Raw genomic sequence first — 61,623 nt, forward strand, 5'->3', positions numbered from 1 at the left:
AAGGGGGGAAATCTTGCCATGACCAAACTCCAAAAGTATGCGACCGAAGTCTGCTGCCTCAAAGGGTTCCTAGCAGGAAGAGCCATGCACAATTATAGCCAAACAGGAAATGTCAAGAAATAATATTTATTTTTAGATAAATCCACAAGTTTCAGAAGTTCGGTAAATGCGAATGACTAATGCATAGTAAACTACCGATGAAGAACCTGATTTTATTCTTATGATTTCTATGAGCATTATTTTTAGAGCAACATTTCATAAACCTAATAAGAAGGAAAAGAATCTTATTAACCAGAAAGCCGGTCTACATTTTATGGCAATTTTGCTCTAAGCAAGACATACAGCTGAACAATAATTAGGTATCATAACTACATTATGCATGTCTTGCTTCTTGTATACGACGTTCCATTTTTGAATTACAAGATTACACATTGTTTTAACTTTGAAATTAGCTACCCACTACCACTGATTTTTTTCACAGGCTAGGAAAACCAAACCTCTCCTTAAGATAGCTTGCCTGGACTCTACTGCATTTTCTTTTTTTAACTCTTAGCAATATCAGCAGCTATTGAATCATAATGACATTACATTAGTAATCTGAATTTAGAAAAAGAGGTATTAAGGTTCACTATACAGCCATGAAAGTATATGGGAGATTTATTTATTCATTTAGAAGGAGAACAGTATTACGGTGCTATATACTTTCCAAAAAACAATACAATAACCCACAGGGAAGTTTTGAAGCAGAATCAAAAGCATTTATTTCAGGGCTACTTACAGCTAAAAACTGCTAGTTTCTTTATTAGTGAGATGCAATCAGTCCCATAAAAAGGGAATACAGAGGGGTTTTTTACTACCTGCAGCTTGAGGTCTAGCAATAAGGTTAAATATTTTTTTTAATATTTAAAAAGTATTTTATAGGTATGCCAGCTACTCTTCTCTAAACAGATATTCTCCGATAGGATAAATATATACATTGTGGTGATTAATGAGTGTCCCTTACCAGGGCGTATTTTCACTAACAGGTTTCCCAAGATTCATCACAGCAGATCCGTGTTAGCTGCAAGCACAACGCTCCACCTGCAGCTCCCCATCCCTCGCGTGCAGGCAGAGCTGTGCAACTGCCGAAAGCCCCAGCCAGGGCACAGCTGGGGTCCCCTCGTGGAAAGAAAACCCAAACTAGGCTTGCACTGCAGTATCAAGCAGCTGCCTTCAACTCCAGCAACAATTACATTTAAAAATAATAATATGAGTACAAGTGGAAGGGTCAGATGGCTGGTATGTGATTTTCAAATATTCAGATTTTCAGATGTTTCAGATTTCAGATATTCAAATAACATCTGGATCAGCAGGACGCAAAAGCCACCATACCAACTGACAGTGCTTATAAAATATATTGTAAAGTCTGTGTATCAGTGAAATTTGTATCAGTTATAAAGTTCTCTGCACCAGCCAGGTGGTCCGAGTCCTCGGATGACCGCGGTCTCACCTAGGGACACTATTTGGAGCTTAAACACGCTACAAGGTCACTTATGTAGGAATTTCACAGCACTGCACCTCTTCCCCAATGAAAGAATAGAAGGTATCACACACTCTCCACTAGACTATCGGCAGCGAAGCCATTGGGTGCACCGGGATCGGAGGGTTCCCTGCCAGCGAGCGAGCCCAGCTGTGGCAGGTTCTGCAGGAGCCCAGCTGTGGCAGGCACGTTCTGTAGGAGCCCAGCTGCAACAGGCAGGTTCTGCAGGAGCCCAGCTGTGACAGATTCTGCAGAAGCCCAGCTGTGGCAGGCAGGCTCTGCAGGAGCCCAGCTGTGACAGATTCTGCAGGAGCCCAGCTGTGGCAGGCTCTGTGGCAGCTGCGCGCCAAGCAGGCAGAGCTCAGGCTGGTCCCACCCTCCCCATCCTTTCCAAGGGATGTAAAACCACCCTGTGAGGCTCCTTGGGGGAAATGGCTTTGCTCACAGAGAACAAAAATATCAGTTTGGCTGGGCGTTTAAGGGACTGCTTTAAATTTTCCTTAGAGGTGTGGAACGGCCTCTTTTCTTTTTCTTTTTTTTATACAGGGCTTCAACCAATGGTGAAGTCTTTTAATCAAAAGTCCACAGCACAACTTCAACCGTGCACCCAACATTCATTTACACCCCGATGTATTTAACGAGCAGAGTACGGTTACAAAGAAGCAGCAAGATGCCATCTGCCACCAACAAAGCCAAAGTCAAGAATCTTGTTTTCACAACCACATGCCACAAATAAGCACAATGACTGTGTGCATACTAGCACGCTTCCTCTGAGCACAAGTTACCCCTGGTGCATGCGGAGATGGTAGATTCCTGCGCCAATGGACAGCCAGGTACTGTCACTATTATTTGGGACTGTAATTGTAGTAATGACTCTGCTACATGCAGAATTATCTGCAAGTCCCACTGAGCCTGGGAGCTCATTCAGCGCCTGTTTTACAGTTCATTCTCCAGACAGCTCCCTTCCTAAAGGGAAGATACCCAGCAGCGAACACGTGCGGATTTTTGCTATGAAACCGTTTTGCCTTCGCAGGCACAAGAGTCAAGACTAAGGAGGGATAATAAGCACCGGCTGTACGGTAATGTCACCACTGTTGCAGAGTTAAGACGGGAACTGGAATCTCTCTGCCCTGTGTACCAGTGCCCTACCCACTGCCTCAATACAGATTCCTCAGGTTCTAATTTACCAGGTGAAAACAGAGGATGAAGCTCCTCTCGATGAGAAATGTAAGGATAAAGCCTTAATTAAGTATTGCATTTATTTGCAGAAATACTGAAATCTAAATCATTTCAATTGTACTGTATACCCACACCTTTTTGCAACAGCAATTATAGTAGTCATGCATGCTGGGTTTTGCCTAATAATTTTTTTACTTCATCTTGTCAAAATCATTTTTAAAACTGCAACACAAAATACATTATTGTATGAATCCAAAGTATTATGACTAAGATAATTATTTCACATTCACTGAATGTATCACAAGTATTAAAAATTGACTGAGCTAGAAAAAGAAATGGAATGGAAGTTCACCTCATCTTCTTAACTATACCTTTGAATAGAAGTGAATGCCTGAAAATTGTGTGTCTGGTCACCTCTGGTGACACTTTGACAGTTTGAGGAATGTATCATCAGGGAACGAATGGTAAATTTGGCTTGGCATTAAGGACTCTCTCTCCCCTGAGGTGTTTCACGGCACAGGTTCTGTTTTGAAAGTAGGACCATTTGGCCTCTCTGTTTCTTTTTCCTGCCCATGACAGACAGAAATTCAAAAGGGTCGACAGTAAGAGGCTGTTAAATTGAGAGACTTCCATCCAAACTGAAACGCACTCGAAGGCAATGGCTGACCCCAGATTTCTCATTTCCTTGCAGAGAGCTTGGAGTCTGACACCCTGGAACTTCACCACGAAGTAAACCCAAGAAACTAGCCCTAGAGAAATAAAGGCTGGGAATATGGATGTTCAGCTATGAGTTTACCCAACAGAGAGGAAAACAAGCAGCACAAAGACACACCAATTTTTTAAAGATACCATCTTCTGTCCTGGCTATCCTTGTGCCCTCCTCAGAGCCTAATCTCAACCCAAAAATCTTCATGGGCGAAGGCGAGGAGGAGGCAGGGAGCGCGCCCCGCTGTGCTCTTTGTGGCCTGTAGATCGCTCTGTTCCTCGCAGAGGCAGCACACCGTGAGGAGTGAGCTGCAGTCAGCTGGGTGGGGTGAAGACGGGTGGTGTGATGAAAGCCGTGGTTACGTGCTGCTGGGGGAGCCCAGGGGACCTGGGTGCCGTGAGCCGTTTCCAGCGAAGGGGAACGCGAGAGCTTCCAGTGAGCTCTGCATGCCTCCCCAGAGCAAGCAAAGCACTGGTACGGTCAGCTGGGACACAGACCCACCAGCCTGGTGGCCACACCAGCATGGTCTACAAAGCTCCAACGCTTACTGGGAACTGTCTAGTAGAAGTCATTTCTATCAGTTAGGTTCCAAACCCCATTCCTACATGCACATGTAAATTATATAAATACACTCCCATTTTTTTTTCAGTGCCTGAACATAGGAAAGGAATTATAATTTCCTTTGACAAACCTGAGGCAGATGTGGTAATGAAGTATTTAGGAGCATTATCCATTTTTACTCATCAAGCTGAACAATATTGATGCTGAAGCACATGCTCAGAAAGGCATTTCTCAGTTCCTTGCAAGGCTCTTTTGGTTTAGCCAACTGAAAAAAAAAAGTTATATGTTTTTGGAAGTCTGCCAGAGCCATGAAATATAATACACTGTCCCTGATAGTTCCAACACAGCGGTTCCCTGAAACTCATTTCAGCCAAAGAGCTTTCCTCTCCTGTAAACACTTTTGTCAGTCTTGTAGGTACACGATATAAATTAATTATTTAAACACAGTTGAAGTAATGCATTTTCCCAAACTTTCTGAAATATAAATATTTTTAAACCTGGTTCTCTGATTATGTGCCACACAGTTACAGTTGCATGCCTAAGCTGAAAAGGAATTCAAAGTACACGTAAGTCACCTGTGTGCAGAAATTCTCCTGTTTAACCTTTGCCTGTGCATTAACCCCACACTCAGATTAGGCAGAAGTTATGCAAAATATGCAAAACATACGCAGAGGTTCCTCTCCTCACTCATGCAGTTACAGCATTTTCCAAGGTTGGATGCAACCTGAACTGGCGTAGAGGGCTGCACAGCCAAGCACTTGGGATATATCAGTTTTAGGAACAAATGCAGCACAGGCCAAACTAAAATCCTGCAAGGCTGTTCAAGTACATCCATACCTCTCTACTTTTTCAAATTAAAAGGAGTTTTCTGCACAACTATGCTCCTGACTTCTTCCTGTTTTCCAGTTTTAGATCCTCTTTATTTCCTAATTTATTTTTAGAGTAAGAGTTTTTCCTGATTCTGGTGTTAACATCCACCGCGTATTTTACTCAGAAACTGTCCATTTTTCAGTACAGACCACAGGTGTCGGTGCACACTATCCAGCCAAAGGAGTATTCCGAACATTTATCAGCGTCTCTGCAGTGGGAATACGGGGGAGGCTGGCAGCATGAGGTACTGGAGTAAAATTTCAAGTGTTTGTAAATTAATTTTAGTCACATTGGCCACCTTGCAAACACAAACATAACATCTACAGAGCTGCAGATGGAGGAGGTATGTGTTACTCTTCACTCCTTCAATGCCACGACTAACACGATACAGACGTGCAGAAGCTCGTGCAGTTCTCCCGAATAATTTTCAGCAAGAACAGAAGCAGCAAAAAACAGTAGAAAAGCCCGGTTCTGCCCGTGCACAAGTCCAGACACAAAACTCACAGAAAACTGCACAAGGAATAAAGCTAAAGCAGAGCTTTTCTACAAACACAAATGTCTGAAACATGTTTGTTTCATGATTAAAGATGAGAGTAAGATGCCTAAACGTAATCCTCTCTCTGCTGCCCACGCTCTGTGATCTAATGCAGATGATTCCAGGTGGGATCCCTCTGACCACATGTGGCATCAGAACTGCCTGGGATTCCTTTCACGGTGAATTGAGCCCTGAGTCCCCCATTGAGACAGACACAGGTTGTTCATGTACTTTAAGGTGGGTAACCACATTTGCTCAAATGCATCTCAACTGGCAATAAAGGGAACGTAAGGTGATTAAATTGACACATTTACCTCAAGCAAGGCAAGCGAGGAAATCTTTAGCATCCCTCAGAAAAAGGCACCAAAACCAAACACGCCGCTAGAGTGGAGATTGTGGCTTACCTGCTACGTGTGCTCAAGGGGAGCTGCATCAACAGCTTGGAGACACGCTTAGAATAGCAATTCCGAGGCTTTTAGCCAATTTCTTCTGTCTGGCAGAGCCCTTCACTTCACTGGGGAGCTGCAGTACAGATGAGCAATGCTGCAATGCAAGTGCGCATCGGTGTGGCTGGGAGGGACACGTCCCAAGCCAGGGCATGGAGAAAGCACGTGGATCATGTTCTGGAGGCACGCTGAAGGCTTGCTCCGGTGGAAGGAGGGAATGCGAGATGTGAGGAGCATGGAAATACAGGAATGTGGATGGTTGAGTCTAGTCCCCTGCTATTGCCGCCCTGTAACATAACCTTTTGGATCTAAGCACCTGCGTGAATTCCAGCAAAAGACAAATTGCTGTTTCACCTGGGTGATTTGTAACAGAACTCAGGGACACATTTTGAAGCTTTATCCGTGCGAAGGTGCACTACAGAAGCACTGCATTAAGAGTAATGGAGCTATTCGTAAGAAAAGACACAAGAAGAGCAAGCAACAAAAATCCCTACAGAGGCCATAAATCAGCAAAAAAAAAACCATGTCACCGTTCAGTGACGAGATTTGGGTCCACCTGCCACCAGCATGCAATCTGCTTACCTTGAGGGGACAGATGTCCCTTGAACTCTTCAGGGGGAAGCTGACAATGGCCATAGTATTTCAAGCAGAAATTACCATCGAAACACGGAATCGTTCAGGCTGGAAGAGACTTCAGGCGGTCTCCAGTGCAGCCTCCTGCACAAGGCAGGGTTAGTTGTGAGAGGAGACTTGGTTGCTCAGGGTTTAATCCAACTGGCTTTTGAAAAACCCCATGGACACAGACAGCACAGGTGCTCTGGGCTGCTCCACTGCTTCTCTGTCCTCAAAGGAAAGAAGTTTTTCCTTACTCTTGTTTCAATTTATGCCTGTTATCTCCTGTCCTGCCATGCACTACTATGAAGAGCCTGGTTCTACCTTTCTGATAACCTTCTTGTTGATATTGGAAGCTATTAGGTCTCCCCAAAGCCTGCTCTCCTTCAGGCTGGACAAGCCCAATTCCCTCTGTCTCTCAGCAGAGCAGGTACTCCATCCACTGACCAGCTTGGTGGCCCTCTGTTGAACACACTCCAGTTTGTCCTGGATGTTTTTCCCATCCTGAGTGCCCAAAATTGGATGCAGTATTCTAGAAGTCATCTGAGTGCTAAGGAAATGCAAGTAATCACATCTCTCGATTTGCTGGCTAAGCTTCTGTTGCTACACCCCAGGGTGCTGTTGACCTTCTTTGCTGCCAAGGCACATTGCTGGCTCATGTTCAGCTTGTGGTCTACCAAGACCCCCAAGCCCTTTTCAGGACAGCTGCTGAACACTGCCATGCCCAGCACCCCACCAAACAACAGCTGTTAACTGAAACCAGGTGAACTGTGGCACAGAGTGAACCAAGAGGTCCCGCTAGTGCCCACAGCTTGAGAATTTCAAAGCCAGCCACGATCATTACCTTAATCTTTAGCCACGCAAAGCCCTTCTTTCCCAGTAGGACTCACATGGAAAGGGCTGGTAGAACTGAAGACTGACACATTCTGGCTGCTCCATTGCCTGCAGACGGTGCTAATGACTAAGTGGTTGCACTCTCTCTTATTCCCCTTAACAGCCTGTACCCAACACCAAAATCCTAAGTATAGGTAGCATTTTCTTCCTGTAATAGCAGAAATCGAGGTACAAATGGATCTTGGTACAAACAGAAATAAGGGGACAGATTTCCTTCTTCTTAAAGGAGCTCCCTTGTTCAGTGTGAGAAAACCACGGATGCACAGCAGGTTTTAACATGTTCTTTTTCTGAGACCTTTCTGAACCCTTATGCCACAGTAGCACGTGCTATATCCACTTGCAGCGTGACATTTTGCATATACATTATCTAGCAACCTTAAAAGACGAAAGCATTCAGTTTTTTAAGACCAGGTGAATGGTTTGCCATCCATAATTTATCCAAAGAGCTTTGCTTCTATCTCTGTTTACAGAGTTTTTCTCAAACAGATGGCATTTTTGTAATGTGTTCATTAGTTGAAATTTTCTGATTAATAAGTCCTGTGAATAATCCTCACTCTGTAGCTTGCTTTTGAAAATTCTCACCTTTCAGCCGTGTAGATATTTAAGCTCTGTTTTATAAGAAATGAATTTAGCCTCTTGCCTTGTTTGGAAAGTGAGAGGTGAAAGGTGCTGTGAAGTTGAAATACCTTGTTTTGCTGGCAGCACTGCTCCCGACTGCAGAATGATGTTGGAATTATCTGCAAAAGCCAGAAAGATGATAGAACAGGATTTCAATGTCAACAATCAAAGGAACAGAAGGAACAGCAGCCACAGGCTGCAAAAGTAATGAAAGTGGGATTAAAATTTTTCTCTGCGGCAATGCTAATTCCTCAAGGAGCACAAAGTAGTAGAATTACTCTGGGACTCCTCAGCCAGTTCACCACGCAGTCAGCTTATCACTACAGAAAAACTGCTAGCGCGCTACTTGTTATCTTCAAGGGCATGTTTCACTTTTGTCTTTCGCATGAATTCTGTGCTGATGAAGGATGCAGGCAAGATATGCCTGAAGAATGAAGATCTCCATTGGCCAGAACAGATGTAATATTGGCCACAGCCAGTGATCTAACACCTGACTCTTCTTTCTCATACCAATGTCAATGAGGTCCTTGACCTCATCTGCCAACCAAGTGTCCAAACGAGGTGGTAGTTTCTTCAGGACATTTGTATTTACACCGACCATTGAGTAGTAACGCCTCTCTGTCAGTATTGCTCAAAACTGGATTTGAAAACTGCTTACTTGCAACAGATAGTTCTGCTCTCTGTCTCTGTGAGCTGCTCTTGGTCTCAAGATGTTACTGAGATACTGATCCAAACAGCAGAGTCAGGTGTGATTTGTTAAATAGTAAAAACACTGCATTAATTATGTGGGGTGGTAACGAGTTCTCCTTTCATGCCATGCTGCTGTGCCTCTTCCTGAATGGATGATGTGGCTTGTTGGACTATCAGAAGTCATGGAAATATAGGCTGGTAAATGTCCCAGAAGACTGCTGAAACTCTCCCCTGCCCTGAGGCATGGTCACACATGCTACAGCCGGTCCTTATAGCCATTTATCTAACCTTTTCTTTAAATCTTCACTGAACAGATTTGCAACCTCCCTAGATTCCAGCCGCTCACACAGTAATCGTTTTGTCTGGTTTGTTTGTTTGTTTTCCTGATATCTAAAGTAATCTCCCTAATTACACTTCGGTAAATTGCTTTTTATCCTACCTTTGGTGGTCACAGAACAATTGTTTACTGTCATCTTTGTAACCGCGTTCATACCTTTGAAGACAGTTGCCATGTCCGTACCTTGTGTTTTCTTTCCCAGATCAAATAATCAAATTGCATCTTTCCTGGTAGCTTACATTTCCTAAGCCTCTTACAGTTTGGGTTGCTATTCTCCTATCTTGTTTGCCTGCATCCCTCTTTAAGAGTAAGTGCGATGCTTGAAACTGGATAGAGTGCTTCAGCCAAGGCTGGCTGGTGCTAAATGGAATAGAAATAACGCCCTCTGATGTCTTACGAGTGATCCTCCCGTTACTAGAGCTTGGAACAACACGGCTCCTTTGCAGGACTGCACAGTCTATGATCCACGATAGTCCCAAGATGCTCTTCTGCAGTATTTTTACCAAACTCATAGTCCTCGTTTGACATGCGATATTCCTTCCTATGTGGCATACTACGGAGTTTTTCTTCTAGAATTTTATTGTGTTGAGTTCAGATCGGGACTGCAGTATATCAGGGTCAGTTTAAATCTCAGCCCTGCCCTTCGAGGTTGGAATTCCTGCAAACCTTACAAAAGTGCCCTCCGTTCCATCACCAAAGTTATTACAGAAAACACTGAGCAAAACTATTCCCAGATAATTCCCTGGGAGATCCTACTTCATGCGTCCTTCCTCTTTGACAGCAATTAGCAACGCAGGCTTTTAAAATACGAGTGTTCATTAAGAAGATGACTACAGACCATAATACAAATACCAAAACTCTTTGTCCGTGGCCCTGTGGTCAGTAAAACTGGTCACCTCCCTGCCGCAGATGTGCGAGCCGTGCTGGGGAATCTTTGCAAAGTCAAGCAGAAATAGGGCGCAGCACCAGGGAAAAAGAAATCCAAGTTCCCCACCGCCACCGCCAGCCCCTCTCCACAACTACCGCTCAGCAGCTACGGCTGAAGAATATCAGCATGACTGTTCCTGCGTGCCCACACGATTCTGAACCACAGTCCAATTTAGTTAAGAAAAAAAAAAAAAAAAAAAAGAAAAAAAAAAAGAGGGAGATATTTTGCTAAAATTACCGTAGTATAGGGTTTTTCGATTGTATTACCATAGCAACAAAGGGCCTTACTTGGAAGGAGACCCCGCAGTGCTCCGGGTGAAGTGCACAGCGCCGGTGATGGGAGACAGCCCCTGTCCCACCGAGGTGACTGTCACCGCCTGCACCCCGGGGTCACCCGCAACCGCTCCCTGCAAGCCCGGGGCCGCAGCAGGTAAGGGAAAGCAGAGGGGACGAGTGCCACAGCTCAGTGCGGACGGGGGGACAGGAGCACACGGGGGAGCGGGGGGTGCTCAGGGAGCTGTGGCGGAGCTGGAGCCGCCGGTGCCTCCCGATCGCTGGACCAGGAACCGCCGCTGTCAGGCGGAGGCGCAGCCCGCGCATCCGAAGGGAAAGGAGCATCCAGGCGGCAGGCAAGTTTCAGTCAGGAGCAGAGGTGGGGGAAACTCTGAGAGTCTTTGGCAATCAGAAATATCAGCGTGTTAATTGTCACTGTACTTTGCAAGGGCGCCGGGGGAATGCAGCACCGGTTTAGCTCTCCCGGAGCCACCGCTGTGTCTGGGCCGGGGGGGTGGGGGTATGTCCTGTGATTTGGGCTTTAACGCACACTTCGGGTGCTGCTTCCCTGGCCAAGGGAAGAAATGCAGACCATGACCAGGCGCGGGCAGAGCCCCACAAGTTTCCTGCCGGTGAGCGCAGCCCGGGATGGCACCTGCGGGCGGCCGCCCCCCGCCCCGCCCGGGAGCCGCCCCGGGAGCCGGGGAGGGGGCTGGGGGGGGCGGGCTCGGCCCGGCGCCCTCCCGGTGCCAGCGCCGCCGCCGCTCCCCCTGCGGCGGAGGGGAGCCGGGAGCTGCTCCTCCCGCGGCCCCGCCGGCCGCTCAGCCCGGGCCCGGGGGTGGCGGGGAGCGGCTCCGCCATGCCGAGGGTCGGGGCCCCGCACAGGCGGCAGCCCCCGCCGCCGCGCAGCGCCAGCGCAGCGCCCTGAGCACGGCCCCGCCGCGAGCAACTCGCAGGCAAGTGTCCCGGGAACTTTCCTCCCGCAGCGGCCCGAGCAGGGGAGCGGGGCGGCTGCGGGCATCACCCCGCGGCAGGAGGCACGGCCCGGCCGGGGGCGCCCCCAGCCCCCCGGGGGTGTGCGCGGCGGGGAGGGGGCGCGGGGTCTGGCGAGCCCGGGCCCGGGTTGCAGCAACAGGTTTTCTCCCGCAGCAGCGATGGAGGAGCGGGACCGGCCCCCCCGCGCCGCCGCCCCCCCGGGGCTCCGCGCTGCCGGCGGCGGGAGGGGCTGGGCGGGCGCAGGGCAGCGCGGCGGCTCCCGGTTCCCGCTGTCCTGGCGCGGCGGCTCCGGCGCGCTCGGTCGGTGATGCTCGGGCTTCCCCTTCCCGGCTCCCCCTTTCCCCGGGTCCTGCGCCGGCACAGTGCGGCATGGAGGCTGGTGGCTCCCGGTTCGTCTTTGCCTAGTCTGAAGGTCCTTTATAGCTTTAATTTTGCGATAATTAACAGACGGGGTTTATATTGATCTATTTACTGGCTTCTGTTCGCTGGCGACTGACAATCGAGTTAACTATTCTTGATAGGCAATGTATTTCTGGCAGAATTTTTTTTCTTTGGAAAAGACTTGGGGGGGGACGGGACGACAGCACAACACGCATAAAATAACTCTTCCATGTCTATGTATCTCCTCATTTCAGTGGCAAAACTATCTATATAAATATATAAAATCTAATCTATATAAATAAATGACAAATCGTTTACTTCTTAAAAAATATGTTGAAGAGATTGTTGTGAATGTGAGATTAAAATTTGTTGACATAAATATATTTCACAGCAAGATAATAGCAACAGTCACTAGTTCTAATGTATTTTGGAGCGTTCTCCTGGGGATGTAAGTTACTGCAAAGTTCTTTCACTTCTGATTATTATCGGCAGAATAAGGCTCAGCTTGGTAAACCCAAACACTGCGTAACATATTTGTCGTGATTCAGTCTGTAGGTTGTCATAAGATGCCAAAAAGTGTAACACTGTCCAGATCAAGGAGAGCAATGTGCAGATACGAGCATGTTTTTTCAAATTATGCCTTTCTCAGGATAGCTTTGTTTCATATTGTACATTGACCTGTGTAAGTTTTACTTTGATTTGTCTGGAAGTTCACTTTGCGAGCAGAGTTGAAGTTGGAGATGGGCTCTTACTACGTAAAGTGCTGCATGAGTATAGCTGAAAGTATTTCAGTATGTCAGTCCCCTGACAGTGTTGATACAGTATGGAAATCATGTGTCAGAAGATAGCTGAATTTAACACTGCTTGAAAATACTGCTTATTTTAACTAAGGAAAGAGTAAAGGAGGAAGGATCACTAAACTGTAAAGCAGTTTCTTAGGGAAGTCTTTCCAAAAAAAATCACTGCATTCATGTTCAGCCTGCACTGAAATCGGAAACTTTTTTTTTTTTTAAACCTTAATTTACAAATGGTAAAAAGCAACAAAGACAAGTTCTAGGCACTGGAATCGATAGGAGAGTCTAGGGGGGAGTTATGCATCTTTGTTGCATGCTTGTTATCATCCAGGCACAACTTTGAATAGTCTGCATCACCGAGCAGTATCAGGACTCCTTGCAGGAGCTCTGATTACATCAGAGATGCACTGCAGAATTCAAAATACTGCAGAGGACACTGAGGGGGGGAACGATACTTGCAGTGGAATTTTAACGTGTTATTCGTTATTTCTGTTTCTTTCTGTCGGAAGGGCATCTTTAATAATTTTCTCCCCATTGCCTAGGAGTCAGTCTGGCGCCCTTCCTGAATTACCGGCTGAAAGTAAGGGCAGTACAGATTTCTAAATGTGTTTCTTCACCAAACGTCATGGATAACAATACCACCTTGTGCCACACAGATTTTTGAAAATATACACCACACCATTTAGAATCACCAGGGGCTCTTGCTATGGGCCAGTTATTCTGAATTACTGTGGTCTCTAGAAGCCAGAACAGTGATCAGGATTGTATAACGTAGTAAGAGACAGTTCTTGCCCCAGTAAGCTTACAAACAAAACAGGAAATGATGCTGAGAGAGAAATTATTTGCCCAAGATAAGAACACGTTAGCAGCAGGGGAGTTGGAAAGATGAACTGGGCTTCACCAACTCCCAAGCATTCAAAGGGCAGAAGACCATCTCAGACAAGGAGGGATTTTACCACTGAGCCTTACTTAACCAGAGCAGTTTTATGTGAGCGTTTTACTGTTACAGCATACCCTTAAAGTTCATCTTGTTTAATTGTTGGGAAAATTGTTGATACAGGCTAATGTGTTTGTCTGACCTTATATTCCAGGGTGTTGTCTTAATCCTTAACGCATTTCTTACAGCCATCCCCAATGCCATCAGTCTGCAATGTATGAATGGAACAGTTTGCTTGTTTTTTAAGCTGAACGGCAAAAAAACCCTTCCATTAATTAGTTCTCTCCCATCTTCAAACAGTGCTGGCCACCATTCTGCAGAAGCAGCTTCCAAAGGAAACCAAGAAACTTACAGGGGAAATGTATAGGTTTATTTTTCTCCTTCCTCCATTCCTTCAAGCCAGGCCATCTTTTCTATTGTCCTTTATTTCCTCCTATTCTTCCCCCTTAGATATGATGCTATGTGTGTCCGAGGCAAAGAACATGTAAATAACACATGTACAGCATCAAATACTGTAGCTGCCTACGTGCGATCTGTGGGCTTGCCAGTTCTAGTTACGGAAAAAGAAGGAGCCACCTTTTATAACTGCAGTCATTCAGTGTGTTACACAGGGGATTAATTTGTCCAATTTATTGTCTTACACAGGTCGAGAAGCTGGAAGCCAAGAAAGATATTCTTTTTTCTTTGCTCCGTTGTTTCACAGTTGATGCCTCAGGGTTACAGCCTGTGTCTGACACACGCAGAACATTTACATTTTCCTCTCCCCATTTCTTCCCATTGTGTCAACAATATGGATGCGGTGGGAGATCAAACCAGTGACAGAGATGAGCTGCCTCCTCATTTTTTCTGGCTGAGATTCAGAGGATAAGTTGTTGCTAACCAACATCATCTGGTATTACAGAAGGGAAAACAGTTAACAGCTCCTATTTATCCATAGTCTTATATCAGTCATAATCTTTATTCAATTTGGGGCAGCCCTGCCTTAGACATAGTTGAGGCAGGGGAGGAAAAGGCTTGTTTCTAAATAAAACAACAGTTGCTCTAAGAAGAGGAGCCCTATATAAACATACATCAGGTAGCCCTGTTTTCCCACATCAAACCCGTAGCTTTAACTCCCAGTGGCATTACTTTGACTGATGGTATCTTGGGAATGATTTAACAGAAGACCAGCTCTGAGGTCATCAGGAGGGCTGCATGTGATGGGGCTGTATGTCAGGGTAGTTGGGAATTCAACTGTTCCATGCTTCCTCTGTTCACCATGCTCTGGCTAGCACTGTCTGACCCAGCTATCACTCTCCTCGGATCCCTTCATTTATCTGAGCTCTGCAGCTTTTCCAGTGGGCAATGGCAGAGTGCCATCATCTGTCCTGAAGCTCCACTGATAATCCCAGTATTAGCTAGAATTTCCTAGAGTGTGACTTTTTAATACAATTAAGTTTAGTGTTAATGTTCTTTCAAAAAAAAAAAAAAAAAGAAAAAAAAAAAAGAATTTCAGGATTTCAGGTCAGCAGACCTTTGCTCAGTCTTTCTTGAGGCAAGAGACAAACCAAAATTGATTGGAAGTTTATTTGGGTGCAGGCCTGTGGAATTTTGTCATTGTTTGCACCCACTGTTACTTCCAGAGGAGTTTCACAATTGCCCATCCTCTGCCATGGGGATTTCCAGAGTCATAACTCTGGAGCAAAGACAGAGCAACTCAGCAATACAAGCAAATATGTAGTGATAAGGCACTGAAAGCTAAACACAGTTACGATTTTGGCATGGAGAACAGGTTACTTGCCAAATAGCTGTTCGCAAGTCACTAGCAGTAGTAAGAGATCCCACTCTGTGATAGAAGCAAGATGACAAAGCTCACCTCTCTGCTTACCTCAGGCCAGAAAATAGTACCACAGCTCTTGGAAGGTCTGCTGCATCGCACCTTGTCCATTCTTGTATATTCCCTTAGGTTTTCCTTATGCACATGCCCTAAAGGTAAGTAAATCATCAATTTCCTTTTGTACTAAAGAGGATTACAGGTGAGGAATCGGGAAATACCATGCTATCCAAAGCTCACCTGGGGCCACCTTTTTGTAAGAGTATGTAAGGAACTGCTCTGTTTGGACTAGTCCCTCTGGGAAGTTTAGGAGCAGGACTGAGATATTTTATTGAAAGCAGTACTGTAAGGCTTTTCCCCGTGCAGCAAGGAAAACCTGTTGCTCTTAAACTGAAGCACAGCTGTGTTTTGAGTGCTTTGCTGTGGTGTATTCAGGCATTTCTTCTGTAATAGGTGTGTAACACTATTGATGTGGTTTATTAACTCCAGCTTCTGAAAACAACAGTTGGGCGTTTAAGGAAGGCACCCTAGCAGGGGTGTATATCCCCAGGGTGCACATAAAGGGGAGGTAAGTACAGCCAGGAAAAGAACAAAACTGTTCTGCTACTGAAGCAAATCAAGTGTAATATTTATTACTTTCCTATGAACTCAAGGCTAGAAAGTCAGAATACTTGTGCATAATTAATACCTATTTATTGTACAATCTACTTAAGAAATACTCTTCTCAAATGAAACTCAGCCACTCCATGCATTAAGCTGTAGCTAACTGTACAGATGGAAGATCTAGAGGCAGTACTGTACAACTCCCCTGCGTGCGAGCAGACTTTCGGTCTGACTTTTTAAAATGCAGTGAGTTAGGGAAGCAAAAAGTTTTAATGTTTCCAGTACCTGCTTTTTATATCCCTTTGACCTCTGTGGTCACTGCATTCCACAGACCTTACAGTAGTGTTGTGTGAGCAGAACCTGAATGTGATTTTCATAGTCATCGTAAGAATTTTTTGGTTTCCTATAATCAGAGGTGAAGGCAGTCACCTTGGCTCTCAGCTACTCTTCAGTCCACTGTAAGGACAGAGACCTCTGCATATAGGGCGTTAGTTATAACCGAAATAATATTCCAGTGTTTGTGTAGAAATTGTGTATTCGGAATCTGTTGTAAATGAGGCCATAAAAAGGGAGTTGCCATGTCATTAAATGTATATAAACTATATACAAACATGTTATGGGATCATCAGTATAAATGGGGATTCTTTTCCCCAAAATTGTTTCCATATGGTCTTTTAGAAATTAGTCTTGTACTGTTTTTAGAAGTATTTACTGAATTACAACATAATTGACTTCTCATTCTTTCTGTGTACTTCATAAGTACTAAAAAACTTAAGATTTCTATGTGTAATAGTTAAATGAAAATATACAATTGCCTTTTCTACAAAACACACTTGAATTCTGTGCTCTTATGTGATGCTGTCATGATTTTTTATACTTCCATTCTGAATCACGAATATCCTGCCACATGCACGAATTATTTCTGGTTTCCCTCTATGTCCACTGGGAACCGAGACCTCTGTATCTGAGACAGGAGAAGCCCCTCAGTGTGAAAAGCATGCCAAGCAGAGCTCCTAAACAAGGGGGCAGCCCTTGAGAGAGTCAGTTCTACCCAGCTGGACAAACCCAGCCTCATGAGAAAGGTTTTTCTGACCATACTCAGCCACTGCTGTTTTCTTTCCAACTGTTTTTATCAGCCATAAATGTTTTTGAGCTCAGATCACTACATTTGTTCCAAACTTCAAAACAACCTCTCATTCACTCACCCCATGTATCTGTTTTTTGTTGCAGAAGACACTTTCAGAAGTAGCGAAGTGATGTGAAGTTATCTTCCAAGATGACTCTTCTACCTGGAGAAAATTCCGACTATGACTATAGTGCCCTGAGCTGTGCTTCAGATACTTCCTTCAACCACACGTTCTTTCCAGAAACAGAAACCCTTAAGGGACTCTTTTACCAAAGAGCCAAGCTAATTCACCCTCAAGAGGATCTCCTGAAAGGCTTTCGCCCTGATGATCGAAAGCATCACATTATTATAAACGTAGGGGGCATTAAGTATTTGCTGCCATGGACCACGCTTGATGAATTCCCATTGACACGTCTGGGACAACTAAAATTCTGTAATAATTTTGATGACATTCTGAACATCTGTGATGATTACGATGTGACATGTAATGAATTCTTTTTTGACCGCAATCCAGGGGCATTCAGGACAATCCTCACCTTTTTGCGAGTTGGAAAACTTCGGCTCTTGCGTGAGATGTGTGCGCTCTCTTTCCAAGAGGAGCTGCTCTACTGGGGAATTGAGGAAGACAACTTGGACTGGTGTTGCAAAAGGAGGTATCTGCAAAAAATGGAGGAGTTTACAGAAATAAATGAACGGGAGGATGACCTCCTAGAAAATGAAACAACAGGTGAAACAGTAGAGGAGACAAAAATTGGCTTGTGCATGAAAAAGTTGCAAGACATGGTGGAAAGGCCCCAGTCTGGCCTCCCTGGAAAGGTGTTTGCTTGTTTGTCTGTTTTATTTGTAACTATTACAGCAGTGAACTTATCCATCAGCACCATGCCTGACCTGAGGGAGGAGGAGGAAAAGGTAAGTTAGCTTTTCAGGATGGAAAATGGTATGTGCTGGGAAGAGCTGAACAAGTACAAGGTCTGACGGCATTGATTGCAATGGGGATTTTGCAGCTGTCCTTAGAGGGGGAAAAATAACACAAAGCATGTTTGAAATCTTACACGACTGTGCTCAGTTAATCGTACCAAGTTTTATGTCCAGAGGAAATTCTGTTAGTGTGCACTTTTCTGTACAACTGGGTATTACCTTGTTAAGCTTTGTATTTGCTAATTTAGAAAGCCTGAAATTACTGAGCAGTATCTTCTGTGGAATAAGTAGTTCCTCTCTTAAGTTTTGCTTTTAACTTGTTCCAGTTTGTCAGTGTGTTTCCCCATAGCAACAGCTTCTATTCCTTTCATATTTTGGGTTTAAAAAAAAAACAACACAGAAACCTCTCTTCCTGTCACCGTACTAACTAAAATAGTTATTATCCAGTGCCGATTACAAACTCTTCCTCTTTCCTGCAGGGTGAATGTTCCCAGATGTGCTACAATATTTTCGTTGTGGAGTCTGTCTGTGTGGCATGGTTTTCGCTGGAGTTCCTGCTAAGATTCATCCAGGCAAAGAGCAAGTTTGCATTTTTGCGGAGACCGTTAACCCTGATAGACATAATAGCCATTCTGCCATACTATATCACTTTGCTAGTAGACACCACTTCGGTGGGCTATAAAAAGCCCAGCTCTGGGAGCATCTACCTGGACAAAGTAGGTCTGGTCCTCCGTATTCTCCGTGCCTTGAGGATTCTCTACGTCATGCGGCTGGCCAGGCACTCCCTGGGGCTGCAGACGCTGGGGCTGACCGCTCGCAGGTGCACCCGGGAGTTTGGTCTCTTGCTGCTCTTCCTCTGCGTGGCCATCGCACTGTTTGCACCGCTCCTGTACGTCATTGAGAACGAGATGGCAGACTCACAGGAGTTTACCAGCATCCCCGCGTGCTACTGGTGGGCTGTCATCACCATGACCACGGTAGGCTATGGAGACATGGTTCCCAGAAGCATTCCTGGCCAAGTGGTGGCACTAAGCAGCATACTGAGTGGCATCCTCCTCATGGCATTTCCAGTCACCTCCATCTTCCACACGTTTTCGCGCTCCTACATTGAGCTAAAGCAAGAACAGGAAAGAATAATGTACAGAAGAGCACAGTTCTTACTGAAAACAAAGTCTCAGATAAGCAGTGCATCACAAGGGAGTGATATTTTATTCCCCAATCTCTCTTCTGAGGCTAGGGACAATGAATGACGTTTAAGTTACCGTTTCTCCTGATGTCGAGTAATGTTTTGTTGTATCAGATTCCATCTTTAATTTGCTTTGGAAGCATTTTACAAAGGTAACTGTCATATTAAAAGGAAGAAAAGGAGCTATTAGCCAGGAACTGATGCGGATTAAGAAGTCTATTGTTATGCTTTCCCCCTCCCCCCATATAACATTTAGGACAGATCTTTCACTGAGATGATACAGTGGGATTTTAGGAATTAAAAGTTCTCTGACAAAAAAAGAACAACATATAATTATGTATTTGACAGGCTGTTTTGCCATTTGTAATACACATTTTTCCAACCGAATCACAATGTATATAATCATTAAACAGGCTGCCATTTTTCTTGTTCTTCTTGTATATAAATAATGTAAATATAACAAAATTAATGGCTAAATTCTCTCCCAGCAGAATGCCTTCAAGCATAGTGGGAATAACCACAGATGTTTGTCCCATTGTGCTCTTAAAAAAAACAGTAGGATTTGTCATTCACAACAGCAACTGTATATTTCTTTGCAGGTCAGCCCTAAACAGAGCAGAAAAGAATCGAGCTGTTTGTATCATAACCTTGTTAGAGATGTAAATACAGCTCACCAGCTCCAAAATTTAATTGAAGTTACTGTGTTGATCCTATGTCATTGAATGCAGTATTCCCAGGAACAAAGTCTTCGAGTTTTGTAGCATTTAATATTATTATCAAGAGGTGACTAGCTGCAAATCAAATGAAATATGCATGATGAGATGCCAGTCGTTCCCTACCATCTGTTTCCATGTTTTTACTTTACCTCAGCTATGAAACAGAATTAAAAGAGGCCTGTTTCCAGGGGACACCCTACCATTACTTGGCAAATCGACACTGCGGCTACCCATTCACATTCAGCATTTGGTTCTTTAAAGGGAGCAGAAAATATATGGTCGTGGGAAGTTGCCAATGAGGAAAAGAAAGAAAATATCATTTGAGTCATGGAGTGGGGGGGATACTGGCAGCTTTATACGTTACTGTCCTCAATCGTGAGGGACTTAAGACTTAATTAACTATACCTTTGCCATCATTATATGCATCATAGTAATGGAGAAAAAGCAATTAAGGTCCCAAAACACAACCATGTATTCTTCATTTGCACGTGTGTCTTGGTCTAGGTTCTCCTGCTGAAATCGGGGGGAAGCACATGGGTCAGCAAGACGGCCAGGTTTGGCACAGGTTTCTAGGGAGATTAACGACAGACCTGCCATTTATTTTAGAGGGAGTGAGGCTGGCTTGCATAACAGCTCAGAAGAAAAACTCCAGAACTTAAAAAAAAAAAAAATAATTAAATCTGTTTGTTTGATTTGATGTGTCCTTATAGGTAAAGAAAAGCTAATCTTAAGAGTTTCACCTTTTTTTCCCCTCTTTTCTGTATTAAATTTATTTATTAACAGTTAAGAGCCAGGGGAATTTATAAGTTCCCACTGCATTCACCTATGCTTCGCTGTATTAATTTTCAGAAATGCTATTGCTTATTGGCATTTCTGGAGCAGACTGCTAGAAATGCCAGAATGTGTGATAGCTTTTTCATTTAAATTAAAGCCAAGGACACAAACATTGTCCTTTGAAAAAAGGTAGAACTAGTTCCTCTAGACTGGTTGGCCAAGCCCACACTACACTCATTTTCTTTTCAAATGTCTTTAAAATACAATCTGAAGGTGTTCTGATATGCTTGTTCTTGAAGAATAATTCCAAAACTTTTAAAAATGCACTTTACAAATAATTAGGGCTCTAGCATTCTTCAGCCTGTTGTAGATAAATATGCCTATGGAGCATTACTGCAGAGCACTAAAATACCCAGTCTAAACTCTTGGCAATTAATTATGTGGCAGAACTACGAATGTAACCAGCTTTTCACTCTTGTTCTTCAGCTTTAATTAGAGTTGGACAAAAAACAGGAACATCGTGACAAAAAAGAGACACATTTTCCATCTAAAATACTCTTAATTTCAAAACTGTTTGATCATCTGTAGCATTGGCTTCAACACAAGCGCTATACATCATTCTACCTTTATGTCAGCATTTGTTATAAAAAGAACTGGTAATTAGATTAGTCCTGTGAGCAACAGTTCCTTATCTAAGAATGTGTTTGACAGGCTGAGCCATAAATAAGAATCTGTAAGTGAATATAAGGAGAAATCAAGACTTATCAAACAAAACTTAAGCTTATTTCCATGTTATGCTAGCTAATAAAAGCTGAGGATCCGTCCGTTTTCTCTATGTCTTCACATTAAGTTAATGCTCATTTATTTCATGTATCACTTTATTTTTTACCCCAAAATTATAGCTTGGTTCTGAAGTCCTTGTCCAGGGGAAAAAAAAAAATAAAATAAATCACCCTGAAGTTGGGTGCTGGTTGAGCAAAGCTGTGAAAGCATCTCGCCTCTTGCAGGTTCTGCCTAAGCCAGGAACAAATAAGCTGCCCAGGATGTACCCCTATGTAATCCTGTACTTGGCAACATGTTGATACGCTTACAAGTAACATGTTTTACTATGAATCACTGGAACAAAATTGCTTGTGTTTTACAAGAGGTAATACATACCGTAGTCCTTATGCTAAATAAATCCAGCTATAAGTCTTAAGAGCACAACATTAGTATGAAACCTACACGCTGTGTTGCAGCTTTTACTGCGAAGGCAGAGGGTCTAAGATGATTATGCCTTTTTACAGTATTTTATCTGAATTTTTAGTCAAATTAATGAAAATTACAGATTGATTCAAAAGCTGACTGTTTCCAGTGACACAGCTGATAGCTACAGTCAGCTGTCACACCTTTTTTGCATTTTAACAGCATGTGCAGTCAACAAGAAAGTTCCAATAAAACCACTTTGTGCTTTTATGAAGTCAAAAGAATTATTTGAACTGCCACTGATGAAGTGGTGCGTGTCTCCAATAGAGATAGGCCTGCATTGCTATTTGTATTATCGTCTGTATACTGCAGTAATATGTACAGTATTAACTCAGACAGCAGTAGCTGTATTAATTTTGATTAATAAAGTGTCAGGTTCTCCTTTCATTTTCACGTGCTTCTTATGGTATAGAAAGACTGTCACATGTGCTACAGGCATGCTTGACAACCTGGGGTCAATATGAGAAGTGAGCAGCAGCTAGGGGAGAATCTGGGCTGTGAGCATTGCTGCTAAAGCAGGCTGCTGGGATAGAAAGCATTTCCTAGGAAAGAAAATTATCTCAGTATAGTAAAATCTAGGTACCAATTCAGCAGCTTGCACAGGGAAACCTCTTTTTTGCATGTTGTCCCAAGAATCACAGTATCACAGTTAATTGGGACATAACTTGAAAATATTTTAATGAACTAACCAAAGAATCGAACAGATTCAGAAAAGAAGAGGAAGGATCCATGGAGATTGAGAAAGAGAAAAATCCCTGATAAAGCCAGATTTCCAGGTAAGGTGGTATGTTAAATTCCCTTCTCCAAAATCTTTCCCTCCTCCATCCTCCTTCCTCAAAACCACCAATAAAAGCAACAAAAGTCACTTGGTGAGCGCAACACTGATAAATGAAGACAGAGCCACGAGGCTTCTCTAACTGTACACCAAAGAACATAATTTGCAAGGTGAGTTGGAATCATTTGTATTACACTAACATTCATTACAAGTCAACTTCTTAGTCTTAGGGAGATTTCTCTTCAGCGAACATAGGGGATTTGTCTCCATTTGTCCCTTTATATTTTTTTCAGTGTAATTCAGTACTCTAGATTTCCATAGTCAGAGGCTTTAGTAGTGTCATTGAATAGTCAGAGGCTTTAGCAGTGTCCAATTAAACAATAAAAAAAAATCATGCAGAACAGAATCATGGATTTACACATCAGATACACGTCTGGGAAGGGAAGCTGGCATGCTCTATATATTCATGACTTGTGTGGGTAGAATTTAACTGGGTACTCAGGCTGATGCAAAAGTAAAAGATTTTGCTGTAGAGGCTCTCATTCCTACTGCTATAGCTCTCCTCTGCAGCTAAAACCAAAGTTTCATAAGAATCTCTGTGAACAAAAGCTTTCAGTTCAAACAGTCCTTTAGGGTACAGGCTAAGACTCGGAGTAAACATTCATTTTAGGCACTCACCAAAGTGCCTGAAGTGGCAGCCTTGTCAAAATATCTGAAACGCCACTGGGAGATACGTAGTCGTCTCTATTTTGTATTTTGTGATAGAGGGAGCCTAGAATGAACTAGATCCCTAATTCAGGGGTCACATTAAAAGGCCAATGCCAGGACAGATGAACAGGAGTCTTACCCTTCAATTGCACAGAACCAGTATCTACCAGCACTAACTGCACATTTTTTGTCCTTTCCACGTCTCATTCACTGTACATGGAGACCAAGGAACACGAAGCAGCACAAAGAACCCAGATCCAGAGCAGTCAGCTTGTTCTTGGTCAGGGTCCGTTTGAAAACAGCAAAACAGTGGCAAAGCTAACAGTTCTTGGTAGCTCATGCCTGACTGTAGAATAGTTCTGTTCCATACACTTACTGTTCGTTGGGGGTGTTTTTTTGGCTTAGATTAAAAAAAAAAAAAAAAAAAAAAAAAAGACTAGTAAGTTAAAACAAGAGGAAAGGAACCTATACTTCTTATAACAAAGCTACAAAATTTCACATCCCTCTCTTGGGTTTGCAACAGGGTGAAAACTGGACTGGAGAACCCTAAACCTACATAGATGTAACCAGCTGTGTTTAATCAGAAGTTAAATAAAAAGGTGACAAATGTGATTTTGAAGACTGCGACATCAATCTCTGCTCACACCTCAGTCGGTGACATTAACCCCTAAACTGAGCAGTTGGCTCTGGCCCAGGTGTCAGAGTTTCACCATTTTCAGGTTTATTATTCACCATTTTCATTTCTATCAGCAGTTGCTACAATATGCATACAGTATATGGCTCATTTTTTTCTGCGAAAATACCTTTCTGTTGACTACCTTATGCAAGATTTGACAGTGAATTTAGTACCTATTTATCAAAAAAATTATATGTCTACCAAAAATATGGGGTGGGGGAAAGCCTAATGCAATGCCTTCTGAGATGGTGGAACCAAACCCATAGGCACAAGGAGTGCAACATACAGCAACCAGGCAGAACTGAAAGGCACGAAACTACAGTTCATGACAGCAGCTGAAGGTCACCCCTGTCAATAAAAAAAAAACATTTCAAAAGTTCTATTGCTAAACCAGAAAAGGCTTAACACCAGACTTACCCACTCACTCACTCACCACTGCCTCTGTGGCATTTTAACAATCCCATTTCAGCATTAGTAATTACCTCTGTTCCTGACATAGTAATGATCGTATGGAAAACAGGAAAGCGAAGACCAGTTTAGATCCACAACTTGTACTGCACTGAATCAGTTCAGCCCTGTGCATGTCCTGTCTTGTCTGGTAACATTAGAGTGTAAGTCCTTAGGACAGGATTCTTCGGTAGCTGTCAGTCACTATGTAAAATCGTACGCTGCAAATAAAGTCAAGGAGAATTTTGCCTGTGCTGCCAAACCGAAAATGTTCAGAGTTTGGTTTATCAATTATTAACAATAAAACTAGATCTTTCTCCCTTTTTGTTCACTGTTTTTCTTTGTCATTTTCCAGCATCTTGTATCTTCTGAAATATTTCCTAGACATCACTAAAGATATTAAGAATGCTATTAGCCCTGACAAAAGCGAGCTGAAAAAACTGCACGGTCATAATATCAGGGGATGTTTCTGCCCTGTCCAACAGGGCATTTACTTCATTTGCCTGTGGGAACTAATCCAGAAGCAAATGTCACTTCAACAGAAATAAAGTTCTGCCATAACTGGAAAAACAGCAGGCCAATTCGGGTAATTACAGCATATTTGTTATGCCTTACAAATATTAATTTGTTATCCCTGTAGCCCTTGTGACATGAGTTGGAGAGCCTTGTGCAACACTGAAGTCAGCTAGGGCACATAAACACATGTAATGCTGTCAGGCTAAGGTTTCAGCTCCTCCTCTATTGGGTACCCTTTTTAATGGCTGCAGTTTTGTAGCCATTCTTAATTATAGTCATAATTTTATTCCTACACTCATTGTGGGTCCAGAAACAAGGGCTATAAACTACAATAATTAGCCTGCTCAAGTGACTGACCTGGAATGCAAGTACTTCCCAGCTATCATCTAGAGATTAGAATTTTTTAAAAAACAAGGCTGTTTGTTTCCAAAAATAACCAGCTAATTTTACAGCTCTCTGTCATGCAAATAAAGTGGTCAGCAAGTATAATAAAGATTAGCTTTCTGTTAAAGGTAGCAACATAATTTCAATGGTGCCTACCACAGGAACAAAGCGGTGTGGGCTAGCGTAAGTTTCTATAGTTAATGACACATAGAAATAAAGTTTTGACACAGAATTGCTCAATGATAAATTGAAGTAGTGCTCTCATTTTCATTAGTGACGCACCTCATGTCACAAAGAAGCTGAGTGATATCATCCCTAACTTTTACAGTGGTAGTAGTTCCCAGGTCAGCCAAGGAAAAGATGGCTCAGTTGCACTCATAAAAGTGCACTTTAAAAAATCCAGAAATGCTATCCTCAAGCAATCCAGATCCAACACTGTGGAACTGCAGGTGTCTCTAATTTTGGAGAGGAATGTTTCTGGGGACAACCTGAGTGGGGAAGGTAAAGCTGCAAAGCATCACGAGGCACAGCATGGGGGTGAAGTTACCTTTTTCGTTAGGTGAAAGCAGAGCCCAAATTCAACACAGGCATCACAGGATGGACACGAACGTAATTTGATGGCAACAGGAAAAAAGCATCAGCAACAACAGCATGAGGTAAGGTTGGCGCCCTCACCCCAGCACCTCTAAGCCCTGGAATCGCATTAAGACAACGTTCCTCTCGGTAGGACCTGTGTAAAGCTGGTGTGTGTTCTTTCCTACTGCCTCCTTGCTCTGCCACTGACAGCTGGTACCCTGGCCCACAGCTAAAGTGCTTCAAGCACTTGCACAGAACCATGATAGCCAAAGGGAAAGTTTTCCCTGTAAATCAAAATCTGTCATTACGCGCCTGTATTTGAATAGGATTGTATTTCTAAGGGTGAAAGCTACAGTACTCAAAATGCAAGACGAGCCACAGAGGACGTGTCGGTCAGTGCTGTTCCTGAGAGTTCCTGAGGACCACTATAACCCAAGCTGGTGTTGGGGTGAGATAAGGGGTTTTCATCCAGGCAGAGCCGAGAAGGTGCCGGATTCAAGGATCTTACATTGCCATCTACGGGCGACTCCCGGCAGCTCTCCTCCGAGGCCTGGGACCCTGCCCTAAAGCATCCGGCCGCACCAGTTGCCTTTCAATGGATAAAATATTATAAGAAAATATTTTTAAAATACAAAGGAAAATACTCAATCCACTGCACTTCTTGCCATGTTCTACATATACAGCTTTTCGTTTGCCAGAGCATGCGGTTGGATCTACAGGGAAACTAGGATGAGGATAGCATCGCTGCAGTTTCTGGGAAGTGTGAAGGACGTATTGACACTACTGATAAAAATATTTATGCAGGATTTTTTTGGCTGGAATATTGGTAAGCGGCACTTTTCAAAAGGCTAGTGCAACTTTATCTGACTAAAACTAACAAGCTTCAAAGTCACATGGGGAAAACGTAAACACCTCCATCACTTGTACAAGAGCAGTCTGGTAAGTAACCAGTTATGATTTTATTTATAAAAGAAATTAAAAGATATGCTTCAAAGGAAAAAAGAATCATTCAGTTAGCTGTATCTGTGCAATTGCTCCGTGTTCAAGGAGTTAGATGTGCCTTACCCAAACCCCTCTCTCCCACTCTGCCCACCCCAGAACTCCCACTGCTTTGGGACCAGGATATTTGTCTTGCTTAAAAATGAGTAAGAATAGAAGATTCCCTGACCCAGTCCACCCTGCAGTCACACAAACACACATACCAGTCCAAGGCAAAGGGCGGTGCGGTGCCAGGGAAAGCCTGTGTCAGCACGGCTAAAAAGTTACCGGTGAACCCTCGCTCAGCGAGGCACCTACCATCACTCAGTTGACCGGGCTCCTGCAGGGATCAGCAGAGTTTTCCCAGCCATCCCAGACCCTGTAGTAAGCTGGAATTAATCACCCTGCAAAGAAGAAATCTATTTCTTTCCCTAGAAGGTAACCTCATACAGAGCATTTTTTCTAACAGGAGCTATGAAATTGCTGCTTTTCACCCTCAGAGATCAATCCGTACTTCTCAAACTTACAACAACTTCCACAACTTTTTGTGAAAAAGATGAAGCCATCACTGTGTTAGGTTCAAAAGAGGAAAGAACTGTCACTAAGCGCCGATCTGCAGGCAGGCACAGATTTTAACATAATGTCAAGCCCAACAGAAGAATCAAGACTTTCTGTGCTGGTAAAGCAGCTGTAAATAACAGCAGGGGCTGTTCAGAGCAGCAGGCTGCACAGTAAGTAAAGTTAAGCCTTGTGAATCCCCAGTCCCAAATATCAGCACTAGGGTGGAAATTTGTAGCTGGAGGTTCTGCTGCCTTACGATACAGGGTCACCTAAACCCTTCAGTGTCCTGCTCTCCCAGAGCCGGCCGTGACCCCACACTCACACGTTCCTCACAGAGGCGTTGACACTCCTCGTGAGTGATCGGAGCCACTGCTTTGCTGGGGTTTCTTTTCTCCTTGAAAAGGCTCCCTGGGGAATAACAGAACAACGTCTGCAGAAGGAAGGGCCAGAAAGGAGCCATTTCCAACAGGAGTCCGGGACGGCGGCAGCACTAATTTAGAGTGACCCATGGATGAAGGAGAGGACAGCAGCAGAGGAGCTGGAAGCTTCACCCAGGGAGGAGAGTGAGGAATGCTGCTCATGGGACAGCAGGCAGCTGGAGACGTTCTACAGTTAAACAAACCTTGCCTTTAGGAAAAACAAGACTTTCACATTCATTCCTGTAAACAAACAGGACAGCACCAAGGTGCTAATCCCCAGTCTGCCACCCAAAGCCTAATGACCTTGTGAGGTTCAGGTTCTGAATTAAACAACAGCCAAGCAGCGAATATTCGCTTCCCTGTTGTCTGAGGTTTAGGGAAAATAAATAAATCTATTTCCAAAAGTGCAATAGAAAACTTAAGGATGGGACTGTGCTGTAGCTTCTTACATCTTGGATAAAACACTACTGCATTAAACGTCTGTGACGGTTCATTTAGTAGTAGGGATGCACACACACGCAGTTAGCATAGTGTCCATTAGTTGGGAATAGACCGACCTACCCTTCTGCATATAATTTCTGCATGCGATTTTGGCTCTGAACTTGTATCAGCAGAATTACTTAAGACTTAAGTAGCTTTGTCACCCTTTCTACATTTGTACCCTCAAAGCTCACTGGAGAGAGAAAAACCAGGTAAGGAACATAAACAGGTAGACATGAAGAATGGGTAGGGTGCAACCACAATAAATAAGAACAATTTTCCCATACTGCAATTACTTACAGTATGGTTATGTCATCTTCCCGGCTGGACCCCTGCAGGCATTACAACAATGGTGAATCATATGGAGAGCTGAAAGGGAGAGCCCGGTGCCCAGCAGCATGGAATTGTGTTGATGTTGCGAGCAATACCTGAACAAGAGCCTTTGCAATGTCAGCACAGGTGTAGGAGGAAGGCTGCCAGCCTCTTCCTGTCATTGACTCCTTGGTAGACCAAAGAAAATTGAAAATGGTAGTAGCATCACACAAGTAGTCATCTCTAGAACGCTGTCTCCAGAAAGAAAGCATCAGTTCCTCCAGGAAGTATCAATGCAAGTTATCCAGTTGGGTATCGGAAGGAGGAATGGGTTTGTACCTTCATCTATACACGGAACTCCAATGAGTTCCTGTCCTTTGGGACAGCTGATTATTAGTATTACCTGAAACTAACAATAGGAAGACTAAAAGGGGATTGTTTCAGAGTCCTGGCAGTCTCCTGTTGTCCCAGGACAAGTCTCAAAACTTCTCACTTTTGTTCAAATAAAGCTACTGCTGGAATATAGAACATTCAACAGCACCGGGGTGTTATGAATCAGTCTCCATCGATGTTTATGTTTTGAGTAGCTGTGCAAAAAGTTAACCTTTGTTATTCTCACCAACTGTCACATTATGCTAGTAGAATAATGGCTCTTTCTTAATTTTTCTTAGAATTGTACATTAATGCTGCCACTGGTTTTAATCATAGTACAAAAGGAAAGGAAATAAAGAAGGAAACATAAGAACCTCCAAAATTATCAGCGTTGAAAAAAAGGCTAACAAGATGAGAACATTAAATTTAAGCTTGTCACTATGAAAACTGAAAAACTACATCCAAGAAATAACTACAAGAAACTTCATCTCAGAAACAGTGTTTTGAATGGACTGTAATACAGCACTAAAGACGCTTTAATTGAGAAGGTTAACACTAATCAGAGCAGCAGATGAGAAGGCCACAGCAGAACTTTGGGTAGAAAGCACAGGAAAGGAATTAAATTGCTTTTTTAAAAGTGTCAATATCCAGATATTCCTTGGACCAGTAGAGCAAGAAAGAGTGATTGAAAGAGGAGCACTAGAGTTCTGAGTGTTGAAGAACATGTTGGTGCTCTCATCTGAAAGGCAAGAAAAGACATAACAACACAAATTCATTTTTAATAACTAGAAGATGAAAAGGCACCTGTAGAGTGCTCTAACGAATTCTGACCAGTGACACCCATTACCTCCCACTACTGCAGTAATAAAATAGAAACGGAGAGCAGAGCTTCAAAAAGAGATTTGAAATGGACAATATGCATGTCCTGGAAAATAATCTCTATAAATTCTACTAACAGTTATGGTTCGATCACACAGCATGTGGAATACAGCTGTGCTCTGGGTGTGCACACACATACATGTACATATAAATATAAAGTCATGTTTAAACACTCTGATTATTTTTTTTCAGAGTTTCAAACCCTTACACTTGAAGCCAGAAATCTGTTTCACAACCGAAGAACCTCCTTCTACCATTCATGAGCAGGTGAATGGCCATTTGTATAAGGGACTTCATTTCTCAGTCAAATATATGAGGAGCCATTTTAAATTCGGAAATAACCTTTCCTTGCAAGCAGAGATTTGGTCTCCTAGCAACAGCACGAACACCTTGTGAACAAAACTACAGCTCGATTTACACAGAAGGGCCTCATGCCATGGGCATGGGGAAGCCTCAAGAACACAGAGCTACCAGTTTCTTCCTTTGGTGACTAACGGTGAAGGGTCAGGTCAGCAAAGCCTGCACTCAGCACACGCACCAGGGTCCCAGCAAAGGCAGGACTACAGCCAACGCCATGCACGTTGTGTTACAGCCTGGATTCTTCTGCTGGAGCGGTCCTTTCCAGACCTTGGTTCTCCTGATTCTACCTTTCAATAGATCCTGTAATTTTAAGTAGCCCTGATGCAGAGTAGGAATAGCTTCTTTTCTGGATGGAAGACTTGTACCACAGTAAGACCAGACTGAATTTATATCAATGTGTTTTTCTAATAAGATTCATATGACAGGATGGAAGTTATTTTCTGTTCTTAGCATGAGCATGAAATACTAGCACCGCAAGTACTTCACAATAAAAAGAACAAGAGGTCAGAGCAGCACCATCACACAAATACGTTTCAGTTGACATTGTCAATCAGCTGAATCAATCATATGATGTATATTGTGAAAAAAAGAACAAATTAACCCACTCAATGATAAAAGGCTAAAGAATAGGCAAACAGGAGCCATTTTCCTTTCCTGCTGTCAAGACCAGAGCATACCAGTTGCTTTTCCACTGCTGTATGGAGATGAAGAGTGTGCAGCTGTACAGCTCAAGCTTCTGACTGCGTAATAAAGATTATAATGTATTTGCCCTCCAAGTGACCAAGCATTTCTTGTTGCTTCCAGCAAAGCAGATGCAATATCCCACTGCCTTGTCCAAGTCATATAATCCAAGAATTTTAGTTCTTCAAGCTCTTCCAGAACAACATGCTTATTAAATTGCTTCTTTGGGATCTGGTCACCAGAGTAAGATTTAAACACAACACACATACAGTAGAGACTGGGGAAATAGTGACTTGCTCAGGAGGAGTACAGCCAAAACTTAGCAGAAACTCCAGATTTCTTCTCATTTTCTTGCCTTATCCATCAAGTCATTACTCCTTTGGACAACTCTGAGTTACTCAAGCAGAAAGCTCTGGGAAATCTTTAGATCTCCTTCCCAACCATGGGCTCTGATCATGTACTGCTTCTCTGCTGGCACCGTATTTCTTTTCCTCACAAAGATTTTGAAGCTGCAGTGTAAGGTAAGCAGTGGGGCCAGTATATTTAACCAACAGTAACATAAACCACAGAAGGTTAATACCACAAACCAGTGTGTGTCTGTGTGTGTTTTCCTGCGGTTCACATTAGTGTTTGCTAACTGTGCTCCAAATTTTGCTACCCTAATACACATTAATATTTTACATTTCTCCTAGTTTTCCTGTAGGAGAAAAAGTGCCCACCAGAACTTCTAAGGACTGGTACTACCTCTGAGGAACTCGTTAGCCTCCAGCCACAGTTATTGCTAGTTTTGATTGTCTTTTTCTTCTTCTCCCAGCTACCCTCTTTAGTGACGTAACTGCTTTTATTCAATACTGCCATTACAAAACTATGCAATTATTTCTGCTTGAAGTCCTGTAATCAAACAAAGCAGCACAGTTTGTATTTATCAAGCTTCTTGTATCATTACAGGTTGACTCAGTTCCACCTGTCTCATTCAGCATGGGTTCAAGCCTAGAAGTAACCTGCTCAGTGACCGACCTTCCTTCCAGCAGGGAAGGGTTCTGTATGCCAGGAACTCGGACCAGCGTAAGAAAAGATGATCTTGCTCTTTATCTCAGTGTACCACTCCACAGCACTGGTGAGACTTCCCCTCACATAACGACCAACTTACCTGAGCAACCGCTGCAAACCTGGACATGTCAGATACACTCTTGTCCCAGTAATAAAGTTACACCGCGAGGGCTTGTCACCACCACAGCCTGGAGTGTGAAACGACACTTTGGTTTGCATTCACTAAAATGCATCCACGCTTCTGATGCCTGCAAAACAGGTAACATTCAGCATATTCACTGAGAAATCACTTGTTGATAGGCAGGAAATTTTCACACTACTAAACAAGTAACTATCTGTTAAAACCCAGCCTGTTTGCAGGCATGCATCTTAACTGTAGAATATGTTGTTCCAGTTAACTCTCTTGTTCTTCACCAGATTTCAGTAAACTGCAGACTGGACCAGCAATCCAAAGTGGTTTTTCATTATCAGCACTTTGAATAAGCCAATTAATTACCTACAGCAAAAACAAACAAGTGAAGTGGAGAAGTTTCCTTTTAAAGCCTTGTGTTTTAGCGTATTTACCAGGGATGCAATTTCAGATCTTTGCATTTACAAGACAACCACAAGCTGTAAGGCATTACATTTTACAAAGTAATTGTTCTTTCTGAAACTCACAAAAACGGTTTGTAAATGAAAAGATGACATTACATTATTCCTCTTCAGTTGCCTCTCACCCAGATAAGAGCACTTCTCAGATAAATGTGACCTCCTGTAGGTCAATTCATTTGCTTTCCCCCACAAGAAACAGCTGCCACTTTTTATTAGTACTAGGTGATTACATGGGAATAAAAGGCAAAACCCTCAGTATCATCTAGGAAGGAATGCAGGGGCTGAATGTGCTCTTACTTGAGAAGAAAAAGCAAATCCACGTTACATTTCAATCTACAGCTCTTCCAAGTGTATCACAATTTTCCCACTGATATCTGCAGGTGCCAACAGAGGAGCTTCAGATTAAAATCTTGTAAAAAGAATAAACCAGTAACCAACAATTTCAGCAGTTTTGCAACACAGATTCTGTATGAATGTCATCAGGACTAAACTTGTGACACAATGAAAGTGGTCAGCATGTACTGGAGCAGTGAATCAGAGTAAATGTAGGAGCAATCAACTATCCCAAAGGTGTAAATTACATACAGCTATTGCTTACGTTCCTAGATTTTAAAAGAACTTTCTAAAAGTTATACTAAAAGTAACACCTGACATCAAAAATATTAGTGTCTTTAATTTGCAAGTATTTTTTTTTTAACATCTGGCACGTCAGCATTAGAAAAACCTCTTTATGGTCTGCATAAACAAAAACCTTTCCTCCTGAAGAGTTCAACATTTGTATTCTTGTTACTACCATGTCACTAACAATTATATCCATGCAAAAGGCGAAGCTCAGTATCTTTTGGAGAAACTAGTTGCATTAGGGTGAAGGGATCTCAACAACAGGCTTTGTTTGCATTTTTTTTTTTTTGGTTTATTTTTTTAAAGCATTAAACTATCTTCCTGCATTTTATTCAAATGCACTGGAACACATGCATTTTTTTCCCTGGTCACTATAAAAGATCATGTTCTGATGCCTTGGAGGCCACTACAGTTTTACAGACCACCAGCTGAGAAATTCTGCCCCAGCTTGCATGCACGCTGCCTGAATCCAGCTGGTGATTTTATCAAAACAGTGTAGTACCCATGGCTCCCCTCTCATGGGTTTTTTAATTCTGCTTCAAACACTGAGCTAGTAAGTCAGAGACATGCATAAATCAAGTGACACCAATAAAATTCATGCTAACACTGTAATGACTCACCCTTTCCTAAAATATATGGTGATAAGCAAGTCTTTAATCTCCAGTGATAGAATGACTCAGTTTCAAGAACAACTCACCTAACTAACCACAACTTAAGCCATTTCGTATGTAATACTGTGATAGTAAGTAACAAATACACCACCTTCTCATTTCACAACCTGGTTTCAGGCCACAGGAACGTGCCTGAGCTCTAGGCACAGATACTTCTGTGGGCTTCTTTTGGTACATCAGGTCTGCAAGCTCAGTTCTTGCTTTCCAAAGAAGTCCAATTTGGGTTTTTTGGGATTCACTGCCTTAGAGGACTGATTTTTATTTTATTTTGTTTTTACGATGTTATGCCTTCGGTTCAGTTTTACAAAACAAGAAGGACAAAAAGGAAGTATCTTTGAATTTCCAAAAAAACCTTGCCCTAATCAGGCAAGAAAATCTGCAATGCTTTTCAGTAATATTAAGAATGTACTAGCAGTGACTCTGCAATGACTCTTTATAGATTTAAGATCTGTATTTAATTTTGTGGTAGTGTTTCTAATAACCCTTTTCTGTACAATTATCCATTTTGGCTGCAAAAGCATTTCAAAATAGCACATGAAAAAACCCTCAGGTTCAGACTCTGAAACAAACACTGCTTTAACAACTGACCCTAGGAAAGATAATTGCCATTATAACTTTTTCTTGGAATATTGTATGTACTATCCAACTGCCCTGCTCCATTTTATTCTATTTCCCCAGTCTTTTTTTTAAATAACTGTACAACAATGCATTTTTACAGGTGAACCTCAGCTCTTGCTAAGGTTGAATTGCATCTTACAACCTAGAGAATGATTCGGTTTATAAACTTGCAGTGCCACCTAGCAAACATCCTTAAGTATTTTTTTTCCTATGTAGTTTCACAAAGGACAGCTTAGTGCATTCATATGTAGAAGACAGACTTGTACTTGCAGTATTTTAAGCATCTAGTGCATAGTTTTGTTTTGAACAAGTAATTTTTATTAGAAAACATGCTTACAAATAGGATAATAATAAAGATACTCACATACCTAAATTCTGCTATTATGAACTCTGAGAACTAGTTTTGGACACATCCCTCATACATTTGTTTACAAATAGTTTCAGTCACCGTTGAGGGATTTTTTTTAAATTATACACCTTGATAGTAAGTCAGTGCTGAATTTATGGAAGTTTTGAGATGAGAGACTCTTGCCACCAAAATAAAGAGGACTTCAGCTTATCAAAGCACATTAGTACCTTGTATGCAGACACCTTTTAGACTTGCATGAAAGCTAGACCAGCTTGACACACCTTGCCTTAAAATAATAGCCATGTCCCAGGACAAAACAAGTTTAGATATTTAACTCTGTGCCTGAACCATGACGCTATCCCATAGACCTACATGTGGCAGACATTAAAATGCAGCAATTCAGAATAAATGCTGCAGCCACTTTCCATTACCCTAAACCTCTAACAGGAACCTGTTTCCTGTTTAGTGTCTGTGCCAAATTCTAGTTAGCCATTTAAAAGAGAACATAACCAAAAGGGCAAAAAGCAACCACGTAACATCAAGAGTGAACGACAAAGAAAAAAATACACTCTGCTGACTGACCTTATCCTATCTGATAACACATCTTAGACCAACTACACTATAAGCTACTTGAACAAAGCAACTTGTCTTCGTTCACAATGTCAACATCTACCAGTATTCATACAGTACTTTAGTAGCAATACAAAATAATAGTGTTACTGCTTCTCTTAGAATTTCTGAGCTCTGATACTATACTTCCTGGTGAAAACAGAAACCACTACATGTTTTATAGAGTTCAAGAAATAAAGCAAGTCAAAACAGAAGACAATTTCCAATAATAAGGGTGGGTTTGGCTTAGTTATGATCCTATGACCTTGATTTTTCAGCCTACCTCCAAAGAGTCCAGCACTGCATGAGGACTGTATTTACAGGAAGACTTGTGTATCACTTCAGCAAGCCAAGGGGAATAAAAGAAATTAAACTTAAAATGCCCCAGCAAGTAAAGAATAAAATTTTGACCAGCACTGCAGACCCCACTTTAATCTAAGATGCACAGCAGATGTTTTCGTATTTGCCAAGAATTTAACTGCTGTCCTAAGTCAAGGAACAGAACACTTCTTTTTCCCCCCAAAGAAACCTACACTTTGCATACTCCCTTGTGATCAGAACTGAGCCACTAGTTCTTTCCAGAATAACCATCTCTATTCTATGGCCCAATTAGTTTTGTACAAATCTCTCTTTATGCAAAAATTACAGACGCATTTCAGATGCTGTACTCCTGTAAGAACTTTGGACGTTAGTCTGGGCAGATTGGCTAGAATGATCTTTCCAAAAAGCTATTTTAATAGAAAAGATCCTTGAAAGTTTGTCTCTCGTTAGCCTGACTCGATGCATTTACTTTTTTTTTTTTTTTTTGCTAGTTCTGATACCATTCAGGTTTTGATCCATTTTCATTCATCCTTATCACTGTTCTTCTACAGAGTTCTCCAGATCCTTGAGAGCTGTCTTCTATACAGCAGTCTGGCTTCCTCCTTGAAAATGTGCTACAAGAAATGCAGTTATAAATTTGCTATGAAAAATCATCTGCCAAAAACCACAGGCTTTAATGTTAACTCCTTTTTCTTTCACAGAATTTGTGCACATCTGCTGCTAAAATGTTGTAACAAGGGAAAAGACTTTACACATGATTTCTATCCACTGCAAGTAGCACTCGGATTTAGAATCAAAACTTTTGCCCAAGCCCACAGGTTCACCTTGCTTCAAATAACTGAAAAGGAATCAATTTCTCAGGTCAGGAGGATGTGTGACATACCATCTGTTATTTAGCATTAGAAGGCTGGATATTACAGAATTATTGCTACTGTCACCTCTTACGTTTCAGCCTCTTGACATTAAAGAAAGAAAAATGCAAACACAGGTCAGGCATTTCAAACAGGTCCCTCTGGTTTCTAATCACCAAATGCTGAAACCCACCAGAAGCCTCCACAACCAGCCTTAAAAGGTCTTGACTTATGACTCTCGGCACACACCACAGAGAATTAATACCTACTTTAAGTCACAGCCTGTAATGTTTTCATTTTCCTCTAAATTGCAAGAGATACGACTCTCCATTTATAAATTCATGTAACCGTTTCCTCCATGAAAGACTTAAGATTATTACTGCTAGAACCCATAGTTTGTTATAATAAAGTAGGCAGTATGGTTGTTCTCAAATACATTTTACTAAAATATGCCTTTTTGACTACTCATCATAATAGTAATACTTTTTTTTGTTTTATACAATGCAAAGATTAGTCATGGCAAGCGGCTTTTTCATCCTCAGGGAGTAAAGGAAATTTGTATCTTAATTAATACAAGAAGATAATTACTATGCTTAACTGATGAGCTGCTTCTGTTGAGAAACTATTTCTTTCTTTTCATCCGGTTTATCTATGAGAACTTTTTAGGTATGTGTAGCTCTTCATTCCCGTTAATAAAATAATGCAGTGAGACTGGGGATATGCAACTACCACAAAAAACAGTGACAAAGCTTACAAAATATGTCTTTGTACTTGCAAAAGGGAGGCCACGTACCTATTTTTCCTCTCACCTCCTCTTCTCCTCTCCACCTCAGAATTCTTCTAAACCCTCATAAAAACATTTTCTAAATGTTTTACAAACTTTCTGGACACAAATGTATATCTTATTAGCATTTTACCTCAGTTTCCCTATACAGGTCAGAGAATACACTTTTTTTTTTTAGCCAACAAATGAGGATGGATGCCTCTGGAAGTTTTTAACAGAACACACTTGCTGTAGGTGCTGTTATTTCCAGCAAGCACTTCTCTTCATAAATACACAATGCTGCTACAAAGAACTAAACAGATGTTGACCAAAACAGTCTTGTCAGCATTGTCTTGGCAATTTCCTATGATAGGCTTAATAGTGCTACTGATCAGCTAGACATTAACAAGTTGTTGGGTTTTTTTTAATCACTGCATGCACTGTTTCCATTTTTTAGGCAGTTAGGAGAATAAGTAAAAACTTTCAGCCCTGGATTCCTGTGTTTTGTCATTCTCCAGGCTGTAAGTACTAATTAGGAGTCATTTGCAACCATCACATGCACAATTAAGTAATTATTTAATAATGAGAGCTTGGAATAACCACCAAGAAACACATTTCTTTCCATTTCCATGAACAGTTTCACATTTTTATAAAAAATAAACAAGCATCTACAAAAATACAGGGTTATTTTGAAGAAAAGTTAACATTAAAAAAAGCAACATGGTATTTCTATCCCCAGTTTTATCCATGTGATATAGTCATTACACAAAGAAGATGGACCCCTATAGAATTTACTATGAAAATTTGTATTTTTTTTCACCATTTAAATTTCTAATACTGAGGGAATGTTGGGTCAATTTTACTAGCCCATGCCATGAGCCCCCCTTTAATATCCTTAGCCAACACAGAACCAAATTCTTTGACAGGTAACTCCTGCAAAATTTTTACAGCCTTCTGGGAATCATTTCCTAATTTGCAAACAACATATACAGGAAAAGATGTTTGGCTGTTAGTCCTCTGCTTTTCTTCACAAATTCTTTTTTTTAAGTATTCCAGATATTCTTCATCTTTTTCTTCTAGCTTACTCAGAGGAATGTGAACAGCATGTACCAGGTGACAGATATCCACCTCTACTGGCGGACGAACATCTACTAAAACATGAGGAACTTGCTCATCCAACAATTTTTTGTATTGCTCTACAGATATCCTGTCTTTACTGGATAGCAGATGTAAAGTCTTACACTTGTCTGTTGCAGAAGAACCACAAAATGCCTCATAATCCTGCAGGCAAGTGACAGATGGATTGTCACCACAGACATCACAGTCTGGTTTCTTTGGTCTTAACTTGATGTTGCGAAATCTCCCTTCACGGGCATCAAACATCAGCATGAACTGACTGAACGAGGAACCCATTCCCGAGACAATCTTCAGCACCTCCAAGGCCTGGATGCACCCCATGATGCCAGGCACGACACCCAGCACTCCCCCATCCGCACAGTTAGTCACCGTCTCTGGTGGAGGGGGCTTGGGGAAGAGACACCTGTAGCAGGGCCCTCCATGGTAGTTGTACACGACTAGCTGCCCCTCTAGGCGGAGGGCACTACCAGACACCAGGGGTTTGTCAGCCAAAACGCAGGCGTCATTTACCAAGTACCTGGTGGGCACGTTGTCGGAGCAGTCGGCGACGACGTCGTACTGCCGCACCAGCTCCAGGGCAGTGCGAGGGCTCAGGGCGCCGCAGTACGGCACGTACTGCACCGTGGAGTTGAGCAGCCGCAGGGCGGCCGCGGCAGATATGGCCTTGGGGAGCCCTCGGCGGGCCTCCCCGTGCAGCACCTGCCGGTGCAGGTTGCTCGTCTCCACCACGTCGTGATCCACCAGACCCAGGCGGCCGATGCCAGCTGCGGCCAGGTACTGGGCCAGGGGGCAGCCCAGGCCGCCGCAGCCCACCACGAGCACGGAGGAGCGGGCCAGGCGCAGCTGCCCCCGCACGCCCAGCTCAGGCAGCACCAGCTGCCGGCTGTACCGCAGGATGTCGGCGGGACTCAGAGAGGCCTGAGCGGGCAGAGGGGGCAGATCGCCGGGAAAGGCAGAGGCACCGTCCTCTGTGGCCGCGGCGTCCCCCAGCAAGACGGTGGCCAGCCGCTCTCGTAAGCCGCGCAGCTCCTGCTCCCGCTGGCCGATCTCAGCACTCAGCCGCGCCGCCTCCGCGCCGTCCGCCATGGCTGTTAGGGACGGCGGATGGCCGACAGCGCGCGTCACTTCCGCTTCCGGCCGGCTGCCCCGGCGCTTCCGGCCGCGCCGCGCGCTCTGATTGGCTGCGGCGCGTCCCCGCCGGTTCCGGGTGCGTTAGCGCGCCGACATGGCGGCCGGCGGCGCCGACAAGTTCTCGGTGCTGCTGCCCACCTACAACGAGCGGGAGAACCTGCCCCTCGTCGTCTGGCTCCTGGCGCGCACCTTCCAGGAGAGGTACCGGTCGCGGGGGGGGCGGGGTCCGTCCCGGGGGGGGCGAGGGGGCGGCGGGGCCCGTCCCGGGGAGGGGGGCGCGGGGATGCTGGGGCCCGGCCGAGCCCCGTCCCCGCTCCCGGGCCGGCTGCGCACCGCCGCTCTGCGGAAGTGGGCGAGCCCCGTCCCCGGCGAGGGGAGGTGGCCGTCGGGGCTGCGGGGAAAGGCCGCTGTGGCAGCTGTGGGGTCCAGCGTCCCCTCGGGCGGGCCGGCGGCTGGTGGGGAGCGGGCTCGGGGGGTTGACCACCCGCTGTTGGTGTTTGGCGGAGCTGAGGAGTCGCGGAGCTGGGCAATGCGCGTCCTTAAAACGTACGAAATACCGACACGGCTCGGGAGGGCAGTAACGTTACCCAGTGCCGCCGGGTACATCGGGGGTCGTATGCAGCCAGGTGTACCTCGCCCGGGTTAATGAGGGAAACGAATTACTCTAATCGGAGGTCTCACGCGTGCTCTGATCCCTTCTGCACCGGTTCCTGGAGCAAGCGGGTGAAAGCGCAGCGGCAGTTTTAGCTTTCGAGGAGGTTTATATTGCTGCAGCGTGCTGTGAAGCAATTGCGGCTTGAGACCTGAACAGCAACGCTGAGTCCCGATTTATCGAATTTATCCTCTGTAAGCACAGCCCCGGCTGTAGGAACGGCAGCAGCACGTGTCTCCGGCTGTCGGGAGGTCGCTCTGTGTTCTGGTCCTCAGCTTCACGCCTTTCATAACGCTGTAGGTAGTGAAATGGGGTTTTCCATTTGTTCATCTAAAAATAATTCTCATTTCAGTGGGAACAATTTTGAAATTATCATCATAGATGATGGAAGCCCAGATGGGACACAGGAAATTGCTGAACAATTGGAAAAAATATATGGATCAGATAAAATAGTGAGTTTTATATTCTCGGAGTTTTTTGTCCTATTGTTTTCATATTTATTGTATTGAAAAGTACTTGAAGTCCTTAGAAAAGTGGAATGGAGTCCTGGATTCTATGCTTCTTTAACATCCTTTAAGTTATTTAAGTTTTGCACGCCACTTTAGACAAATGTTAATTATGATCGTCATACAGCTGCTTAGCAGCATTATGAGCTTATATGCCAAATCGTGAGTTAATGTTTTCAGTACTTTGTGCATTGTTGCGTGCTATTGAGTAACAAATAGTGGTTGTTCATGTACTTTGTGCATGCCTAAGAAAAGATGAGGTTTGGATAAGATGTAATTTCATTCTAAGTGACTGCAGTAATAGGGGAATTGGAAAGATGAAAGCTAGTCTGGTCTTGTGATTTGTTTTTTAATCTGTCTAGTTGCATTCCTCAATAACAGGACTGTTTTGTTTTGTTTTTTTTTTTAACCCAAAATAATTTTCTTTGTTTCCTAAGTAATATCATTGTTCTGGTTAGTGCTCAGGAGTCATCATCCAAATAATTCCATGAGGCTTCTCACTTTCTATATGTCTACTGAATATTGTATGTAGTTGACTTAATGAGAAGCCAACATGTCCGAGGAAGAGTCAAAGTGATTTTTTTGTTGTTGTTGTTGTTAATGTTCAAATGTAACTATTTATTAAAGGGGGAAAAAAGGAACCAAAATAACAGATAAGCAGAAGCACTAATGATTACTAACTCCTTCATGTCCATGTCCTCCTTCTAATTATATTGCTTATGACCCCTTAGACAATGCATCAAAATTAGTCAAGATTTAAAAGGGAGATTTAAAATTTGTGTGTGAACTACATTTACATGACTACTTAAATATCTACTCTGTCCTCCCCAAATGCTGACTTACATCAAAGGCATTTTAGGAAGAGCTGAAAGTTAAATTACTGTCATGATGATCTAAAATTTTTTTTAGATTCCTCTTTTGTTAGTGGCAGTGCCCCTTCTCCCCCTGCACTTCATATGGCCCTGCAGGAGCTGAGGATACTTGGCACAGGTTTAAAGTTTGGTTGTTCATATTCTGCAAGATTAATAATACTGCTGCATGGTCATTACTCATGGGTTGTATCTATATGCACATGAAAATCTTGAAATTTATATTCATTACTGAAAGTATGCTAAATCACTTTGGGAAACTTGCTAAAATATTTTCTGTTAGTGTTTGTCATTCCTTAAAAGTAATGGTGCTGGGGAGACTGTTGTTCAGATTTGTAATTGTATTCCAGATAATGGAATTTGAGGAAATCTTTAGTCATGAGGTGGTGCTTTTAATTTTGTTTTTTACTGCAGAACTGTGAAGTAAAGCTTAAAAGGGGTTTGTTTTTAAATATGACCTGATCAAATACTGTTTAATGTAATGGTTTTTCTCCTGTATTTTGACAGATAAATTTATTTTTCTGTATTAACTAGACTTCTAAAAATGGAAAGTGCATTTTAAAATATTTATACCTTGAAAATGGTGAATTTTAAGGTGTCACTAGAATTAATTTAAAACTGTACTTCAAGTAATATATGTATCTCTTAATATATCCTGCAGCTTTTAAGACCCAGACCAAGAAAGCTGGGACTCGGTAAGTCCTTATTAAGTCTGGTTAGTACTAAGAAAATAATTTTTTTAAAAGAAAATTGAAGTCTAAAAGCAGAAACATGTTTTCATCAAGTTTTTTGTAAGCAAACAAGCTTAAAACCCACACATATAACGATCACAATATACTTATAACAAGTTCCCTAAAACCTTAAACCGCAAGACTGTGGTCACTACAGTTCTGTGCAACTATGTTTTCCTGTTGGTATCACACTGCTTCTCTCCCTCCCCTGCTGCATTCCCTGGTTACAGAATGAGTGATCTAGATTGAGAGAAAATGTAACTGTGTACAGGAGTAGCTGCTATGTTTGCGTGGAACCTACTGATCCAGAGGGGGCAGTGGTAACTTGGGTGCAATCTGCCCATCTGTAGGATGCTTCAAAAATTGGACCATAGTTTGTGCAATCTCCAGAGAGGGCTGGGATGTTTTTCTGATGTTTAGATAGAGCTCTTCACTGTTAACCATTTCGATGTGAGTTATGACTATAATTAAATTTAAAAAAATACATCTGACGGGTGTCCAGTACTCAAACTACTGAAGTATTGCCTCGCCTATTAACTGACATGTGAATTGAAGAAATCTCACTAATTTAGTAGCCAATCTTTCGTTGCAGAAATCTCACTAATTTGGGAGCCAATCTTGTACCACAGAGATAGATTATTAAAACTTGCATGGAAAGATGTGGGACTGCAGTTTTATGGCTCTGATGCCATATTTTCACAGAATATGTAAATCAGGCTTGTCATTATTTGCGTTAGAAAAAAGCAGATATCCTAGAAAGTTGTAAAAGACATTAAAAAGTGTAGTATGGAAACTGTCGTAAAATAAAGGGGAAATATTTCCATCTGTGAAGATTCATGTTGTATCCTTATCCCTCTTCTCTTACAACAGGAATGGAGAAAATTATAAAATGCAATACCTTGTTTGATTCATTGTTAATCAGTATCTACCTTCCTTGCTAAACGTTTTGGCAACTCCCACTTCCATGTGCTGGTAAAACATTTGAGGTGTCTAGTGTACCAAGTACTGCAGCTAATTTCTCCAGTCTGCCGAACAAAAATAAAATTCTAATTTTGATACTGAGTTGCCTAGGTAAATTCACTTTTCTATACTTTTTTTTTCTACATCTCGCATTCATCTAAGAAACTCCCAAAAGCTTACATACGTTTACATTTGTTTTCTGGCTTTTCATCCTTTGTACTAATTTGATCAGTGTTGTGGATTAAAACCAAGTGACCATACCTACTAATCATGCAGAATACACAAATCTGTGATGCTCCTACTGTGTAACTGCAAATGACATGGAAAAGAAAGGAAAGACAAGTTGTTCACTAACCGCGAGTTTAGTTGCCTGTGACACTGCTAAAGACATCACTTGAGGGTATTTTGTTTTCAGTTTTATTTATATCTTCTGAAGTTCATAGAAGGACTTGGGTAGTTTTGATCAGTGAAGGGCATATGCTAGTTTTTAATCTCTGTTGTGCTGCTGTACTATCTTTGGAAGCAGTACTGTCTTCAGAAGCTATGACTGTGATCAGAAATTCGCGTTATTGAGGAAAACTGTAACAGCGAAACTTGTTCCAGCTCTTACCGAGATAGCTGCACCAGTTCACACAGGATGAATAAAATGCAACACAAGCTAAAGTAAGAAGGAAGAAAAAAAAAAAAGCTGTCTCCAGATTAAGTATCAGAATATAATTCATGGTGTTAAGGAGAACAACCCAAAATCTATATACCACTGGTACTAAATTGAGTTTACAAGTCAGGGTTGTTTTTTTAATCATCAGTGATTATTTTGTTGTCTGTCCTGTTTCTCGTTTTCTGTGGCACTTCTGAAAATGATATTTGGAATAGCGATCCACTTAGCACATCGTGTTCTCTGTGCGTATCTAGTGCACTAGGGTTTGCCAAGGTTTATATTTATAAAATCTAGTGCTGAAATTGTAGGGAAAATGAAAAATCACTTTGATGTTTGACCACTAGTATCTTATTTTAAAATACATTTTAGGAGTTTTTAGTTCATCCTTTTCTAGTAGAGATTTCAGAAAATAATTGAAGCCTGTGGCTAGAAGATCACATATATTAAAATAGTGAGGGAAATTATTTCTGTGCTATTTTTGTCAGGCACTGCTTATATTCATGGAATGAAGCATGCCACTGGGAATTTTATTGTTATTATGGATGCTGACCTCTCTCACCATGTAAGTCTGTATTTTATGTACTGTGGTTTTAATCTGTTAAAATTCGATTTTCATTGATTCTCCCCCCTACCCCCAGCATCCCTTTGTCTTTTCTGATGGCGTTTTCCTTCCATTTCAGCCAAAATTTATTCCAGAGTTTATCAGGTAGGTGCCGATCGTAGTATGAGAGAATGACTGAACGTTCATTGTTTTGTAGTAATATTTGGGAGCTTTATATTCTTGTATAGCTGTCTTAACTGTAGTAAGAAAAGTCGCAAAGCAAGAATTCAAGTAAAATTGATTTGACCTCGTTAGATTTGTGCCAAAATAATCCAGAAGAATGAATAGTTCCTAACTGGAGCAAAAATCCTCAAGTTTAAAGTATCAGAGAGCATGTGTGGCTAAGTACTTCTTTTCCTTGTAATGGCTGTTCAGCTTTGAAAAGTGCATGTATAAATGTCACTTTGTAATGCTAATGATTTCATCCTGTGTGCACGTAGGGATATTGAATAGAGGACCCTGTCCTCAATTATTGGTGAAATACTTTGCTCCCTTTTGCCTTCCTCTTACATTTCTGCCACATTTCAATTTGTGAGAAATGGTCAACGGGCATTACATTGGAGGCTAAGGCTAGTAATCTGTATAATTCTCAACTTTCTTGCTTAGTAGTACTGAAGACCTAAAATTTTAGATGAGGTTCTGCCACAGTCAGGAATGGTATGGACTAAGGATAGTTCCAGACTTTTTTTTTTTTTTCTCCTTACTATGGGTTTGTGTAATTTAAATATTTAAATCTGTATTTAAAATCAGTCTGTCTTTTATAATAGAGAGAGGCTTTAAAAATGCATGTAGGTCTTTATAAATTATTTATGAAGTCTATGAAATTCTATGACATAGTTGGTAAAAGGTAATCATAAAATTCTTTGAAACAGCTCTTTATAAGAGTACAATTCACAGGTTTTAAAATGCATAATGCTATAACCACCTTAATTATTGCTTTCCTCTCTCCTCTACTTGTTCAAAGGTTTGTAAAATACAGATTTTGTACTAAGAGAGTGATTGTTCTTATTTTGAAATTTGTACTACCTTCATACAAATATTCTTCCTGTCTTTCTGATAAAACCAATTGCTTATAGAAAGCAGAAAGAAGGCAATTTTGATATTGTGTCTGGAACAAGATATAAAGGAAATGGAGGAGTATATGGCTGGGATTTGAAAAGAAAATTAATCAGGTTAGTATTTTTCTAGATATTTACACACAGATTTGTTATTTAGAAATAATAATTCCAAGTACTAACTCGGTCTGTGTAAGCTGAACTGAGTCTTCAGTTAATAGTACTGGGTACTGCAAAATTGTATTAAATAATAGGAACACGCATGATTTGCAAATTCTTTGGTTAAAATCCACCAAGAAAGAATGTAATTACATGACTAGGCTTGAGAAATGGATTGGAACAGCAGACAAATCTACATGGCATCAGGTTGGAAGTGTCTTTCAGCTTCATCATCCAGAGAATGAGCTGAGACCGATTCTTGTGTCAAGTTTAAAAGACACATCTAGGTAGTTTTAATAGCTATAATGGTCCTTTCCCTAAAGAGTAAATCAGTTGCTAAACCCCTCTGTTGACGCTCTGATTTGTCATAAGTTAAGAATAACCTGACATGATCAATGTCAATGAATCATTACTAAGACCTTACTGGAAACCAGTTATAGTGAACACTAGGGAGAGGAAGTTTCACCCAAAAGCAAAGAGGAAAAAATTCAAGGTCACATAAGCATACAGAGGCTGGCAGATCGGGTTTGCAGGGACTTACGCATTTTGAGGAAGTAATGAACAAGTTTCTGCATAGTCTGTCTTTCTTACACCTGATTTAAGAGAATAGGCACAAGCTAGTGCTGGGTTATATGTTACGGTAAAGAATTAGGAGCAGAATTTGTGTTACCATTATGATCTGGGGATGGTACCATAGGGACTGTATTTGGATTTCTCCTGGTTTTTAATGGCTGGAATAAGTGCTCATCTTTTTGTCACTCAAAATAAAATATAAGTAAAAAAAAAGGGAAGAGAGCTAAACGGACATTACAGAGGAATCCTTTTACATCATACTGGGCAAGACGAAAGACTTGCGTATCTTACCATAGTGTAATACAGCCCTCAGCAAGGTAGTCATGACTGGCTTTTTTGTCTCACAGCGTTTTCCATCAGTGGAGCTTATTCGTTACCGTACTATGAAAACAGCATAAACTAAAACTGCACTTTCATTTTCCAAATCCATGTCTCACGTTTGCCCAGGAAGCATTTTTATTCTCAGTTTACAGTGAATGTTAGTCAGGAGAAGAATGTTGGTTTGAATGTTGTCAGATGCATTTATTTTATATTTTATTAGTGTGTAGTCGTACTGACAGTTCTGCCATAAAGAACCAAACTGTAAACCTGATTTCTAAAAAAACGATTTCTCCTTCATAGTGAAGTTCAATAACCTACTAATCATTGACCTTTGAAAAACAAAACCTTGGGTTTCGATTTCAAGATTTTGATTTAGTAGTCAAATCTAGCAGTGAAAACATTAGAAATATTGTTTCATATTAAGCAATAAAGAGGAGGGGGTCTGCTGGTATAATGATACTTATTTTCTAGAAATTCTGCTTGATCTTTCGGAATTGTGTACTGAGCAACTTTGACATTCCATGTTTTCTTTCACAGTCGTGGTGCCAATTTTCTAACTCAGGTTTTGCTGAGACCAGGTGCATCAGACTTAACAGGGAGTTTCAGGTATGGGTCTGGTTTGCAATTCATAATGTTTATTTGAAATTAAGAAACTGCTGAACAAGGAACTGGAGTAAGAACAGACCTTACTGAGGACTATGAAATGTGTTTGGGAAGGGTGTAAGAAATAGTAGACTAGATTGCAAGAACTGTTGTTCTTATAACTTTTTAAAAGTTGGGTTTTTTTTAAATAGTAATTATATGAGTGAGTGATTACAGCTAGGATTCCTACACACTACCTTGATTTCTGAAGTTCAGAAATTGTGCTTCAGGTTTCGTTTTCTTTGTAATCCTTTACAGGTTATACAGAAAAGAAGTCTTACAGAAACTAATGGAAAAATGTGTTTCTAAAGGATACGTCTTCCAGATGGAGATGATTGTTCGGGCTAGACAGTTAGGATATACTATTGGAGAGGTATAGTAAAAGTTTTGATAAGTATATTGTGCTTTCATTTAAATGTAGATACAGATTACTGGGAGCATAGGAATTTTTGTGCACTTCCAAGAAGATTTTCAACTTGTTGTAAAGGAATTACACACCTAGAACTCTGGTTTTCCAGGTGAATACCAGATCTACGATTCCAGTTACTTATTCCCCTGGCTGATACGCTTCCTGGATACTTCCCTCTTCCTGTTGCCATCTCTTTAGCTAATACGATTTTACAATTGTATCCCACTTCAAAGGAGGGAAAGAAGTCAAAATACACCGTGAAGCTGAGCCTTTTCTTTCCTCCTTCATGTTGTGCAGACACCTCTAGTAAGAATCAGGTTGCTGAAGAAAACAAAATTATTTGAAAACACCTATTTCAGATCTATTCTGTTTCATCTTTTATTGCCTTGTTATTTTCCAGCTGTCACAACTTTCTGGTTCAAAACTTGGCATGGGCTGTCTACAGTCATTGAAATAGAGCTCAAAACAGTTGTGAGATCCTGTATTTCCAGCAGTCTGATTTCTGCCTTTTATATTTCATTGACATGCTCTTGCTGGTGTCTTTAAAGATGATTCACTACAATTCTCTCTACAGCCCAGTCTCAACCAGTGCTGCTTCATCATTTTCATGACTGTGACTTGTCAGAGAATTCTGTTGCTGGTGCTTCTCTCTCTCTAAACCTTAGGTATTGCATTTCTCTGTCAACATTGGGTGGAGTATTTCCAGACAATAAACCAAGCTCTTTTCTTCCACCTTTCTTGTTTATGTAGCGACATCACTATCCTTTCTGTGCTGGGGTTTGACCCTAATTTCTTTGCTGTTCACATCCAGCATCCAGCTGCATGCGCATGTTGCTCTCCAATGTTGCTGAATTAAATCCTCACCTGTATAATATTCCGATACTGAGACCTAGGGTGGGATGAGGTTTTATTTGCTATACATTTTTAAAACAGTAAAATACACTTCTCTGGCTTTGAAAAAATGCAGTTCTGGGTTGCTTATACTCTTCAGGCTGCTGCCACAAATAGCTGCTTTTCTGCCTATTATTTAATCCCACCATTCATTTATTTACATGCCTCTACTCATTGTATGGCATCAAATACAAGTGTCTTGCTGTTCAAGGTCTGACGGGCAGCCTTCACTAGGCCTAATGGCTCCCAATCAGCCTTGTGATGTGGGCTCTATGTTGTGATGGATCAGTTATGCCATCCTCCACAATTCATCTGTTACATTCTCATGTCAGCATCTTCTTCCCTTTTCCTCTGGTTTCTCACATGTGGGAAGGGTTGTCTCTAACATCTGAAAGGTTGCTTGGCTGTTCTGCTTCGGCCTTGTCTTTTAAGATTTCCTTTGTGATATCTGTAACAAACTTGTCAGTGTTCAGATTGCTGACACGTGCCTGTAAAGAAGACTATTGTATTTTTGCTGTTCTGTGTATCATCTCTGTGTTGTATCTTCCTGAGGTAGGACAGTTTTCCATTATGTTTCAAGTACATTGATACGGTATTTCCTGATCAATACTTAGGATATTTATAAATTTTATAATTATCCAAATAGTAATACTGAAATTTCATAAGAGGTGGCACTTGCATGTCTAATTCCTGGTTGGTGGGTGCTGCCATTCTACAGGCAGAGTAGGAGGTTTTATGCTGTTGTGAAATGCAGATACAGTTGTGAGAGAAAAATATTTCTGAAGCGAAGTTGAAAATGAATATTGAGACCTGCCAGTCTAAAAGGAACAAATGGATGATGAGATGAACTGACACAAGCTATACCTAAATAGTTTTGTATGCATCTGTTTCATTTTGCTGTACTTCTTTATCATATGTGAAATTTACCACAGTGCATGGAATATACCCTTTTTGAAAATGCTTCCTTTAAGACTGATGGTAGGACTTTGTGTGCAAGAAAGGTATAAAGTCCAGAAAAAACACAGGTGATTAATTCCTCTACTGAAGGGAAAGAGGGGATACCTCTTTTTAGGTGAGATATTAACCATTCTTTCATCACTGGTCAAGAAATGTCGCTTCTGACATCCTGCACCGACTACATGTTCAGTGATTTCTATCCATGCTCCGTAGGTCGGCTGTCTGTAGTTGCCAGGATGCTTACTGAGACATCAAAGGGACCCTGCTAAGAAAGCCAGAGTCATTGTTGAGTCTTTTTAGGTATCTTCTTACCCTCTTCTTGCCCTCGGTTTTCTTCTGACATGGACTGATCTGCTAGAATTGTGAGAAATCCTCAGGCCTGGCTCAGATGCAAGGGTGTGGTGATTTTTTGTGTTCCATTTGCCAGATGATTTCTGGTTGAAACTGCCAGCAGAACACTAAGCCAATTTTTTAATGACTTTTGCAAATGTCATTCTTTATTTTAGCCCCTGAAGTATTTCAACTTTGCATACAAACATATATGGAAATTCTTGAATATTCTCATTCGGTGTTGGCAGAATGTCCTGTCATATGTCATTTGTACGTGGTCAAATTACTGAAAAGCAGTATGTTCCTAGCATTTTATGAGTAGTGAACTAATCTGGAAAGCATGATCACTACAGTAAGGAAATAAAAATTAGTGTTTGAAATGCCTCTTAATCCTGTAAATAATCTATAAAATAGTCAAAGACCAATAAAGACAGGCATTGCTTGTAAATTATGCACTAATTGCTATATTCAGATGTCATCTCTTAGCCAGTGGTGAGGTTGCGCAGAACGCTGTTTCATGGTGGCAGAAGACTTTTGACTTCCTGTGGCATTGACTTAAAGGTTTTGAATTCAGTTCATAAGGAAAGTGGTGAAGGTTCATTTTAAGCCCCGAGGCTTTTAGTACACAAGCTATTAAGTTTGTTCTGACTAGTGTATCATCCAGCCGCTGAGTAATGCCTTTGGATCATCTTTAAAGGTGATAAACCAAATAATTTCATGCTCCCCAGCTATGGGGCATTATTAAAGCCACTGGTAAGAAGAACTGACATGAAGCCAATCTGGTGCTTGCCTTCTTCCCATGTCTAAACATGCTGTATATCAAAGGCCATTCTTTTGTTTACAGAATTTCTGATTATTTAGGTTTTGAACCTTAAAAATAGTTTTGCTTGTTTCAACAGGTTCCTATTTCATTTGTGGACCGTGTCTATGGAGAATCTAAACTGGGAGGCAATGAAATAGTTTCCTTCTTAAAGGGGCTCTTGACCTTGTTTGCTACAACGTGATAGTTTATCCTAAATCAGCTTTTTTTTAGAAAAACATTTTCTGACATCTGTGTGGTTTTGATTATATAACAGCAGAAGTGTGGTAATTTGTGGTGACCAGAAGACCTGCTATAAATTAACAATGAAATGAACCACCATTAATAAACTCTGAATATATTGTATCCCAAACCTCCTCTTGAAATAAATGAACTGTATGTTAAACTAAAAACTAATAGACTAGTGCTCTATTCTATTTTTGTAAAAATGACAAAGTCTTAATAAAGAAAACAAAGCTAAACGATCTTTTGCATTTAGAAATTAATCATTATTCAGCAGAAGCTAAAGATTATTTTGAAATAAAAGCAAGGACAAAAAAATTTACAGAATTTGTCTTATATTTGTTCTGTGGTTTGCAGATAGCATTTCAGATATATATCAATTAGTTCCCTTTCTTTCCTCAGCACATATATACATGTATCTTAAAGCAGATATATAGAACAGTTTCTACAGAACTGATAATAGGTTGTGTAGTTTAAGAGGACATACAGATGAGTATAGTGATTTGTTTTTTTGTAAAATTCTTCCTAGACTGGAAAGAGGGAGTATTCTTTGGATAAGAAAGAGAATTGCGTGGAATAATTTTGTGTTCTGTGTGTTTGTTCAGAAGCAGATTATTCCCTTTTCCTATTTTCTTTAAAAACTAAACATTTTTAGAATCTATAAAAGAGGAGTAGGACAGCTGCAGTGGTTTGACCCTGGCTGAACGCCAGGTGCCCACAAAAACAGCTCTATCATGCCCGTCCTCACCTGGACAGGGAAGACAGAATGTAACGAAAGGCTCTTGGGTCAAGGTAAGGACAGCAGTTACTGTCATGGGCAAAACAGACTAAACTTGGGGAAATAAGTTTGATTTATTACCGTTCAAATAGGGCAAAAAAACGCCCTACGCTCCCTCACCCCTCCCTTCTTCCTGGGCTTAACTTAATTCCCAGTTTCTCTGCCTCCTCCCCCTGAGCGGTGCAGGGGAACAGAGAATGGGGGCTATGGTCAGTTCATCACACATTATTTCTGCAACTCCATCCTCCTCACACTTCCTGCCCCTCCTCCAGCGTGGGGTCCCCCCCCACTGGAGACAGACAGTTCTCCATGAACTTCTCCAAGGTGAGTCCTTCCCATGGGCTGCAGTGCTTCACAAACTGTTCCAGTGTGGGTCCCTTCCATGGGGTCACAAGCCTGGCCAGCCACCGCTGCAGCCTGGACTCCTCTCTCCATGGGGCCATAGGTCCTGCCAGGAGCCGGCTCCAGTGGGGGCTGCCCACGGGTCACGGCTCCTTCGGGCACCCCCTGCTCTGGTGTGGGACCCTCCCCGGGCTGCTGGGGGGATCTGCTCCCCCGTGGGCTCCACGGGCTGGGGGCACGGCCTGCCCCACCTGGGCTTCACCAGGGGCTGCCGGGGAATCGCTGCTCCGGTGCCTGGAGCACCTCCTCCCCCTCTGCTGACCTGGTGTTCACAGAGCTGTTTTCTCTCACGTATTCTCACTCCTTTCTTCTGCTGGTGCAGATATTTTTTTTCCCCCTTATTAATACGCTGTCCCAGAAGTGCTACCACCGTGGCTGGTTAGCTCAGCCTTGGCCAGCAGCGGGTCCCTTTTGGAGCTAGCTGGCACCGGCTCCATCGGACGGAGAGGGAGCTTCTGGCACCTTCTCACAGAAGCTGCCCCTGCAGCCCCCCTGCTACTAAAACCTTGCCATGCAAACCCACTACATTTCACCCAGCTTTAAGGTACCAGAAGGCCCAATTCACCTCACTGAAGACGTTTGAGAAACTGTTCTTTGACAAGTAACAATTTGCAGTGTAAAGCCTGTATTTGTTCCTGATCCTGATTAACGAAATACAAGCAGAGTAACGCTGGTTTTTGTTTTGTGGTTTGATACAGCCAGAACTCAGAAACTATGAAGCCCTTGAAATCAAATATGCACTTGGGGGCAGGAGGGAAGAAGTAAGGAGGAGGATGAAATTATTCTGAGAATGGTTTTATATATGTTGGAAAATACGTCCTCTCTTTTTTTTTGGGGGGGAAGGGTAGCTCTGTCCAGAGACCTGTATCAGAAAATTAATGGTAGGAGAGGAAAAGCAACATCTTAAAAATCATGCCTGTTTGGTTTGTATTTGTCTGCATTCCTTTAGTATACTGGATACAGTTGTTAATATTAGAAAATAAAATTTGAGAAATCTGTACATAAATGATAAATTCATATTTCAGATAGTTATTTGTCACATCCGGTAACAAAAATAATTAAATCTAAAACAAAAGCTTATTTTCTAGTGGACTACTTTAGAGATATTCCTTTGTTCTTTAGTGAAATTGTACGGATTCTGATATTATTCTACTTTTCTGACTATTCAGAGCAAATGTTTAACATTTAATTTGCTTTAAAATAACAAAATATGTAGCAGTAGGTTTTGAATCTACATGTAACTGGATTACAGTGACTTAACTGTACATTTTGTGACATCTGCCTGTACTTTTCCAGCAAATTCTATATAATTTCATTTGGTGAAGGCTAATCAGATCTAATGATACGTACAGAAATAAATCTCTGGGTCTAAAGGGCCACTGAAATCTCCAGTGAATAGATTTCATCTATTTATGTTTCATTTGGAGGTTTCATAGCTAAAATCAATGTTTTAAGTTGAAAATAGGTACAAAGTTTTTAAGGACCAAATAGTGAGAGTTTTAGATGTTTATTCAAATTTTTATACTACTGAAAACCATTTGCCGGAATATAAATTGAGCCTCAACAAGATCATATTTTTCTCAGACTTTTATGTAACAATATATAACTGAAGTCCATTATATTAGTTATTCATGATCTAATTGCTGTGAATTAGGGTCTAGCTTTTAGAGTGTGCATGTCTACTTTTTAATTATGAAAATTACCTGGTAAATTTCCTCCATTTATTTGTGAGATCATGTTTGGAGGAAGGTGCTTTTACATCTAAATTAGGATCATAACACATGGCATGTTTTATATGCTCCAGTATGTGAAAGTTTGAAATGTGACGAGGCTATATTCATTTTTTAGATAAATGAGTAATACTTCCTATTATGCTTAAAGGTAATGGTATTTATCAAGAAAGAAGTACTATAAGGGAAAGAAAACAAGTGCTTCATGGCATCAGAACAAGAAGACACTCTTCCTGAAACAAAAGGTCACAAGAGTGAAACTGATTTCAACAGCCTGCACCCAGCTACTTGTAGAAAGCACTGCTGAAAGGAACTAATACATGGATCCAGGGAAGGAAGCAGAATTAAGAACCTACAGGCTTCCCCTGGGTTAGTGGGATATATATACACACACATATTTCACAATATATACTATGAAAACAATCGGGGGGGGGGGGAGGTTCCTGGCAAAAAAACATGTATTTCCTTAAAAAAGGGGACTGGGCTGCAGATAACTCGGTGAATGTTGAACGTACTTTCAAAAGTTGTCTTTTGGTAAGTTTTAAAAGCCTGAACTTGAGAAGAACTAGCTGTTGTTTGGGCATTTGACCCTCCGTGCACTTGTAGATGGGAGAATCATAAAATACTATACTGTTAATGCTGAGTTAGGAAAACAATCTTTGCCCAGAACTGGCCTAAATCACCTCTTCATCCTTTCCCACAGCTCAGCCCGCGGTACTTCCTTTCCAATGAGTTTCTCCACTAAGGTGACTAAAAACATGTGGTTCTAAAGTATTCCCTGTCCTGGAGCACTCAGATCTGGCACTGTAGCACCTCACCAGTACTTGAACAGTGTTCTGTATATTGGAAAACGTTGCAAAAACAAGCTTTAAGTCTGCTGACCTTTTCTCTCGCATGCACTGCTGTGAGAGTTCATGAAAAATAAATATTGCAATACTGTAACCGGTGTTCAGAGCTCTAATAGAGGTCCCTCTTTGATAAAGCTAGTATCTTCTCAGCAAATAATGGGGTGAAACAGCCATTACTTAGTTCTACTTAAACTGTTTTTTACTTTTTTAACAGAAATTCTTCGAGTTACATGAATATGTCCCCAGCTTCTTTTAATCAAGCCTCATTTGTATTTGAAGACCACCTATCTAAATTCTTAACATAAAGCCAAAAAATTTAAAAGAATATGTATTGTAGGGGAAGAACAGCTTATAAGAAGGAAGTTACACAGTAATGGCTATACTATCTCTTAACAGCGCTCAACAATGGATGCAGCATGAAAGCAAGGAAACACAGCCAGTATCATCTTTGCCCGAATACACAGGGTCTTCTGAAGCCAGAGGTCAAAAAGATCTGTACCTTTTAATTTTAATTTTTTCTAAGGATTTGCTTGCTTTTTGAATCCATTTAAAGCTTTGGCTTCTACAGCATCCTATGGAATGAGCTTAGCAATTTTAATACACGTGTTTTGTGAAGTACTTTATTTTAAGCTTGCTGTCTGATAAGTTCATCAAATGTTCTCAGTCAGTGCATTGAGAGCAGCCCTGTGGAGGAGGACTTGGGGGTGCTGGTCAGTAAAAAACTGAATATGAGCCAGCAATGGCTGTTTGCAGCCCAGAAAGCCAGCCATGTCCTGGGCTGCACCAGAAGAAGCGTGACCAGCAGGTCGAGCGAGGCTATTCTCCCCCTCTGCTCTGCTCTTGTGAGACCCCCCCCCCCCCCGCCCCGTGCTGCATTCAGCTCTGGGGCCCCCAGCGTTAAGGACATGGACCTGCTGGAGCGAGTCCAGAGGAGGCCACGAAGATGGGCAGAGGGCTGGAGCACCTCTCCTGGGATGAGGGGCTGAGAGAGCTGGGGTTGTTCAGCCTGGAGAAGTGAAGGCTCTGGGGAGACCTTACAGCTCCTGCCGGTACCTAAAGGGGCTGACAGGAAAGCTGGCGAGGGGCTTGTCACAAGGGCATGTGGCGATAGGACAAGGGGGAATGGGTTTAAACTGAAAGAGGGTAGATTTAGGTTAGATATCAGGAAGAAGTTCTTCACTGTGAGGGTGGTGAGACCCTGGCACAGGCTGCCCAGAGCAGCTGTGGCTGCCCCATCCCTGGAAGTGCTCAAGGCCAGGCTGGATGGGGCTGGGAGCAACTGGTCTAGTGGAAGGTGTCCCTGCCCATGGCTGGGGGTTGGAACCCGGTGATCTTTAGGGTCCCTTCCAACCCAAACCGTTCTATGATTCTAGCATTCTATGTTCCCTATTTCTGGTTTCCCATTTTCCTTTTCCTATTCTTCTATAGACCCTGCTTATCCCCTCACCATATTGTCTTTTTAATTTTCTCAGACAGAAGCCACACCACACCTTGCTGTGCTCAAAATGTAGTAGTAGGCTATAGTAGAATAACAGTTCTACTATAATCCTGAGAGATCAAGTGCCCAGGACTCCATACGATGTCTTAAATATTTACGTGCTAGGGATCTATATAGTGGCATTTTAGTTTTCCGTTCTTCCTTAATACCATTGCGATACTCTGCTTGCCTTGTTTTGGCCACCACAAAACACTGACTTGACATTTACAGAGAATTTTTTATTTTATGTCCCTGGTTTTACAGTTCCACATAAATCAGCTTTTCTTAATTACATCCATATTCATTTCCTATGAAGGCACAAATACTCTGCTAATGCACTTTCTCTATTGTACTTTCTTAGGAATCTGTGTCTGCAAGCACTCAATCATTTGGCAAGAACAGGAGCTTTAATTCCTTCCTGGCTTAAATCAGTATATATCATGGATATATTTGGTTGGGCATGGTTAAGTAAGTAACTCACATTTTGCACCAGTAATATTCACTTTCCCCTGAATGGCAATCTGATTACCTCCACTGGCAGACAGGCAAGGCTCTGGGAAGATCTCTTGTTCTGTTATTGTGGGCTACAAATTCCATGTGATGGATGAAAAATCTTACACCGCGGGCTCAGTTGTTCAAACCCATTAGAACAGCCAAAGCATGTGCTAAACTTCAAGCATGCGACCCCAACAGACTGGTAGTTAAAGATGAATGGGTTGTGGAGTTTTGCATGGCATATCATTAAGCAGATCCTTGACCCAAGCCTGGTGCTTGCACTCTGGTTTGGGAGTACTTCTGAGTGCACATCCCCAGTCAGAGCTCTGCTGAGTGACTTACGCAGCCCTGTATTAGTGTGAAGTTTTTTATCAGACAATCTGAAGCCCCGGCTGCGAGACGATACACAAAACTGGGGGCTACTAAAATTGATCCTTCCCCTTGTCCAAGGACTTAGCACCTGATCATATATACTATATGGCAGGTGGAGTGTGAGCACCAGTGGTCTCCTCATGCCGCTAACACCCTCAGTAGCCCTGCCTCAGGGATATGCAATACAGGTTCATACCCCGAGGTATGGATTTTCACTCTTAGTCATGCAATGGTTAGGTATGTAATTCATGAGGTCAGGCAGTTTAATCCCTCTGACCTAGGTCATTATGATTATGATTATGAAGCTGGGATAACACCTTCAGACAACCAAGGCCTGGTTTAATGTATCCTACTGAATGTGAAGCCAGTATCAAAATGAGATCCCTAGCTTTCTGGGTCTTGTGGGTGAGGATTTGTCTGATCTGAGATGGCAGGGAGTTGGCTTCAGTTTTGGTTTGTTTGGTTTTTTTTTAAATCTGAGCCTGCAATAAAGATGTACCTAGCTGCCAACACAAGCACTATAATAAAACATATTTTTCCAGTGGACTGTGTAGAAAGCCAACTGCAAGGTTGCACAACCTTCTGAATATCAACAGTACAAAACAGTGATGACTAATCAATAATATTTATTTAAGGGTCTATCAAGATTCCAAATGTAAGCATGGATTGAAATCTTGGCACAAATGAATTAAATGACAGATTGCCTACTGAGTTCAATACATTGATGACTTCAGCAACAGCTTTTCAATGATTAGCATTCCAGTCTTGTAGGCAAATTTTAACATTAGTGTCAGTACAAACAGGGTATACGCAGACAAGAGGATTGCTAATCGAACTTTACCATCGTTTTATGACATACTATATCCAAGATGCCATGCTGTAGAAGACATGAATAAAGAAGGTAATCACAGAATTTCCATAAAGCACAAAAACTTTCTGAGCATCATTTCCTCCTCTGTTCCTGCCCCATTTTACCTTCTTTCTTCAGGCATGGTGGCCATTTATAAGTTCTTACACACTGTGATTGTTACTGTCTGGGGGAAATATATTGGGACTGGAAAGAGGGAAACTGAATTGCAAGTTTTAATCCAAAATAAGACCTGAACACTCAGCCCTTGAGAGAGGAATTTCAACAAAGCAGCAGTAGACAAATATCATAAAATGGAAGGTTATCCCTGCAAGGTTAGTTGCACTGACTGTTCAACAGAAATCGGTATAGATGGTGCATCATAATATAAAAACCCCAACAATAACAAGAAAAAAATCCAAATATCAAACAACCTTGTCTTTGGCTCACAAACTTCTTCCCTGTTTTGACTTTTTGCAAACATGTCACACTCCTAGGAGGTGAATCCAGACAAAACTACAGCTGAGAACTTGCTATTTCCTGGGAAGCTGAGGATGGTTATCTAGCTCCTAAAATGCTGTGCTCTCAGGAAGGGGAAGATCCGAGCACTAAATGATACTTCTACTTTTGTTCCAGAACAGGAAAGATCTTGACTGAGTTCCTACAGTCACTGCATGAGAATGCTTTGGGGTCTGCTGCCCTACTACTTCTGTGCAACTACTGGGGGGATACCCAGGAAGAAACTAACCAGATTGACTTACTACATGGTGAATTTGGTGTCATGACTGCAGCGAGTTGGAGAGCTCTCGGTTGTAGCCCAGTTCTTCATTCTGCTTGCTCTTGCAAAGAAGGCATATGGCAGCACTTCCGATGGGTGCATCCTGTCAAAATAGTTATATTATTTATTGTACAATGCAGAGGAGGTAGAAAAGACAAGCTGCTGGAAAGTGATAAATTATTGAAATACTGAATTTAGGTGGGTTTTTTATTTTTAATCAATGTCTTTCACTAAGTAAATCCTATCTGAATGCTGTGTTTCTGAAAGCGCTGACAACATGTAAGACATCAATCCTGTATCCACAGAAAGGATGTAGTTTGTCATGGCAGTACAGCATCACCTCCAAAGGACATGATACTTGACTGACCAGCTTCCATGTGAAATTTAAGTATTGCTTGTGACAGATTAATTTCTTATTCGTCTGACTAAGGGATCAACCTTTCCTTTCAAGTTATCCCAAACTAACTAAACAAACCTGTCTTAAGCATCTCTAATCATAGGCCTGCTCATTATGAGTAGTATCTTCTTAAAAAAAAAAAGGAGAAAAGAAGGAGAGTATTCTGTGTCAAAGGACAGTTTTCCCCTACTTTCATCTTGATACAGACTGACTTTTGTTCTTCCCGGTGACTGTTCCCAAAGTCATCTTCATGGAAGAAGGCTAGAAAATACTGACAGATGATTGAGTGTCTAAACAGCATAGGAGCTGGATGACTTAATGGGTCTTAAAGATCATTGTGAGACCAGTGATCTTAATACTGCTGGGGATTAATTTACCTGTGTTTATTATACAATTAATTGTGTTAGGTGCTTAAAGCCAGTGATAGTTGCTTTAATTATTTTGTATTTTAATAAAGCCCAAACATAGTACTGCTGCTAAACTAGTACAGCTATGAATCTGGGCACAATTTTAACCTGAATCAGTAGCACAACACATGTTCAGTTATACCTATACCATTTGGGAATGTTAATTGCGTCCCCTCTGGTGTTAAGCGTTTAGTCTCTTACAGTGCTATGATTTTACTGATTCTTCTAGTGGCCATAGTCTATTGTGTGAAACAATACCCACTTCTGTAATATAAATAGTACATTAAGACTACGATCATCAACTTTTATTTTGTTTTGTTTTGTTCACCTCACTCTGTACACACAGGAGAAAAATGGGCTCAATGCCTTTTCTCCTTCTTCTCCACTGCTTTATTTTTACCTTTAAAATCAATCTTTTCATACAAATTTTGTATTATTCTCATCTTTCTTTTTTAACTTGCTAACTGTTGACAACTACCATACTGTGCAAACCATCACGAAAACTCTCACTGAACAAAATGACAAGAAGATCTTGTCCATCATTTGAAGACTGCTTTCCACATGTACTGTCTCATCTTTCCCCCCAATTTTTTCACCTCTGCCATTGCAGACTTTACCCCCAAGCAGGCAATGGCTCATTTGCTCAAACCTCTGCTGCGACATTATCTTTCTCTCCTGTTGTTCTCTCCCTTGCCTCAAATAACTTTGCCTGCATCAACCATCTTGTTCACTGAGTGGGTATTTCCACCTCCTGATTCTCTTCCTTCTATCCACATCTAATTTAAGTCCCTCTCATACCAAATTCCAGTTTCTGAACTCTTCACAAATTGTTTTCCTTACTCTTTTTGGCCCCAATTCTGGACTGGGTACCACCATCATGGCTGGAAATGCTGTTTCCAGCTGGAAATACTTTGATATTTTTGATAGTGAGGAAGTGCTTAGAGGACTCTCTTTATCTTTAGCAATTCTGGCTGCCAGCCTAGCTGGCCTGCAGGCTTCTTCTGATAAGTATCAAGAAACTACAGCAGGATACAAAATTACTCTGATACCCAGAATTCAGGCCATGGAAAGATGTCCAAAAGCTTGTTCATCTCTCCTTGCCTGGATCCCAAATATTTCTGTTTGTGCTATTGCATCCTTTGCATGTATCTTCATGTTAAACATCTATCAAATACAATTTCTATTTCCAATTGCTTTATCATGTTACATTGAACTCAGTTCCTCTATCCTTCAAACAATTCTCACCGTTGTCTCAAATTCAGCCCTTAAATTAAAAGGCTTATGGGTCACGTATTTGTTTTTCTGGTGCTGTTGTATTTTTACACGTTTTCCTGATACTGTTGTATTTGCTTAGAAATTCATTTTCTATGTGTACTAAATAAATCCACGCTAGAACCCTGAAGTGTGGTGGTGACACAGTGAGTTAAATGGGACAGTCCTTTCCAACCTTGCCCATCTTCCAGCCATAATAACCAAATGAGTCTTGCAGACTCAAATCCAAGTCAGTATCTGCCAACTTCCAGTTCTCTTTTCTGTTACCAGAGTTCATTTTCTCAATTCAGCATTCTTCTATACAACCAAAAGCATCATATGGATGTACAACTCTCATTAGGTGAGGTGATGAAGTAGTTACTGTTCTTCACTCCAAACCTTCTAGAATTGTTTATTGTTACTGTTTGTTTTCTTATTTCAGAAATAAGGAAAGTGTGTAACAATGCTGTATTAAATGTGCTGCAAACATTTCTCCCTTTCTTCTAAAAATTTTAATTAATTTTAAGAAGAAAACAGAAGTCTGACCAGTAAGAGGCAAGTTAGGGAAACAGAAGTGTCTTATAATGCACAACTAATAAGTGATGGCTAAAAAGTGGTCAGTGGTAACACATAAGTTAAAAAGTCTTGAAATAGGAAGGTGCCAAAGTTTATTTGGGGTTGTGTTATTTTAGTCGGTAGCAATCAAACTGGCTTACGTGGCCATGAAGTTAGTTGATAGCTTCTGAATATGGTACTGACTTAACCGCGTTTCAGAAATGTTTTCCAACATACTTTCTTAATTGCGCCATCAAAGAAAAGGTATCTACTCTTGGAAGGCAAACAAGTTATAGAAAAAACAAAGCAGCTTTCTTTGCTTTCTTTAATTGCGACATATTTCACGTACGTGTACCACAGGGAAACTTTTAAGTACCTCAGTGCTGGCAGCCCTTTTAACGCCAAAGCACAAGCTTTGTTTTTGCAGGTAAGTGTTGC

General features: G+C 41.7%; 3 protein-coding genes and 1 long non-coding RNA gene across 4 annotated transcripts; 2 read left to right on the forward strand and 2 right to left on the reverse strand.

Moving 5' to 3' along the window:
- Positions 1 to 11,903: 11,903 nt before the first annotated feature.
- On the reverse strand, positions 11,904 to 18,528 carry LOC119154960. Its single transcript, XR_005106563.1, has 5 exons — positions 18,443 to 18,528; positions 17,354 to 17,474; positions 16,897 to 16,980; positions 15,143 to 15,240; positions 11,904 to 14,164 (listed from the first exon to the last, which is right to left on the reverse strand). It is a non-coding gene; the product is annotated as an uncharacterized LOC119154960 (long non-coding RNA).
- KCNG1 (potassium voltage-gated channel modifier subfamily G member 1) lies at positions 16,956 to 21,235 on the forward strand. Its single transcript, XM_037403027.1, has 2 exons — positions 16,956 to 17,726; positions 18,215 to 21,235. Exons 1-2 carry the CDS (start codon positions 16,968 to 16,970, stop codon positions 18,983 to 18,985), a joined length of 1,530 nt encoding a protein of 509 aa, XP_037258924.1. The 5' UTR covers positions 16,956 to 16,967; the 3' UTR covers positions 18,986 to 21,235.
- A 14,844-nt stretch (positions 21,236 to 36,079) lies between these two features.
- Positions 36,080 to 39,487, reverse strand: MOCS3 (molybdenum cofactor synthesis 3). The gene has a single exon (XM_037402198.1). It carries the CDS (start codon positions 39,445 to 39,447, stop codon positions 38,056 to 38,058), a length of 1,392 nt encoding a protein of 463 aa, XP_037258095.1. The 5' UTR covers positions 39,448 to 39,487; the 3' UTR covers positions 36,080 to 38,055.
- Positions 39,488 to 39,547: 60 nt separating this feature from the next.
- Positions 39,548 to 51,170, forward strand: DPM1 (dolichyl-phosphate mannosyltransferase subunit 1, catalytic). The gene is made up of 9 exons (XM_037402199.1): positions 39,548 to 39,693; positions 40,497 to 40,596; positions 42,181 to 42,214; positions 44,354 to 44,430; positions 44,549 to 44,574; positions 45,546 to 45,641; positions 47,115 to 47,183; positions 47,478 to 47,592; positions 50,706 to 51,170. The coding sequence occupies exons 1-9, from the start codon at positions 39,587 to 39,589 to the stop codon at positions 50,808 to 50,810; spliced, it is 729 nt and encodes a 242-aa protein (XP_037258096.1). The 5' UTR covers positions 39,548 to 39,586; the 3' UTR covers positions 50,811 to 51,170.
- The last annotated feature ends 10,453 nt before the right edge of the window (positions 51,171 to 61,623 follow it).

This window comes from Falco rusticolus, chromosome 10, assembly GCF_015220075.1.
Source record: "Falco rusticolus isolate bFalRus1 chromosome 10, bFalRus1.pri, whole genome shotgun sequence".
NCBI lineage: Eukaryota > Metazoa > Chordata > Aves > Falconiformes > Falconidae > Falco > Falco rusticolus.

What these genes read in the sequence shown, in the direction of transcription:
- KCNG1 (XM_037403027.1), top strand. Translation starts at nt 16,968, where the DNA reads ATGACTCTTCTACCTGGAGAAAATTCCGACTATGACTATAGTGCCCTG. An exon ending in TGAGGGAGGAGGAGGAAAAG is followed by an intron (nt 17,727 to 18,214) that starts GTAAGTTAGCTT and finishes TCTTTCCTGCAG; the next exon opens with GGTGAATGTTCCCAGATGTG.
- DPM1 (XM_037402199.1), top strand. Translation starts at nt 39,587, where the DNA reads ATGGCGGCCGGCGGCGCCGACAAGTTCTCGGTGCTGCTGCCCACCTAC. An exon ending in ATGCTGACCTCTCTCACCAT is followed by an intron (nt 44,431 to 44,548) that starts GTAAGTCTGTAT and finishes CTTCCATTTCAG; the next exon opens with CCAAAATTTATTCCAGAGTT. An exon ending in TAGGATATACTATTGGAGAG is followed by an intron (nt 47,593 to 50,705) that starts GTATAGTAAAAG and finishes TTGTTTCAACAG; the next exon opens with GTTCCTATTTCATTTGTGGA.
- MOCS3 (XM_037402198.1), bottom strand. Translation starts at nt 39,447, where the DNA reads ATGGCGGACGGCGCGGAGGCGGCGCGGCTGAGTGCTGAGATCGGCCAG.